General features: G+C 36.0%; 1 protein-coding gene across 4 annotated transcripts; it reads left to right on the top strand.

Annotated features, from left to right (window-relative positions):
* The first annotated feature begins 8,086 nt into the window (after window positions 1-8,086).
* Window positions 8,087-38,428, top strand: CENPW (centromere protein W). 4 transcript variants are annotated; one of them, XR_011422201.1, is made up of 4 exons: window positions 8,087-8,415; window positions 13,124-13,237; window positions 36,570-36,722; window positions 37,540-37,651. XR_011422201.1 is itself a non-coding variant. In XM_023651032.2 (3 exons), the coding sequence occupies exons 1-3, from the start codon at window positions 8,290-8,292 to the stop codon at window positions 36,609-36,611; spliced, it is 282 nt and encodes a 93-aa protein (XP_023506800.1). In that variant the 5' UTR covers window positions 8,087-8,289; the 3' UTR covers window positions 36,612-38,428. The 4 variants fall into 4 exon arrangements, 3 of the variants coding, with proteins under 3 accessions (XP_023506800.1, XP_003362418.1, XP_014591093.1); XM_023651032.2 differs by having other exon boundaries at window positions 36,570-38,428; XM_003362370.5 differs by lacking the exons at window positions 36,570-36,722; window positions 37,540-37,651 and adding an exon at window positions 15,873-16,012.
* The last annotated feature ends 33,661 nt before the right edge of the window (window positions 38,429-72,089 follow it).

A 72,089-nucleotide genomic window follows, 5' to 3' on the forward strand; every position in this document is an offset into this window, starting at 1 on the left:
CTGTGAAGTGTATTGATAGTAATGACCATTTTTTCTTTGTCAAAAAATGTCTTTTATATTGCTCGCATTTCTGAATGATAATTTAGTTATAAAATTCTATGTTGAGTGTTAGTAGCTTTCAGTAGTCAGAAGTTTATCTTCCACTATCCTTTGGCTTCTATTGTTACTATAGAAAATTATGTTAATTTATTTTTTCTTCCTTTATAGGCTGTGTTTAATCTCTAGATGTTCTTACTACCTTTCTTTTGTCAATGGTATTAGGCAATTTTTCTAACATGTTTCTAGGTGTGGATTTTGTTTCATTTATCCTGCCTGAGATGCATTATGTTTCTTGAAAGTGAAAATCTAGTTCTAGAAAATTCCAGCCATTGTCTTTTGAATATTTCTTCTCTCCCATTTTGTCTATTCTCTCTTCCTGGGACTCCTATTTTTTTTTCTCTTCCGTATTTTAAAAAGTCTCTTTCATCTTTTGCATCACTTCATAATTTTCTCAGTTTACAAACCACTACTTTTCTATTCTGCATTTTCTAATGTCTTAATTAATTATTTAATTTCAAATAATACTCATTTAAAATTTAATGACATTTCACTCTATTTTTGAAAAATATGTCTGGCTTCATTTTTTTTTGTAATAATGTTACTTTCCATTTTTTAAAAGGTTTAAGCATATTTATTTTTATTCTATAGTCAATCATTTGTTTATTTGATGTTCTTGAGCATCTACTTCAGGTGTCTGTTACTCGTCTTGCGCTTCTGCTGCTGGTTAGTTTTTCCACATGTTCTCTAGTTTTACATTATATATTTATGTACAGAGGTAGAGAGGTGGAGAGAATAGCAGCTTGGATTGGAGGCTATTGCAAGGACACTGTTTTTATCTTTTGCTGTGCAGTGAAATGCAAGTTTTTTTTCGTTTAAAACATCTTTATTTTTTTGGTGTATGATTATGATATTTGAACTAATCATAGAATTTAAAGATTAATTAATTTTTGGTTGGAAAAATATCTCAGGGAACATAATAACAAATCATAATAGGAGCACTTGATATAAACAGAAAATTGTGTGTCATGTAGCGTGATGACAGCTTTACAAGACTCACGCAATAATTATTTCCTGCCAAAATAGGAAGGCAGCCAAAACATGGGGAATGTGCACTATAGTGACAGTATTAGGTATTTCCCCCTTTTCAGATCATATAATTCATGTTTAGAGAGATTAAGCCACTTGCCCAAGGTCTCAAAGCTAATAAGTGATGGACTTGTACCCAGATTCCAATTTGACGTCAAAATCCATTTTAATTTCTACTCATACTGACTTCCAGTAAAACCTCCTGTGTCAGAGGCTGCCAGTTATTACACATTCTTTGATTTTCAGCTCGGCATATGATAGCCCAAATACTAATAGCATTTTCTACCACAATTTACATCTTCTTGTGGTCATGTATCAACGTTAGGTCCAAAGGAACAGAAATGGTGTGGCATGTGGGACTTGCAAATACTGACCGTAAAGAAAGCTTCACTTCCACTTCCTCCTTCTTTCTTGCTGGAACACACACGTTCTCACAGAAGATCAAGTTTAAGGATGTGCCCATGTTAAAAAAAAATAGTTTTCAATAAAGAGTAAGACAATTTTGTTATTGTCCTTGCTAGTTTCATAATACTACAAACCTCGTTTAACTCAATTTTTAAAATATAAGTCACTTAGCTAGATTTGATAAATTTCAAAAGTGGATTCCTCTTCCCATTTTATTATAAATTAATTTTTCCAATAAAGAAGTAATGTTACCACATTAAATAAATGGGAAATTACAGAGAAAAAAATCACCCACAAAATTAACACCTTTTCATTCACATTTTGTAATTTTTTTCTTCTAGCCACTTTTTGGTAAGCTTTATTTTTAACAAAAGACATATAAATAAAACTACCAATAATAGAATATCTCGATTGTATTCATTTATCATATTAAGCTATATTTTTACATATTTCTACTTGGTGGTTAAGTGAATGCATGGCACTCCATGGAGAGACTATATTTATTTAACTGGACATTTTATGTTGTTCCCAGCTTTTTCCTGTGATAAATCTCATCTCCACCATATACCAAATGTGTATATTTTAGAAAGTTACCGCTGGGTCTCTCTTTCCTTCTTTGTAAAGTTCTAGAGAAGATTATATGGGCTCACATGTGTTTGGTGTTTAAAGCAGTTCCTGGCACATGGTAAACATTCTCAAAGTATAGAGTTATTTTTATCATATTTTTTTGTAATGGCTTGAGTTTATTGAACAAGTCAGACTTGAAGAAGTGTAAGCGGAAACTAATTTTATTCTTTCATCCACTCTCCCTCCAAACCTGTTCTTTTTCTCTCTTAGATGGAAATTACCATCTCTCTTAGGTAATAAACTAAAGGCCCCTCTGTTTTAATGATGAAAGTCTAGTCTAGTCTCATAATTATCCCATCATTGCAATTCAATCCAGAGAAATAATAAGACCTTAAACTCTTACCCAACTTAAAGCTTCTCTCTGCCAGTCCTTGTGCCTGATCCAGACTGGGAAGCCTGCAGATGGAAAACGAAGGTGTATTATTTCCTTTACTATATCCTAGCCCCCCTCCCCTCTTGCTTTCTAATAAAAGTTACTAAACAATAAATTATGTTGTAATTTTCCCCATTTGCTTAAAAATTCTTTTTTTTTTTTTTCCAGAAAAATATTCTGGCTGTTTTAGGGATAGAAGAGAAAAAGTTTTACCTGGCAAGAAATGGTTAGTGTATTCTTCTTTTCTTGATAATTAGCCACTTGATGTCGTTCATTTTTCTTACAGAATTCTTAACAATTTATCCATGGAAAGCAGTTCCATTTTGAAAAGTTCTTGGAGTCACTAAATTAAAAAAAAAATCCTGATGATTTGATGTGGGCCCATTACCAGCTGAGTAAAATGTTAAAATTGCAGTATTTCTGTTCTCTTTACCCTATTCTGTTCCAAATAGTGTTCTGGCAGCAACTGTTCTACATAGTGTACAAACTGATAATAAAATGCTACAGAAAAATTATTGTTAACAATGTAGCTTTTACTCTGAGTTATGATTTTTATTTCCACTTCACGTTTCCTACCAATGTCCATTTCTTTTGGATTGCAATGTCCTAGTTCAAGGCCATCTTTTGATCATGGAAAACACATCAGAAAGTCTAAGGTTTCTGGCATTCATAACAAGGATTTGTTTCAAAGCCAATATCTTTCATCAACATTGGAAAATAGATTTGTGTCCCTGAAACCACTCCATATTCAATCTGAAAAATAGGATAATCAGTGAAGGGAAAAGGATAAGAGGAGATGCACTTAGCTGAGCTAAACATTTGAAATATGAATATTAATTAAGAGACCACACAAGTAAGGTGAAATTTTCCAAAGCTTCTGGAATAATCTGTCTTACAAACCATTGCACTGATGAAAAACTGAAATAGTGAAGGTTCCAAAATTTTGTGAAATTCTGTATCTCGCAAATGATGAATGAAGCCATGACAGAGGTATTTTAAAGTTACAAAAATTTTTGGCAACTGTACTGCATCTGGCAGATTAAAATTTTTATTTTAATCATTATTATAATCAACATAAGTTTTTCAAGGATCTAACAAAACAATGTGTCAAAAACTTTTGGCAACTATAAGATTCTACCAAAACAGTGTTAATTACTATTAACACTTTTTGTAATGTTTTGCTAATGAGCACAAAAGCACAAGTCAAAAACAATCTTCTAAACCATTAGTTTCAGTTAAAATGATCCAAAAATGTTAATTCATGGGAATACATTACCTAGTAACATATTCCATATGTGTGCATTAGTACCATTTATGAAAAACAAAATCAAATTATTTTCCAAGATTATGTCAAACATCAGAAAGTACTGTCAATTAATTTTTTGTTTTTCAAATGTAAATAATTTTCTTAAAGAAATATTTTAATGAAATTTATTCATAAACATTTTAAACTATATGCAACATCAATTAGCTAAAATATGAAATAGCTCACCATTTCTTTTTTTAAGTATGTTTATTATAGAAAATTGGACATTTAAAATAATAAACAAAATCATCCACATTCCCATTATCTAAAAACTATGTTCATATTTTGGTATATTTCTTCCCAGTGTTGTGTGTGTGTGTGAAGGTACATACATATTTTTCAATATTCTTAGGATCATATTATATCTAACTTGATATACAGGTATTTTTCTCCCACTTGGCGTTACATGGACCTAATATCCATACCAGCCCTACACTATCACAGTTTCATTAAGATCAAATAAGACAATGTGTAGGGATATGCTTCATTACAGGGATAAATAAAATTATTACCCTTATACTCTACTTAAATTTTCTTTTAAATACGTAAAAAATTTGAAAACAAAGACAAAATTCTCATTGTAAAAGGTATGAAAATGCAGATAAATTGAAAGCCCTTTGAATTCTGATTCCTGGGTTTCATCTACCTCCAAAACCAGTGTAGAGAATTATTTGTTAGAATTATCTTTTAGTTTGCTATAACTACACTGTCTGATATGGTAGCCACTAGTGACATGTGCCTATTAAATGTAAATGTAAATTAATTACACTTAAATAAAATTAATATTGTTAGTCACACTAGCTATATTTCAAATGCTCTACAGCCACGTGTTGCTACTGTATGGGACAGAGCAGATATAGAACATATCCATCACTGAAGAAAGCTTTATTGAACAGCTATACTCTAGAATCAAGTCCAGGAAGAGAGCCTGCAGTAGGCAGTAGAATAGCCCCCCAAAGATGTTTATGTCTTAATCTTCAGAATTGGAAAATGCTACCTTATATGGCAAAAGTGACTTTGCAGATGTGATTAAATTAAGGATCTTGAGATGGGAAGACTATCCTGGATTATCTGGGGAGGTCCAGCGTAATAACAAGGGTCAGAAAAAGGAGATGTGCTGATCCAAACAGAAGGTAGATGGATGCACTTTGAAGATGGAGGAAGAGGCACTGAGCCAAAGAAGGAAGTGGCCCCTATAAGCTGGGAGAGGTAAGGAAACAAATTCTTCCCTCGGACTTCCAGAAGGAAGGCAGCACTGCTGACACATTAACTTTAGGACTTCTGACCTTCAGAACCGTAGGATGATAAATTTGTTTTAAGTCATTAAGTTTGTGGTAATTTGTTGCAGTAACAATAGGAAACTAATAAATAATGACAATATGTATTTTCATTCCCCTCTCAATGAATGTTGTCTCTAATTATTTCTATTATAAATAAAGCTACAATAACATTTTTCTCTATGAAGAAGCAAATATTAGATAGTGAAAAGTGCTATAGAGAAAAATAAACCACAGAAAGGATTAAGATGTTTGGGTGAGTAGGGATATGTGCAGTGTTATGTCGGTAAATGTTTAACAGCTTGCTTTCTAGAAAAAAAACAAAAACACCTGATTTGTAGCATTTGCCAACTCCCATGGTATAAATACTTCTACCATGACGTTTCTAGCTACCAACATAATGTTACTGAACACAGAACTGGAAGATATGTCAGTTTCTGTGTATGACTGGATCTGTGTATGTTTGTGTGCACATAAATGTGTGTTTCTAGGTGTATACGTGTATACATGTGTGGAGTTTCTCTGATACTTGTCTGAGCAGAGACCTGAAGTGTTGGTGTTGCAATAATCCAAGTGAGAGATGATGGTGGCTTGGCTAAAAGTGATCTGATACCGCAAGTAGAGCTGGCAGAATTTGCTGAAAGATTGAACGCTGGGTGAGAGAAAGAGAGGAGCTACGGCTGATGCCAAGATTTTCGCTTGAGTAATTGGAAAGATGGAAGTGCCATCAGCTGTGATAGGGAAGATGGTGGGAGGAACAGGTTTGGGGTATAGGGTGTGTCAAGAGCTAATTTTGGATGTGTCAAATTTAAGATGACTTTTAAAATTCCAGTCCAGTGGAGAATTGGATATACATGTTTGATTAGGGAAGAGAATAAGCTGTAAATTTGGTATTTAGAGTCATAATACTGGAAGAGACCACATAGGAAGTGAGTATAGATAGAGAAGAGAAGAAATCTGAGGACTGAGTCCTGAGGTATTCCAGGATTTAGAGATAAAGGATACAAGGAGGAACCAGAAAAGAAGACTGAAAACAAAAAGAGAATAGCACCCAATTAAAGGAAAATGTTTCTTGGGAGAAAGAATCATAATACCCAACAGATATTCCTGGTTAGTGAAATAAACTGAAGCCTGAGAATTGACCATTGGATTTAAAAGTGTTATGTTATTGATCACGTTGACCAAAACAATTTTGGTGGAGAAATAGGTACAAAAGTCTGATTGCAGTGGCTTCAAGGGAGAATGAGAGGAAAGGAACTGGAGACAAATGTAGCCATTCCTTTCTAGTTTTTCTGTGAAGCACAATAGCTGAACATAGGATCAAGAAAGGGTTTTTAAAAGGCTGGAAATATTACAGCATGTGTACGTGCAGATGAAAAAAATTCAGCAAAGAAGGAAAACTTATGAAGCAGAAGAGGAGAGAATTGCAAGAGAATATCCTTAAGAAAGGGAGGGGACTGGGACCCAGGGCATAAATGGAGTGGTTGTTTTAGAGAGAGGTTCATCCACGGGAGCAGGGGGAGACTGGTGGGTAGATGTGGTTTGGGTGCATTTGGAAAGTTTCTGCGAGGTGCCTCTATTTTGTTAGTGAAGCAACGTCATCAACTGAGGGTAAGGATCGGGTAGGGAGTATAGGAAGGTTTGAGGAAGAGGGTGAATGAGAGGATTTAGGAAATAGCAAGACTGCAGGTAGTGCTTACATCCCACTTGAATGGTCATGAATTTAAATTGAGACCAGACACAGACCTGTTGGTATGTTTTTCTTAAGCCAATATCAATGCACAGATGCCAGCATAGAATGGATGGAGATTTTAACTTAAGCAAGGTTGGGGTTTTGTCAGGTGAGTATGAGGGGAAAGACATGGCTGGAGAACTGAGGAGAAACACAAGGGAATATTATAATGATGCACAATGGACTGCAGGAGGGCAGATAAAGACTAGTGTAGGGTTGGGGGCATGATAGGGACAGAACAGGGAGGACAGTGATCCCACTTGCATCTAAAGTATTGCTGGAGTTGGGATACTGAGGGGAGTGAGTTCAAAAGATCAGAGATGAGGTTGAAGAGTGAGACAATTGAATTGAGAATAGGGAAGGGTATCGTATTTGGTAATGACAAGGCCTAGTGTTTGGCCACAGGGGTGAGTGGCTCATAGGGGAAAGATGAGATCATTGGCAGAGATGAGGTCTTGGAAATAGGAGGCCAGATAGTGGAAGGTTCATCTGTGTGGATATTGAAATCACGATAATTACTACAGGGATAGTATTAGAGGTAATTACAATGAAAACTACAGTGATCTCACAGTAGTCCTCAGACTAGAAGTGCCAACATGGCTTGAATACTTGACAGAAACGCAAATTCTCAAGTCTCATCCAGACTGAATCTGGAAACCTAGGGGGTGGTGCTTCGTCCGACGCAGGATGGAGTTTAAGTACAACGTGGAAAGTAGCATAGAAGATAGAAAAGTTAATTGCTTGAAGAAGTAGCAAAGGTTTCAATAAGATAGCATTTAAACTACACGTGAAGTTATTGCAAGGTTAAGTGAAGGGGCCTTAAGATTAAAGGGAGCAGCATTTGTAAAGAAAAGCTAGAAACATGAAAAGACCTCAGGTAAGATCAAATGAAATTACATAAAAGTGTAAAGTGTTGGCTGTTAATGTCAGAAAATCATGCCTTGCTAGGAAGGCACTGGTTCTTCAGGAATCTTGATAAAACATCACAAACTTCTTTGTATTCATCTACTTTTTAGTCCGTTGGTATTAGGCTTAGTATAGAGTGACATCTTGGAGAGTACGTGTACCAACATTTTCTACAATTTCCCAACATTTCTCACAATGTCCCAACATCTCTACGAAACATAGGTGAAACAGCTCCATAGAGTGGGCATAAAAGACGATTAAAGAAAGCCTGGCCCTTTAATTGACGTTACCGGACGCCCGCCGAGGGTATTTTCCACAAACAGCCGGGCGCCTCCGGGGGCGGGGCCTGCGCCGGCTGACGTCACTACCGAGCGCCTGGAGCGCACCATTGGCGGCGGATTCAAAAGTCCGCGCCGGAGTTGTGAGACTGTAGAAGCGTCGACGCGGTCCGGTTGTTGTCGCTGTCACCGCAGGTGTCAGCTTCTGTGAGGTGCTGGGAGGACCTCGGAAGCTGGGGTGGCTGGTGCCTGAGGAGAAGATGGTGCTCTCGACCACAGTTTCCCAGAGGAAGCACATAAAGCGGAAGGCCCCCCGCGGCTTTCTAAAGCGCGTCTTCAAGCGACAGAAGCCTCACCTTCGTCTAGAGACAAGTGGCGACTTACTGGTGAGATTCTGTCCCTTCTTGGGTTGGGAGAGGGGCAGGGGGAGGTAGCGGAAGTAAACCTCAGCTTGATTTCGCCGCTCCAGCCAATCTAGCTCTTTCAGGCCTCCGTTTAAGGCCTTTGCAGCCATGACTCGGCAGGTTTGCCCCAGCCTGGCACGTCACTTCGTATTCCTGACGCTTTGTCGTGCTGGGGCCCTCTGGGATGTAGATATCCGGACCTTTTTACGGGAGGCTATTAGCCATATCAACTTAAGGAGAAAACTAGCATTCATTTCCTGCTTATAGCTTTTAAATATCGCTGTTCAGGAGCTCCGTCTGGTATTGGCTTAGTGTACTTACGAAAGGTATGAGAGCTAGTCTTTTAAAAATAGATTTTGCAATTCAGGCTGGGTCGTTTTTATTTAACTATTGTAAAAGGCATTACTGAAGCGCCTTTTAAGTGCCTCCCTCCTTGCCTTGCTCCCTTCCCCCTCTTTTTACATTGTTAACCAAACGTATTGCCCTATTTCCTCTACTTTAGCTAATTTACTAAAGAACCCTCATCCAAAAGCTTATATGTAAGTACTATGCTCTTGTCTGTGAATTCGTTTTCCTAGACAAATAGAACACATAATCAGTTTTCAAGTCAAACCACTAAAACTTGTTTATTTGACTCTTCATGCCTGCAGCATAATGCTCACCTAATAAATAGTCACAACCAAACCACTCTGTAATAGTTGTCTTGAAATAAATTCAGAGTTTTTGTGTTGAATGCCTGGAACATATATCCCTCTAGCAGAATGCACTCTGTTTCCCTAGGTTTAAACCATAGGAGGGAACTCCTGTGGTTTGTCACAAGAACTCTTTGAGTAAAGTAGCTGTTATAAGTGGGCACCTAATTTCCAGGAGATCGAGGTAAAGAATTGTGGATAACAAGAGCACGTGACATGGAGAATGTCTTCAGAATGCATCATTCCATCTGTTCTTAAGCTACTTTGGTTTTTTTCCACCTCTTTTTCTCTACAGCCTCCCCAAGTTCTCTATTGCCTCCCTATCTGTTGCCAACTTGGCAGGATTTCTCTTTTTGCTAGGCTGCCATGGAATTGTCTTCTCTTTTCCTTCCTTTGGTTTCTGAAGCCAAAACAACTTTTTTTTCCCCCTGGAAAAGTAGCCCTCCTGCCCTCCTTTTTCTGTTCCTTTCTTAGAGGCTGTAAGAAAAGAATATATACTAATATATACTCTTTTGTATGCCACCTGCCCACCCCCAGGTGATGATAAAGGTGGTACAGGTGAGCTGGGTTAAAGTGAAATTGATTGCAAAACATTTTTAGGTAATTTATTCTGGAGTTTTCACTGGTGCTGGGGTTCTGAATGGAGGGGGAGGAAATGTACCTGTTCAAGAATATGTGGGAGACTACCAGCTGGTGCAGATTGTTTGGCAGAAATTTGTCAAGTAGTCACATTCCTCCCACATCCACACTTGCCTACTCCAAAGTGACCCATGGACAAGTGGGCTCTCTTGTGGAGTGGGATCCAGGCGGTTTGGGAAAAAAGGGCGGGTGAAATTCCAAGAAGTTGCAGTGGTAGGGGAAAGAAAGTTCTTTTAGCCACCATCTATTCCTGGGTCTTATGCATATCGTTGGCTCCCATTAGTTTTCCTTCACTGTCTTGTGTAGGCCATCCATCACCCTGGTTTCTTTGTTTATGATTTTCTGCTTGCCATTGACATTTCATAATCTTACCCAGCAGGTGTCCCACATCATTCATAAACTTTTTTACAGTTAAGGTGGAAGATCAGTCTGTTCTAATCTCTCTTTTCTGAATTTTGATAGCAGTAAGAGTGTACATCATACAATTTAGCTACTGGGACTCTGACACTGTTCTCTAAGAGTTTCCTTTGTCAGTGTTGTCTCCCAGGATGCTATGCGGGTTTTTGAAGGGAAGGAACCATACATCTCTCCTTTTGCATCTTCCATTATCTTTATCACAAAACTAATCTACTTTTATGTTGTCTTTTGTATATGCTATTTCTTCTGCCTGAAGATGTCCTCACTCTACCCCCACTTGGCAAACTCCAGTTCTTTCAAAATCCAGTTCAAATGCGCCTCCTTGGTGAAGCCTTCCTTAATCTTCTTAGAAAGGATCAATCTTATCTTCTTCTGTCATCCATTGTCACACATTTGTCTTTAATTTCTTGATGGGTTTGGTTCTCTCACTGGACTGGGAACTTTGAATTGGGGGCTTTTTATATTCCTAGAGTTTAGCATACTACCTTGAACATTCTGAATGAACAATTAATGTTGAGAATTCATGGTAAGTACTGTCTATGTGGATTGATTGTTTTATCTAACATTTTACTCATAAGTTCCTTGTGTTATTTCTAGTTAGTTCTTCTGCACGGGCTTTTTGTTGTTGCTTTATTTTATGCCTTATAAAAGGCAGTCCTGGTGAGTACATCTGTTAATCTGAATAAATTCTTCAGCTTTCTCGTGGCTCTGCTAGTTTTTAGATTTGTCACTGAGGAGTGCTGTGCAAATATCTGGGTTCTTATGATTTATGTAAAACTCAAAAGTGCTGTGATGAAGGAAGGAGGAAGTCAGGCTGGCCCAGTCTTTTGGTTAACTGAGACTGTCAAGAAATGTATTTCTTTTAAAATTATCCTTTGATTTACCCTTCAAGCAAGCTCATTTTTTTTCCCCAAAGTAAATTCTTGATGGAATGGCTTATTATTACATATTGGGCCATGGCTAAGGTTACTAGGGGTGCACTTTTGGGGAAGACAGACATAGTTCTTGTCCTTATGGTACATTGAGGAACACAGGTGAGAAATTGTTGCATAATGTATGTAGTGTGTGCAGTGATAGGAAGTTCAAGGTGACGTGGATCTACATAACCTTACATCCTGGGGGGCGTTGGGCTTTTTGGAGAAGTCTGCAAACCAGTAGGATGCCTGTAGGCAAGGTTGTATTTAAATACTGAAAGAAGTTCAGCAGATCTAGTATACTACTGGAAGCTCAGAAAGGTGAGGGATGAAACTGGAAAAGCCTACACAAGTAGGGTTTAGTATTAAGGAATTTGGAATTTATCTTGAGGGCATGTGGAAGCTATTTGCCTTTAAAAGTAGAAAATACAGATTAGCAGAGGAAATCGTGCCATGTTATGGAACGTTTTTGCTGCAAAAGGAAATGGGATATCACTGGCAGTTTAAAAAAAAGTGGAATGACATGCTATAACGTAAAGAATCAGAAGTGGTGCTTTACTTCAGAGTTCTTGGGAGAATTAAAGACAGTGCATCAAAAAAGTACAAAAGAGGGGCTGGGCCCTTGGCTGAGTGGTCAAGTTTGTGCGCTCCGCTGCAGGCGGCCATTGGTTCGAATCCTGTGCGCGGGCATGGCACTGCTCATCAAACCACGCTGAGGCAGCGTCCCACATGCCACAACTAGAAGGAACCACAACGAAGAATATACAACTATGTAGCGGGGGGCTTTGGGAAGAAAAAGGAAAAAAATAAAATCTTCAAGTAACTATGACATTCTTAAAAAAAAAAAGTACAAAAGAATATTTCCTTCCTTAGTTTCTTTATCTTATGAAATTTAAATTCCCAAACTCTTATTTTCCCTCAAATATCACTAAAGCATTCTTAAAAATCTGTAACAATCTGCTGAAGATTTCTGCATAATCTAAATAATTTAAAACTTATATTATCTAGTTATTTAGCATTTAGCAAACTGTGGGGGAGTAGTTGTGTGCAGTACACAAGATAGTGAATATTAAGTATTGTGTATTAATTGTTCTGCTAACTGCAAAGAGTGTGTACTGTTATGTAAATAACCAAAGAAATTATATGTCGAAGATACTATCTGATTGGACCTAACTTGGTAGTGCCCACAGGCACCTGGCAGAAGCAAAGGATGGGAAAATGGTACCAATAATTTGAGTAAAAGATCACTAGAAGTGATCCTAGAGGGTGAATTGAGATAAGACTGCAGCCTACTTTGCGTTCTTTCTTTCTTGGATTTTTGTGCTCTAGTTTAACTGTTTTCAAGGTATGTGCACGTAGATTTGAGTTGTACTTTTTGGTTGGATAGTGAATTTTGAGTAAAATATTTAGCAAAATGTTATTGTACACACTTACATAGTGAGGTTAAATGATGAATATACGTTTTGCTTGGATATGGAGTTTGTTTCTTTAAGAATATGCAAGAAACTGGCAACTGTGGTTGACTGGGGGATGATGTGGAAGAGAGACTTATTTATGAAAGTCTGCCCTTTTGTAGACTTTTTTGCTTTACAGTTTTACTTTGAAATAATTGTAGAATCACAAGAAGTGGCAAAAATAGAGAATTCCCTATTAGAGAATTCTGGGAAATTTTAAATTATGTTATAAATTTAACTTATTTGGAATCGGAAGCAGAAATATTTGTTACTTAACAGAGTCCTACATAAGTTTTGATATAATGATGCTTTATAGTAATGTTACTGTCTGTGGCCTTTGGTCAGCCTTACATAGCCTTGTTTCATGGATTGTAATAACGAAGTCTCTTTTGTGCAGAATCTAAGATGGACCTATATTAAACTGAATTCTATGTTACTTTAAATAAAAGTTAATTGACTTGTTCACAATAGTAAATAGTACAACATTAAATTTTGGGATCTTTTTTTAAAAGTCGTTATTTCAAAGCTTTAGTGTTTTGAGTTTAAAAATCCTTTCAAATTTTCTCTTTTAAAGATGCATCTGAACTGTTTACTCTTTGTTCATCGATTAGCAGAAGAGTCCAGGACAAATGCTTGTGAGAATAAATGTGGAATCATTAAAAAGGAGCATGTACTGGCTGCAGCAAAGGTAAAATCTGAATTTCTTTTCTTGAGCAAAGATTAGCTTAAAAAAATATCACCTGGTTCATCATCTGCCTGATATAGATTCCTTATTCAGCTTTATTGAATGAGGTGATGCTTGGTTTTCCATGTTAATGGATTTTAATTATGGAGTTAGATTTTCTTTCTCTATATGTATATTAAGGATTTCTTATGGAAGGATTCATGGCCACTGCTTTATCACTATTTAGGGGAAAATGAATGTTTGGCTGCTGATCTGTACAATTTGTACTAGGCTATATATAGTTGAGAAGGTTTGTGACCTTGGAATTTATCAAAATCAAGTTTAAAATTGATTGATTGAAGTTTTCCTGATTACCTAATTATTTGTTTTTCTAATTTGGTTTTGAGTAACTTATGCATCAAATGTCTTACAGAAGCAGAGATTGCTTTTTACTGGTATTTCTATATAATGTAAGAATATCATGTTAGGGCAAAGTTTTTCCCAAATATGTTCTTGGGATCATTATTTCTGCTTGATGTTAACAGATATCCCACCATGAAAAGCTTCTCGGTTCGGATAAGTTTATATAACCTAACATAAAAAACCTCCTTCAATAGTCACAATGTTATTGTATATATAGAGCTTGTTTCTATAAGAATGTACAAGAAACTGGCAACCATGGTTGACTAGAGGATGATGTGGGAGAGAGACTTATTTTTGACAGTCTACCTCTTTAGAGACTTTTTTGTTTAATGTTTTTTTATTTGAAATAATCGTGGACTCACAGAGGTGCAAAATAGTGTAAAGAGTTCCCAGGTACCTTTTATCCAGCTTCCTACAATGCTAACATCTTTATATAACTATAGTTATATAAAGTTATGAAAGGTTATGAAAAATGTAGCAGTAAAGAAATTTGTTGAATTGTTTCGCTTATCATTTTGTAAATTAGAGTATATAGTCAGCATTTTATAAGTTCATTTGAGTACATAGTACTTTGTTTTGTAGTACCTATACTAACATCTTGTAGAATAGGGGAGTACTGGCCTAGGGCATAGACCTATTTGGTGGCCTCTGTGGAAGCCTAGAAATGTGCATGCCCTAGCATTTTTTTAGGGGCTTTAAATTCTCTTAGAATTGTAAACATTCCAACAAGTTTCTAGACTATTAAAGTCAATATAAGTATTTTTCTATGGTAAATCAAAGCTTAGCCAGCCCTGGTAGTCTAATGGTTAAGATTTTGGCACTCTCCCAGTGAGGGAACCATACTACCCATCTTTTCGGTTGTCATACTGTGGTGGCTGCTTGGTGCTGTGATGCTGAAAGATATGCCACTGGTATTTCAAATAACCAGCAAGGTCACCCATGGTGGACAGGTTTCAGTGGAACTTCCAGACTAAGACAGACTGGGAAGAAGGACCTGGCCACCCAGTTTCAGAAAATAAAAGTTGGCCATGAAAACCCTATGAACAGCAATGGAGCACTGTCTGATATAGCCCCGGAAAGTGAGAGGATGGCACAAAAAGGACTGTGCAGAGGGGCCGGCCTGGTGGTGCAGCGGTTAAATTCGCATGTTCTGCCTCGGTGGCCTGGGGTCACTGGTTCGGATCCTGGCTGTGGACCTATGCACTATTTGTCAAGCCATGCTGTGCCAGGCGTCCCACATATAAAGTAGAGGAAGATGGGCACGGATGTTAGCTCAGGGGCCAGTCTTCCTCAGCAAAAAGAGGAGGATTGGCAGCAGATTTAGGTCGGGGCTAATCTTCCTCCAAAAATAAAATAGGACTGTGTGGAGTTTGCTCTGCTGCACACATGCTCCTAGGAGTCAGAATCAACTCCACGCCACTAACAATAAAGCAAAACTTAAGAGCTTGAGGAGTGAATGTGTGTATTTTAAATTTAGCGTTTGCTTGTTTTTATTAAAATATTAAAGGTGTACTTACCATAAGTTTTTAAAAAAATTTTGGATCTATTCTGGTCTAATGCTTCATGTCTTCTACAACTAAAGGTCTCATTTTGTTTTATTTCTCTCATGGGGTGTATGTTTTGAAAATTGTCTGTCTAACAAGCATTTCAGTATAAGATGACTGACTAGTGTTGATCTCTAAATTGGTATAATTCCAGCCCAAATATAAGATATGTGATGTTGCAGTGGCTTTGTATTGCTTTATAGTTGTTAAATGCCTGATTTATAATAGGATTTTTGAGTTTTGGAACAGGTTTTAGCTCCCTGGATTTCTAAACTATCTGCAAACCTCAAGTTTAGAACTATTAATATGGATGCTTTTGGCTTACAATTGAAATTAACGTCTAGAAGTGACTTACAAAACCAAATTTTGAGAATCTAGGGATGTTTCACGTTCTCTGAGAGAAGTAGATTATTTAAAGAAGTCTAAGATCACTTACAAGGCAAAAGATTCCCCAGGAAATTTGAGTATCGTGTTCTATCCTACAAAAGGTGAAATTTCAATCAAGCTTTCTATGATCCATTTCCCAGACCAAACTGCTAGACCATCAGCCACAGTCCAAATTGCTGTCCAAATGCAGTTTTATAAATTCAGGCTTGCATATTATACATATATGACTGTTTAACTTTTTGTTGAGGAATTATGTTATATTTGCCATAGGTATAATATTAATCTTCATTTTTTCCCCCCCACAGGTAATTCTAAAGAAGAGCAGAGGTTAGAAGTCAAAGACCACATTTTTGAAAATTATATGATGTATTATTTTAAGTGGTAACAGATTGTGATTTTTACATATCAGTTAATATTGTATATTATTAAAGTATTGGCTAGTTGAGGGATGTGTGTATTTGTATATTTTTTATTGATATTGAAATATCTCAGGTGAACACATAGGACTACGCAGCCTGTTGTTTTTTTTTGAGGAATTATGTTTTGTTCATTTTAAATGGCCTCAGTTCATTTTACTTCTATTTTGTTGGTATTGTAGATGTTTTACATATCAAAAATGAAATCTTACTATGCGAAGTAGCTTGAAGAAATGTATTTCTCAGAATTCAGTTTATAGGTATTTAGATTTAGACACAATTAACTATGGAATCAATTTAGTCTGAAGAAAGACAATGTACAGTCAAATCTAGGTATATTTTAGATATTAATTTTAACTCTTTAATGCCGTCTCATAGGCAATGCAGTCTACTATTGTATTATTCCAATAGTATAACGATATCATTTCTCAATTGTAAACATCAGCAAGGTGTTTTCAAAACCTGTCTCCCTCCCCGAACCAAAAAAATTACAGAGCAAATTGACTTATTTTCTTTGTCACATGGATTTAATAGATGAGTGTTCCCCACCCCACAGAATCCTTTATAAGTTTATTATATATCATCTACTAGTTATTTTTAACTTTTCATTTTGAAAAAATTATAGATTGCAACATAAATTTGCAAAGATAGTATAGAGAGGTCCTCATGCACTCTACATCTAGTTTTCCCCATTGGTTACATCTTAAATAATTATAGTACAATGTCAAAACCAGAAATTTGACATTGGTACAGTGTGTGATTCTGTCCCACTTTGTCATGTGTGTAGATTTGTGTAACTACCACTACAATCAAGATATAGAACTATTTCATTACCACAAAGTTCTGTCATTGCTGTCCTTTTATAAATTACATCTGGCTCCCTACAACCTCCCTCCACTCCATCCTTAAGCCCTGGCAACCACGAATCTGTTCTCCATCTCTATAATTTTGTCATTTTCATGGAATCATACAGGTTATGACTTTGGGAGATTTGTTTTTTTCACTCAGGATAACTTCCTTGAGATCCATCCAAGTTGTTGTGTGTAACAGTTTCTTCCTCTTTATTACTGAGTCGTAGTCCACGGCATTTGTGTAGCACACTTTGTACAGCTATCACCCACTGAGGAGCATTTAGATTATTTCCACTGTTTGGCTATTACAACAGCTGCTACCAACAATCATGTACCAGTTTTTATACAGATGAAAGTTTTCATTTCTCTGGGATAAATGCCCAGGAGTGTCATTTCTGGGTCGAGTAGTAAGTATATGTTTAGTTTGTAAAAAAGAACAGCCAAACGGCCAAACTGTTTTCCAGAGTGGTTGTACTATTTTATATTCCCATCAGTAGTCTATCCAGGTCTGCTTTCTTCACATTCTCATGAACATTTGGTGTTTTTTAAAAAAATTTTAGCTGTTCTGACAGGAGTGTGTCTCATGAAGGTTTTTAATTTGCCTTTCCTTAATGGCTAATGATTTTGCACTATTTTCATGTTTGTCATCCACTTTTCCTCTTTGGTAAAGTGTTTCTTCATGTCTTTGGTCATTTTCTATTTGGATTGTTTGTTTTCTTGATGTTGAATTTTGAGAGTTCTTTATTCTAGGTAGGGGTTCTTTGTCAGATATGTGGTTTGCAAATATTTTCTTCTGTAGTTTGCCTTTTGTTTTCTTAACAGGGTCTTTTGAAGATCAACAGTTTTTAATTTTGATAATGTCTTATTTTTTGTTTTTGTTTTTTTTTCTTTTCATGCTCTTGGTGTCATGTTTAAGAACTCTTCACCAAGCCCTACGTCCTGATTTTTCTCCTATATTATTTTTTACAAGTTTTATAGTTGATGTTTCACATTTAAATCTCTGATCTATTTTGAGTCAGTTTTTGTATAAGGTATGAGGTTTAGGTCAAGGTTCATTTTTTTGTCTGTGGATATCCAATTGTTCAGTGCCATCTTTTGGAAAGACTGTCTTTTCTCTATTGATTTTCTTCTTTGGCACTTTGGTCACAAATTTGTTGGTTATACTTGTGTGGGCTCTTCGTGGGTCCTCTGTTCCATCGATTTGTTTCAGTCCCTCCATCAATAACATGTAGACTTTATTATTGTGGCTATATAATCACTCTTGAAATCAGGTAGAATGATTCCTCTCACTTGATTCTTTTTCAGAATTGTTTTGGTTCTTCTAGTTCCTTTGCCTTTCCTTATAAATTTTAGAATAATCTTGTTTTATCTACAGAAGAATCTTGACAGAATTTTGATAGGAGTTGCATTAAACCTGTATGTCAATTTGGGGTGAATTGGCATCTTTAGTCTAGTCTGTGAATATGCAGTATCTCTCCATTTATTTACATCTTTGATTTCTTCATCATCGTTTCATAGTTTTTACTTTTCTCGTTTCCTTTCTGTTCAGACAACTCCCTTTTGTCATTCTTTTAGGGTAGGTCTGCTGGTGACAGATTTTCTTAGTTTCCTTCATCTGAGAATGTCTTTCTTTCCTCTTCATTCCTGAAGCATATTTTTGCTGGATATAAGATTCTGGGTTGACAGTTCTTTTAGCACTTGAAAAATGTTATATCACTTCCTTCTGGTTTCTATAGTTTTTTATGAAAAATCTGTTGTAATTCAAAATTTTTTCTCACGTAGGTAATGGATTGTTTCTCTGTCTGCTTTCAAGATTTTTTCTTTTCTATCTTTAGTTTTTAAAAGTTTGACGTGATGTTTCTTGGGATGGATTTCTTTGGGTGTATCCTGTTTGGAGGTCACTCTGAATCTTTGTGTTTATGTTTTTTGCCAAATTTGGGAAGTTTTCAGCCATTGCTTTTTTGCATACTTTTAAGCCCCATCTTCTTTCTCCTCTCCTTCTGGGTCTCTGATGACACAATGTAAGATCTTTTTTATAGTTCCACAAATTCCTGAGGTCTCTTTTTTTTTTTTTGGTCTATTTTCTCTGTTGAGATTGGGTAATTTCTATGTTGTATCTTCTAATTCACTGATTATTTCCTCTGTCTTCCTCATTCTGTTGTTGACTCACTGAGTATTTTTTTTCAGTCTTACTGTACTTTTTAGTTCTCAAAATTCCACTTGTTTCTTCTTTATCTTTGCTGAGACTTTCTATTTGTTTCATTTGTTCCAAGTGTGTTTGTAATTACTCAAGCATTTTTCTGACAGCTGCTTTGAAATCCTTGTCTGATAATTCTAATATCTGTGCTATCTTGGTGTTGACTTTTTTTTTTATCATTCAATTTGAGATCTTCTTGATTCTTTGTATTATAAATAACTTTTGATAGAAACTTGGACATTTTCTGTATTATGTTACACGACTGAATCTTGTTTAAATCTTGTGCTATCAGCTATCACAGGTCTTCTCTGACACCATTCTGGTGGGTAAAACATGGCACTGCCTTGTTACTGCTGGTTGGAGTAGATGTCCAGGTTCTTCACTTAACCTCTGTTGACAATCAGTGATAGGGAAAGAGGGAAGTCTCTTTCCTCGTTACTGCTGGGAAAAGGTGGGAGTTCAGGCTCCTCCCTAGGCGTTACTGATACCATCCTGGTTGGGAGGCGGAGGGGCACCTTGTTACTGCTACCCACCTGTGTTCCACTGATATTGTGGGAGCGTGACCATGTTAATTCTGCTGGTCTCTGATACCACCCAGTGGGGAAGGGAAGGAGTTCCTTGTTACCAGAACATGAGAGTGGAATACCAGACTACTTATGTGGTCTTTGCTGACACTATGAGACATGCCATTCTTATGGCTGAGTGGTGAAAGTCCTGCTTCTCCAGTAGGTCTCTGATACCTCCTGAGAGGATGGAGTTCCTTGTTACTGATGGATGTGGATGAAATTCTGGGCTCAGGATGAAATTTGCAGCTTTCCTCTTGGCTTTCTCTGACACCGCGCTGGTAGGGGGAGTTGGAGGGCATCAGTACAGCCTGGCCAGAGTAGAAGTCTAGGCTGTATACTTGACCATTGCTGATGGGGGTGGGCAGTGGGGCCTGCAGTTTTTGACTGTGGTATTTGACTGGAATACAGTGGTTATTGTCTAAAATTTTTCTGTCTTGCTAGGATGCCCCTTTTCTTGTCCTTTGGTTAGAGAGAGGAGGTTTTTTGGGGGGCTCTTCTGTTTGCTCCCTCTTGTCTGTCTGTGCTCATTGGTGTTTCTGAGTTACCAGCTTCTCTAATATCCAATCTGGGATAGAAGAGGAAAAAAGAAAATCCGGGGAACTCACCACTGTATTTTTCCTTTGATCCCAAATTCCTAGCTAGTCTGCTGCCTTCTCTTGACTTTTCTGAGTTGCTTGATATTTGCTTTATATATATAAAGTCCATATATATATAAAGTGTTTTATATATATAAAATGTAAATGAACTTGCCGAGAGGAATAGGAAAAAGTACATTTACTCCATCTTGAAAGCGGAAGTCCCAATAGTTATTTAAGAAAAAGACTTCAAGGAAGTTGACAACAGCTAAGTGAACTATTTTATTCTTAATAAATATTATGAAATGAAAAAAATTCATCTGCTTGAAAATTGTCGCATAAAGTGATCTCTTTAATTACAGCGCCATTTAGAATTTGTCAGATAGTTTTAGAGTATACCTTTGGCCCTAATGAGTGCCAAAATACCCAAAGGTACTGCTTTCATGGTTGGTAGATTTGAGAATCCTAATTCTCAAATTAAGCTTTGAGACAACAAATCCATTTAGATTTATTTTGGATATAATCCCATCTAGAATTTTAACATTAGAATAGATATTTCTTAATATCAGTATTTAAATCTTTGCTTGCTAGGTAAATCACCAGAATTTTGTCCTGCTTAACTTGTAATTTCTCTTCTGCTTTCCTTAGAGTTTTTGAAGTATTCTGAAAATGCCTAACATAGAGTTGGCTCTTAGATTTATTTAATAATGGTATGTTGAATAAAGTCAAATTTTCTTTGTTTTCTGGAGTCACATAGTTATACTTGTTAGCACAATTTGGAAACAAAATGAAAGTTTTAGGATATCCCATTATAAGAAGATTGAGATTCTTGAAATGTACTTACAAAGTAATTTCCCTATGAGGTTAACTGAAACTTTTTTCTTTTGAGGGTTGGGTCCTCCAACTGTTAAGCAGCTTTTGCTGCTCCTGTTGATATTCCTTATGTTGGAGAGCGCCTGAACCCTTCCCATCATTACTTATTTTCCTCTGTTGTCCTGTCTGGTGTGCATTGGCAGATGCAGAAACCTACCAATAGCTTGAAGTAGGAATTTATCTTACTCATTTCTGTATTTCTGTGGCGTCTGATACATAGCTGACTATCATTTCTCTGATTCTTCTATCATCCAGCACATAGCTGGGAACACTTACTAAGTTCTTTGAACTTATCACATTTTACAATATAAATTAGTGGGAAATTGTCTTCCTATCCATTTTTTTTTAAGAGAATATCTCTTTCAGGTTCAAGTATAATTCTTTGCCTCCCACTTCACATGTTTAAATTCCTTAGGACCCAACCGGCCGTCTCTTTAGTAAGCCTTTGCTCATCTATCTGTTGAATTGCTATAGCATTCCTTTATCTTAAGGCATGCATCATTTTTCTTGTACTAGTAAACCTGTATGTACATGACTTACAGAAACTTAATATAGTAGGGGAGATAGGTGACCCTTAACTCCAGCTATTTCATTAATGTGTGTAAATTTGAACTCACCTTCTCCCCTCAATCCTTTTATTTTCCATTTCATTGCATGACGTTGCCACTCTTGCAGTTATCTACACTGAAAACCTGGGATTTGTCCTTAATTACTCCTTCAAATCCATCTGCTGCCTTCCCCCATTCAATCACATAGATCCCCAAGATCTATCTGACTTTGAATCTTAAGTCTGTCCCTCCCTTTCAATATCTAATACAATACACCTGAATTATTGCAGAATCCCGCCTGGTGTCCTTCATGCTAGTTCCCTAACTTACCTTCATACAGCCTCCACTCCATCTCCACAAGATTGGAGTTGTCTTTCTATTATAAAATGTAAATCCAATCATGTTATGCCTCTATTGAAAATCCTTCAGTGGCTTATCATGATCTTAGGTTAAAATGAAACTTTGGAGCCTAATAAGACTATTTGTAGTTTGGTACAGACTTACTCAGAGTTATATGTCTATGGGCAGGGCTTATTATCTGTCAAGCTTTCCTTGGAAGTGAGTGGCTTAAGGAGTGGAGAACCAGGTATTGTACCAGGGAACTCCAAAAATCAGAATATGGAGGACTTTATCATGTGCTACCCACACCCATCGTAGTGGCCTAATCCTCACCGTGTAATTTAATTTCTTGAGAGAAGAATTTCTCCCTCCTCACCTTTTTTTTCTTAGATAAACGTTTTGGGAATAGATTGTCCCATATTTAGATCTTCAATTAATCATTTTGTTATTACTCCCATCTCACTCTCATCTTCCATTGTACATGGCTATCTGGACTCAGGAGAGACCTGGGAGTTCGCCTGGGGCAGGTCAGCAGCCTCTGTTGCAGCATCTTCTCCTGTCATTACCTGTCGCATCTTTGGCTCTGCTCAGCACTCATTATATACTCTTTGCATCTAGGAGTTTCTTGAACTCTCTCTTGAATGTCTACATCTTATGTCTCCAATTTTGGTTTTTCCCTTTTTGTACTTTACCACGTTAATGGAGTCTAAGGAGGGAAAGAATATGTGCCTGTGGTCGATCTTGAACAGAAAGCCTCATGGATTCTTAGTTCAACATAAATAGAAGTTAACAAGTTAATAATTATTTTAAAGCATTAATGTGCCAAGATTTCAACATCTTATTTGCAATATAAAGATACATTTTTAATATAACATTATGTTTAATATAAAGGTAAATTATAGATAAATATTGTTTTCTCATGAGAATGTAAATTTGAAAAAAAAATATGTAATACTGAAAGTGTTCTGTAAATGTGTGTAATAAAAATCTTATTTTTCATTTGACTTCATTTTCAAATAAGAGCTGGACTAGGGAATTTTGGTTCTAGGACTATTAGAACTAATGTATTCAGAGTTAATATCTTCCTTATTTTAAAAATGAAGTTTTCTCCATCTTCTCTGTCTCCTGAATAGTGACAGATGATCATCATAATGCAGTTGGGTCCACTACTTCCTCCCCAAAGGCTTTCAAATAATCTGGACTTATTCTTCATATTAGGCTTCTATACTGCAATTTTTCTACTTCACCCCTACTTCTAATTGTGAAAATTAGAAAGTGTGCTAAAATTAAACTTCTGCAATTGATGGGCAAAATAGGATTCTGATTGGGTGTTTGGAATGGCTTGGGGTTTTTTTGCCCCTGTCTTTGGAGACAATGATATTGCTAATGTGAAGGAAAATATAAGACCAAAAAGCGCATGTGTGTGTATGTGTGTGTGTGTTTTGGGAGTGGGATCTGATGAGGGGAGTTGGTAGAGGTAGTCAGCAGAGGCAGGTGATGGTGTCTTTGTACGTTTGACATCTCTTCTGGGAGATTTTCTCGTTATAGGTGGAAATTTTACTGTCATGTGGAGAGTTAGAGATTGAGGTAAACCAGAAGCAAGACACAATGAAGACAGAAGAACAGTAGGGAAAATTTATTGGCTTGTCTTCGCTATCTTTTGGAGTATTTATGTACCACCCATCCCCTCACCTGGATTAGAAACATAAAGAGAATCTCGAATATGAGGTCCAGTAGAGGTGGGAAAAAAGATGATTTTGGATTAGGTGAATTGTGTTCTGGATGTTGAGGAGGGCCTGTGAGACCTTGAACAAGTAGTTTAATCGGAGCCTCGGTTTCTTCCTCTGCACATGTGGTAACTTGTTTGGCCACGCGTTCTTCCCACTCTATGCCTCAACTGCTTTTAGGCCTTGATTGCTGAACATGAAGGTGGGTGTGGGACTGAAGATGGGTGTTTAGTTCTCCCTCTTTGGTGTTTGAATTTGACATTCAGTATAGGAGGTGACTGGAGATGAGTTTCATGATGGCATACTCCCTAGATCAGTGGTTTTCAAGCTTTACTAAGCTTCAAAATCACCTGGAGGGCTTGTTAAAGTATTGCTTAATGATTGTTGGGTCTAATCTACTCCAGTTTCTGATTCAGTAGATCTGGGGTAGAGCTGAGAATCTGTGTTTCTAACAAGTTCCCAGGGAACTGGGAACTCATTCAGGGGCCACATGTGAACAACTGCTCTAGATCAAAATTTTAATAAATAAAGCTTTATTGGAATATAGGCACACATGTACCTATTATCTATGACTACTTTCATGCTACAAATTATGGCAGAGTTAAGTAGTTGCAACAAATACTGTATGTTCTGCAAGCCTAAAATATTTGCTGTTTGGCCGTTTACAGAAAGTTTGCTGACCCCTGCTTTAGATAATTCTTTTCCCAATCTGGCTATATTGCTTCAACTCGAGTTGCTAAACTGGCAGACAAAAGAAGAGGGATTGCTACTGCAGAGGCTGCTTTTCCTGCTAGTTGTACTTCCACGGTTGCCCAAATACATACAGGGTTGAGTCTACCCACCGCATTCATTCAACAAACACATGGCAGTATTCTAGCCACTGGGTGTTTAAACAAAATACAGACAATAAGAAATGGTTGCTAGAATTTCCATCAAGTAGATAAATGAATTGCCCTTCTCTACTCTAGGGATAAATATTCCTTAATTTATCATTTAAATCATTCTTCTCACTTGAGTCATGGTAGTCAAAATCTTGATATCCAACTAACCTTTCTAAATATTGCCAATAAAACTCAGTGGACTCGTTGACATACTGTAGTTGGTTTCCTCACTTATATCAGCTACATTGAAGTGCAGTACTATCCTGATTAGATAACAATGAGGGATAGAGTTTTGAGATACTATTATCACATGTAAAACTTAACTATTTGCTTTGTTTTCTTGAGATATTGTGACCTCTGACTAATCTATATGCAATTTCCTTTTTTGAGTCTTGGAGTTCCCTGTGTCTGACTAAGAGTTTTCTTTGATTGGTATTTGTGTGATATATATTTTCCATCATGCTTTCAAACATTCTATAGTCTTTATTTTTATTCTATATTCTTTAAATTGTGTAATCAACATATGTTTGGGTTTTTGTTCTTTTATCTAATATAATATTAGTCAGTAGTTGAATTTTGTAGTCCATTTACATTTAATGTAAGTATTGCTACATTTGGGATTATATTTATCATTTTTCTATTTTCTGTGTGACCCAGCTGCTTTAAGTGCCTTTTTCTTTTGAATTAACTTTTATGATTGATTTTGCCTTCTATTACCCTAGTTAGGCCTTCCAATGCTAGGGATTATAATATGCATCATTGATTTGTTAAACCCTTTGTTAATCTGCCATTTATGCAGTCTATTACTAGAGATTGTAACATGTACCTTTGACAATTTCTAGAACCTTAGATCACTTTAACACCATTTATTTCTGCCTTTTGATTATTTTAATTTTATGTATGTTAAACCACATAAGACACTAGAATTATTATTAATATTACTTGGTACTGCCAATAGTCAGAGAATATTTATACTTACCCTTATATTTACCTTTTTCTTTGCTAACCTTTTCTACAATTCCACGTTTCCCCCTGGGTTTTCTTTTCTCTTTTTCCTGAGGAAGGTTTGCTCTGAGCTAACATCTGTTGCCAATCTTCCCCCTTTTTTTTGATGTGAGCTGCTGCCACAGCATGGCCACTGACAGACGAGTGATGTGGTTCTGAGTCCAGGAACCAAACCTGGGCCGCTGAAGCAGAGCATGCCAAACTTTAACCACTAGGCCATCAGGGCTGGCCCTGCGGTTTTTTTTTTTTTTTGAACTATCTGAAGAACTCTTTTTTCTTTTTAACTATCTGAAGAACTCCTTTTAATACTTTCTTTAGTGTTTCTGTTTTCCTATTTCTTGGTAATAAATTCTCTCAATTTTGGTTTGTCTGAAAAAATATTTCACTTTAAATTTGAAAGATATTTTCATTAGGAATAAAATTATAGGTTGGTTGTTACAGCACTTTAAAAATATTATTCCATATCTTCAGGCTTCCATCATTTTTTGAGAGGTTTGTAAGTCTTAAAGCAATATGTCTTTTTTTCTGTTAGTAAAGATTTTCCTTTCTGGTTTTCAGCAATCTTACTATGATTAATTTCCCTAGGTTTTGTTTTATTTGTTTGTTTTCCTTTTTATTCTGCTTCAGGTTCCTGACTTTCTGAAACTGTGGAGCAGTGTCTTTCATCAATTTTGGAAGATTCTTGGCCATTATCTTTTCAGATATTGGTTCTGCCCCATTTTCTCTCTCCTTGTCTGGGATTCTAATTATATATTATTATTAAAGTATTTTTGACCAGTCCTCTTGTATCTCTTTCACTCCTCTATTTTTTACATTAAATTTTTTCTTAACTTCAGTTTGAATATTTCTGTTCGTTTGTCTCTGAGTTCACTAGTTTTGTCTTGTGCTCCGTTTTATCTGCTCTCAAACCCATCTAATGGGTTCTAAATTTTAGATTTTTATCTATTTTATCTATTTTATTTAGAATTTTATCTATTTTAAGGTAATTGTCAGTTAATTCCAATATTTGGATTATCTGTTTTGATGCTTGTTTTTTCTCTTGGTTTTTGTTCATGTAGTCCTGTCTTTTGGCATGCCTAATAAATTTTGCTCAAATGCTGGATAATTCATTAAAAAAAAGTTCTCCTCCTTCAAAGAGGGGTCATTCTTTCCTCCTCTATGCAGATAGAAGGATGGCTGATCACCTTCGTGTAATCAGAGACCATGCTGATTCAAGGCTGAGTTGTAGTTCCGAAGAGACTCAGTTCACCTCTTGTTTGCCCTTGCCCCTCCAGCTGTTTTTAACTGGGAACTTGATATGTTTTCTTGTAGCCCCTCTTCTGGCATGTACTGAATGCTACTCTTTGACACATGAAAATGCCAAAAACTCTGCTTTACTTTTCAGAGTCTTTCCACAGAGGGGCAAGAATTCTGTAAATGTCTTGAAGGAAAAACTGGCTTTGTGATTGGAAGTCTTAGGTCTCCATCAGAAGCTCTGCTACAGCAGCCTAGATGCTCAGCCTCCTTCCTTTGCTTAGAATTGGCAAATGCCTCCCTGGTAAAATCAGCCACAAATGTTAGCTCACCTCTTTACAGTGCTTCCCTCTGCAGTCTTAGTCCCTTCATTTCTCCTTGCCTTAGAAGATCACATCTGTCCTCACATAAATGGTTTCTGTAGACTTTCTAATTTGTTTTGTTCTCAGAGGAGACACTGGTTGGCCATAAATTTATTCCAATTAGGGTGACCACCTGTCCCAGTTTGTCCTACTGTTCTGGTTTAACACTGAAGATTCTGCATCCCAGGAAACTCTTAATTCCCAGTTAATTTAGCATGAAACTAGTTATGTAGGAAGGTATTTTTAATGAAACTCTTGTGAAGAGGACTAATTTTAATGCTGACGTATGTTAAATTATTTACTTCAAAATTGTTATAGCCAATATTTTCATGAATAAGACACTTCCAGGAAAATGTAAATAATTACTGTGTAGAATTATACCTACTAGAGATTTTAAAAGATCTGCTAATCATTATCTTGTTAATTGTTCCTAAGCAAAAAGTTGGCAAAATCGTTGCTTTTATTTTTGAAATGGTTTTAAGTGTCTTTTTATTCCTAGAATTAGAGTTGTTTTTTTACTGACTCTAATTTTCTTTTCTCCCTTTTTTTCGGTGAGGAAGACTGTCCTTGAGCTAATGTGTGTTGCCAATCTTCCACTTTTGCTTGAGGAAGGTTGTCCCTGAGCTACCAGCCGTGCCAGTCTTCCTCTATTTTTTGAACATGGGATGCCGCCACTGCGTGGCTGGATGAGTGGTGTGTAGGTGCATGCCTGGATCCAAACCCATGAACCCTGGGCCACTGAAGCAAAGCATGCAAACTTAACCACTACACCACTGGGCTGGCCCTGCTTTTCTCCCTTTATTGTATTTTTTTACACCAAAATGTTTGTCTCTTGATCAGAAACTTATGTGTCCAAGTGAAAATTCAACCTGCCAGTATATTGTATGTTAAAGCAGTGACTTCAGTGCTCTAAGGGATTCAAAGCTAATGTGCACTGTAGAAAAGTGAGGTGGAGGCACACTTTGTGTTCTTGGGGACAAAAAGTTGTGCTCAGTAACCTCAAGAAGTAACTTGTTTCATCTGTAGACACTATGTCTTGTTCTTTCTTTTACTGATATTTAAAGTTTATCCACTAAACAATGCTACAAAGGCAGATGTTTTTCTTTATTAATGGGGGTATAATTATTTAAAAGGCTAGATTGAGTATCAGGTACGTGATACATTCTTTGGGCAATTAATTATCTGCCTTGTGAGAGCTCTGTACTGTCTTAAATTACATTTTTGCTTATTTTAAATTTAAATTTTATGTTCATTTCTTATTTTGCCAAGTAGAATATAAGCTCTTCTAGGGAAAGAGCTTCTAATTTTTTAATTCCTCAAAGCCCAAGTGCAGATTTTTATTTAATTTCCAGAACGACTGGGTTTTCAACTGGCAGAGGTTGATGGAGATGTAGCTTCAATTCTTCCAGTTACACACAGCTAGTAGTAATGCATCTTTGTGTATGTCCACGACCTTACTGAACTCCAAGGATAATAATCTAAAGGAAAGAACATTGCTGCGTGTTTTAAGAAGTCTGGATGACCTCGATTCTGCCACTACACTTAAGCAAAGTAGTTTCAGTTTCTCCCTCTATAAAAATAAGAATTTGAAGGCAGTAGTTTCTAACATCCCTTCTGACTCTTTAAAAATAAAAATAAAAAGACACTTGTTTCTGAGAAAGCTAACAGCAAATGTTCTGTTTATATATAAGAGCCTTGAACCTTATTGTCAAGTCCATGAACCACACGCGATTGTAATGCTTCTGAGCTCCCTCATATCTTTAATTTTGTTTGTATAAGAGCATAAAAGGGAGAAACTGTTTTATTGGTAACTTTTCTTAAATCTGTTGCATTTAGTTATTTTTGCTATGTTCTCTTTTTACTTCTAATTTTTCCCCTATGATTTTCTGTAGAAATTGCTTGTACTGCAAACAAGTTTTTCAGAGTTAAGCTTCACACTAGAATCATCCTGATTTGTCCAAAGCTGTGTATAAGAACAAGAGGAAAACTGCTGGAAGATAGATGTTTCAAAGATATATCTTAGTGAAGTTGGGACAGTTTTTGCCTGTATACTTATATTTTATTTTAAAAACATTTCTAATTAACATAGAAATATATTTTAAAAGAAAAATGGCCTACGTCTGTTAAGTCTCAGCTTGAGGATTCCTTGTGGATTCACAGTCACCAAGATCTCTTTAGTGAACAGCAGCATTGCCTAGACAGTATATGACTGCCAAGTGGAGAGTATCTGGGATTTGTATGTTGACTTCATAACAAGTAGACCAGCTGGGGAAAGCGGTCTGTGTTCAGATTGGAGCGGTTTCATCAGCTGGCCATCTGTAATGGGGTGGAATAACTAGAGACTATAAGCTTATAGCCTGGGTACTATATTTGGCCTGCAGAGAAGTTTTATTTGACCCACATAGTTTTTTAAAAAATTGAATTAGTTGATTACATTAAAAAATTCCATGTACAAATTTAATTTCTGGCTTCTTTTGAAAAATTGGACAGTAGAGCAATAATACATCCCTAGTCAGTTGGCCCTAAATCGTAGCTTCTCGCTTTAGATGAAGACATTCACTTTGGTTTACTCCACTTAGGCTTCCTTTACTTATTTATGACTGTTGCACCTCTGTAGGCATTTGAGTACACAACCCTTTGGAAAACTTAAAAATTGACATTTTTCTTGACATTCCTGGCCAATTTTAGTGGCCCTAGCCATGACTCAGTTATGTTCTCTTTCTCAGCATGGTATTTTCCAAAACTTTCTCAGGTTCTGGTAGCAATTACCATTGGTTTCAAAGCTTGCTCAATTACAAGTCCAATAGCAGCAGCCAAGTTCTTAGAGAATTTGGCCTCGGGCCATAGAATAGGGCAAAATGTTTGAACTCATCCAAGTGTGTCTCCCATCAACCTCATCACTGCAACCCCAAATTACTTCAAATTTCTTAAGATTTCTTGCATCTATGCAAGTTGAGTTGAAATGCACATCCAATTTGCAAATTCCCAAGGGAATTTCTTAGACTTCTTGAATATAGTACACAGATAATAGTGCTATATAGGATTTGCTTCTCTGTATATTCAGCACCAAAATGGACCTTCTCACATTGTACTTCTTATCTCAATAATCATAATGTTTCCTTTATGATGCTGTGCCAGGAACCACAATAGCATGCAGTTAGTTATTGGTCTTGCGCTAAATCCATTGCATCCTGACTCCAAGAATTTGACAGGATGGTGAAAATGCACTCTAGGCTTAGTTCTAGGGTGTCTCCCAGAGGCATCAGGTACTAAACCTGGCATCTAGAATTCTGAATGGTGTCCCTGCAAAATGTATGACTGTGCCTGCATCAGTGGGCACTCAGTAACATGTTTGTTGAATGGATGAGCAATGGAAACCATTTAAAACACGACATGTTTTGGCCTACTCTTTACTGTGTCACATTCAAAGGAATAGAAAGCTGTCTTCAAAAGTTCTGAAGAATAATACAAATGGTAACTCTAGGCTTTCATAAAGTCACAGTATAGGGTTTTCTATTGCTTCTAAAGCTTCTAAAGTTTTTTTTTAGATAGATTTCCCTTTCCCTGTTTATGAAATCTGCTAAAAATTGCTGCTTCTCTTGCTGTCTCCAGAGTCCTTTCACCACCATTTGTTCCTCAGCGTTTCATAGCTCTTCCTCTTCCTCCCCTGCACTGAACTTTCAGGCATCCTGATTCTTGTGAACACATGACCCTCAATCCATGTCTGATGCTGTCCCCTCCCCCATTCATTCTAAATGTAACTTTCCTATCAAGGTTGCTTTTATAAGAATTAGCTCTCTAGTGACTGGGTGAATAAAATTATTCACTTTAGTACAAGTCAAAACTTGAATGGAGGAAATTTACTGTGGTTCTTATTCCTCTCCAAACCTTTTCACCCACCCAACATAGATTGAGAGGCATGAAGATGGAGAAATACTGATACAGTGTGGGATGTATAATGTAAGTTTAATACCCAGGCAAATTGTGAGTAAGTAAAAGCTCAGAAGACACCCCGTTTGCATGGTGGTTGAGGTATTTAGTCCTTATTGGAAGCCTGTAAGATAGATATTATTTGCAATTATTTACTTAAATCACAAATCAGGAGGCTAAGATTCAGAGAGAAGTAAGTAACTTGGTGCTCATGATTATGCTCAAAATTGCCTGTGACAGGGCCAGCCCCGTGGGGTAGTGGATAAGTTTGTGCACTCCACTTTAGTGGTCTAGGGTTTACTTGTTCAGATCCTGGGCGCAGACCTACATGCTGCTTATCAAGCCATTCTGTGGCAGCATCCCACATAGAAGAACTAGAATGACTTACAACTAGGGTATACAACTATGTACTGGGGCTTTGGGGAGGAAAAAAAAAAGGAAGATTGGCAACAGAGGTTAGCTCAGGGCCAATCTTCCTCACCCCTCCAAAAAAAACAAAGGACTGCGATGGCCCATTTTCATGTAGACAAAAAGGCTGAAAAAAAAAGGTCCTAGTGAGTCTTGAGATCTGAGTAATGTGAAATGACTGGAATTTTTTAATTTCTTAATTTTCAGGAAGAAGCACAGACTATTGGGATGGTAGCATTATAATGAACTCAGATCACCTGGCCTAATAGTTTAAATGTTGTAAATTTGGGGGTCAGAGATAATTAAAATGGAATTGTGATATAATTATACATTTTCAGAAATGTACGTGAGTAAAGATTGAACCACAACTAGGATATCACAGTGTAAAGAAAAATGTTATTTGTGTGTAAAAAAATATGTGTTTATGATGAAAAGAGGCTTTTCTAAAACTACTGTTTAGGGATTTCAATAACTAGTAAAGGAAGAAAAACTTGTCTGTTTTTTGTTCTCCCTAGCTCAGATCCACAAAGCATTAAATGAAAATGAGAATTTTTATGTTTTGTGGGCATATGAGTTTTCTCCCCATATTTTGTGGGTGATGAAATTCCTTAATTGTGAAGTCCAGACTTCTGATTAAGCAATTTGTCCTTAGTGGACTTTTAAATCAAATTTTATCTCTGAGCTTTGAGTTAAGATTGCCAAGATTTAAATGAGGAAAAACATTCATTTTGATTCCTACTGACATTAAATTTTAAGACTTTGCAGTTGTAAAACATAAATGCTAAACATAATTCAAATTTGAAAATAAAGTTGAGATTGAGTATGCTATTTTATTATATGTACTATGCAGGGAAAAACAATGCAATCTAATATATGTATAGTATAGTTACATTTTATTTGTATCTAAGTTCAAGTTAGAAGGAGCCTTGAAAAGAATTTTTTCTTTCATAAAATTCTCCTCTATAGTTATTTTTTAGAAAATTACCTTACTTTTTGTATTACAAAATGAATAATATAAAAAGAATACATATCTTTCATTAGCTTCTTTGCACAAACAGTTTGGTTAATGAAATAATGGCAATTTTCGAGACAAATGAAATTTTTATTTATTTTAGAAAACGTTGAACTTTAAGTTGTGAGTTAAACCATTAAAGTTTCTGTTTTTAAAATTTTCATATAGTGATTAAATATACCATACTTATAAATATACTTAGCTACAAATCCCGGCATAGAGCAGTTGGGGGATGGGTGGATTGGTGAGACAATCAGATCCGTAAATTGAGTAGATGCTCCTAACCTGTGATTTTGTGCATAGAGCACCCTGTGCTGTGGAAAAAATAACTGTTATTTAGATTTTAGATTTTCATTGTAACTGGATTGTTCAGACTTTCCCTCTGCTTGCCCAGAGGAAAAGAACATTCTTAATTCTGATAAACTCATTTATTTTCAGTGATATATGTACATTTTTGGTTAATTTAGATTTTAAGTAGATTAAGTATTAATGAACTATACCTGCATAGGTCTCTTTGAGATCTAATCAACCTTTTATAAATGTCATCTTGTGAATAGTTTCTGAGTTTGTAAATATATACCATAGACTCAATCATGTTGGGCATGTTCATTTATTTAGTTCTTGCTCTGTGCTAATCACTCAAGTAGAGTGGAAGAGAGACAGTATCCCTGCGTTCAAGAAGTTTACCATCTAAATATTTATATGAAAGTATTTACCATAGAATTCGTTTAAATATTTGCAAGTAAAATTTTTTAGAAATCAAGGTCATAGTAATCACAGAGATAATGTAAAGGATTTGGATTAGAGAGGCTTCCTCATATACTTTTTTTTTGGCACCAAATTCAGACTTGGTGGAAAAGGATAATGGAGGGTTTCAAATTGGTGGAAAACACATAGGAAATGGTACAAAGAGGAGGGAATAAAACGTAAGATGAACTCAAGATTAGAGTGCGGGGCATGTATGCTGAGGTTAAAGAGATTGTCTGAAGACTTCCAGCTGGTGGGAGACTTGAACCACTGGGAATTTAGAGTCAGGGCAGGGGACAGGAGGTAGTCAGTGAGGTTCCTTGAGTAGGTTTGTAAGTAAAGAAAATGGTTTTCTGAAGATTATTCTACTAACTGTGAGTGGGTTAATAAATAATAGAGACAGTGAAACTACTTTGAAAGCTGTTGCAGTGGATCAGATATGAAGAAATTACACAAAACTATGAAAAGTTTTGAAATAAAGAGGAGCTGCTAGATCTGGGAGCACTCACAAAAGAAAAAAGTTATATAGAGTCTTGTTTAGTGTCCAAGTCATTTCAGCTTTTAATTTAACTAGTTAGGAGGAGACATTGATAAATTAGAACTTTGATTTAAACTATGATCTAGAAGACTTTTTTGGGGTGTTAATGTATAATTTATGGAAATCCCAAATATAGCAGCTTAGACAAAAAGGGGAAAAGTAGGCAGCTTACAACTACTGCAATGGCTTAAATGTTTGAACAAGCTCCTGGGCTCTCTCTGTGTTTCCCCAATATTTGAGGTGAAGACCTTTCCTCATTTTCATGCATATCCCCATAGTTTTAAGATAGCTGCTGTATCTCCAGTATCACCTTTGTGTTTCCTACTAAAAGTATAATCAGGAAAGGGTGGTGCTTGTATCAGGGAGAGAAAAAGCTTTTCATCTTATTGACTTGAACTTGTCATGACTACCACTAGTTGCAGTGGAGTCTGGAAAAAATGATTTTTTTTAAGTTTATTGAGGAATAATTGACAAATATAATTGTATATATTTAAAGTGTACAATGTGGTGGTTTGATATACATTTTGGAATGACTAACAATATTAAGATAATTGCATCCATTATCTCACATAGTTAACTTTTTTCTTTATGAGCATGCTTAAGTTCTACTCTTAGCAACTTTCAAGTATACAATACTGTATTATTAACTGTAGTCACAATGCTGTACATTAAAGCCTCAGAACTTAGTCTTTTTATAGCTGAAAATTTGTACCTTTTGGTCTGTATCACCCCGTTTCCCCTTTCTCCCAGCCCTGGCAACTACCATTCTATTCTCTGCCTTTATGAAATTGACCTTTTATTTTTAGCTTCTACATATAAGTGATACCATACAGTATTGGTCTTTGTCTGGCTTCTTTCACTTAGTGTAATGCCCTCCAGGTTCATCCATGTTGTCTCAAGTGACAGGATTTCATTCATTTTTATGCCTAAATAATATGCCATTATAAATATCACATTTTCTTTATCCATTCCTTCATTGAAGGACATTTAGCTTGATTCTATGTTTTGGCTATTTTGAATATTGCTACAATAAGCATGGGTGTGCAGACGTCTCTTCGAGATACTGATCTTATTTCATTCAGATATATACCCAGAAGTGAGATTGCTGGATCATATGGTAGTTCAGTTTTTAATTTTTGGGCGAACCACCATACTATTTTCCATAATGGCTGCACCAACTTACATTCCCACCAGCAGTGTATAAGGGTTCCCTTTTTTCCACATCCTTGTCAACATTTGTTATGTCTTGTTGATAATAACCATCCTAACAGGTATAAGGTGATATCTCATTGTAGTTTAGCTTTGCATTTCCCTGATGATTAATGATGTTGGGCACCTTTTCATGTACCTATTGGCCATTTGTGTGTCTTTGGAAAAATGTCTATTCATGCCTTTTGCCCATTTTTTAATTGGGTTATTTGCTTTCTTGCTATTCAGTTGTATGAGTTCTTTATATATTTTAAATATTAACCACTTATCAGATATATGGTTTGCAAATATTTTCTCCCATTCTGTAGGTTGCCTTTTCAATTTATTGATGCTTTCCTTTCCTGTGCAGAAGCTCTTTAGTTTGATGTAATCCTACTTGTTTATTTTAGCTTTTGTTGCCTGTGCTTTTTGTGTCTTATCCAAGAAATCATTGCCAACACCAACGTCAAGTATCTTCTTCCCTATATTTTCTTCTAGGTGTTTTATGGTTTCAGGTCTTCCATTTAAGTCTTTGATCCATTTTCAGTTAATTTTTGTGTGTGGTGTAAGATAGGAGTCTAGTTTGATTCTTTTGTATGTGGATATCCAGTTTTTCCAAAATCGTTTATTGAAGAAACTATTATAATTTCCCCATTGTGTGCTCTTGGTGCCCCTGTCAAAAATTAGTTGGCCATATATGCCTGGGTTTATATCTGGGCTCTGTCTTCTGTTTCACTGGTCTATGTGCCTGTTTTTTTGCCAGTAGTATTTGCCAGTATATGCCAGTAGTTTTGATTACAATAGCTTTGTAATATAGCTTGAAATCAGGAAGTCTAATGCCTCTAGCTTTCTTCTTCTTTGTTAAGATTGCTTTGGCTATTTGGGGTCTTTTTTAGTTCCATACGCGTTTTAGGATAGTTTATTCTGTTTTTGTGAAAAATGCCATTGTGATTTTGATAGGGGTTACATTGAATCTGTAGATTGCTTTGGGTGGTATTGACATTTTGATAATATCAATTCTTACAGTTCAAGAACACGGGTTAGCTTTCCATTTATTTGTGTCTTCTTCAGTCTCTTTTATCAATGTCTTAGAGTTTTCAGTGGTCTTGCACCTCCTTGGTTAAATTTGTTATTAACTATCTTATTGTTTTTGGCACTCTATCTCTCCGAGCACAATCAAAGTTCTGTCATTAAAGGAAGGAGATGCATATACTAGGTAGACGTCTCTGGGAGAAGAGTTGTTTTGTAGAACCCACTGATTCTACAAAGAATGTATTAAACCCTAAAGTTAAAAACCTTAACATAATGGGCTGAAGTTCTTTAAGTTTTCTGAATACTGAATCAGGACATTCATTACTGTTTTTTGTCCTATTGCTTTCTTAGACTGTGTGGCCAGAGGAAACCCAGATTACACAGCACATGTAGAAAATATGTGTACTCTGTTTTACATATATTACATTATTTACATGTATACATGTTTCATACATTATATATATGATGCATACGTTACTTTTTGTGTATATTTTCATTATACTGGGAAAGATTCATCCTGCTCTAACATCTGTTGCCAATCATCCTCTGTCTCTTTTTTTTTCCCTCCACAAAGCCTCAGAACCTAGTTGAAAGTCCCTCTAGTTCTTCTCTGTGAGCTGCTTCTACCTCATGGCTACTGACAGACCAGTGGTGTGGTTCCATGCCCGGGAAGAGAAGCCGGGCTGCTGAAGCGGAACATGCCAAACTTTAACCACTAGGCCATCAGGTCTGGCTTTCATTGTATTTTTTTTATATGTAATTTATATGTATATATTTTTTTGTATATATTAACATGAACACATTTCATAAATATGAAAAATATTACATATGTGGTTTCAAATGTCTTTAAAATTTTAATTTGTATTCCATGTTTGTAGTTTCAACATTTAACATCTTAAATTATATTTTAAAAATTGTGGTTTTAAAAAATTTTCTATGATGACCTTTATTTAGGTAGTTTTATTTTTTTTAGTAATTTTATTGAGATCATGATGGTTTATAACATCGTATAATTTTGGGTGTACATTATTATTTATCAATTTCTGAATAGCCTTCATCGTGCTCACCACCAGGAGTCTAATTTTTGTGCATCACCATAAAATATGTACTCCTTTACCCCTTTCACCCACCCTCCAATCCCCTTCCCCTCATGTTCTTTTTAACCATGTATTTGTTATCTTCCGCATATGAGTGAAATCATGCAGTGTTTGTCTTTCTCTGTCTGGTGTATTTTGCTTAGCATCATACCCCCGAGGTCCATCCATCTTATTGCAAATGGGATGATTTTGTCTTTTTTTATTGGCTGAGTAGTATTCCATTGTTTATATATACCACATCTTTATTCATTCATCCATAGAAGGGCACTTGGGTTGCTTCCATGTCTTGGCCATTATGAATAATGCTGCAATGAACATAGGGGTACATAAATCTCTTTGGCTCATTGATTTCAAGTTCTTTGGATAAATAGCCAGCAGTGGGATAGCTGGATCAGATGGTATTTCTATTTTTAATGTTTTGAGAAATCTCCAAACTGTTTTCCACAGTGGCTGCACGAGTTTGCATTCCCACCAGCAGTGTGTGAGGATTCCCATTTCTCTACATCCTCTCCAACGTTTGTTGTTTTTTGTCTTGGTAATAATAGCCATTCTGACTGATGTAAGGTGAGATCTCATTCTGGTTTTGATTTGCATTTCCCTAATAATTAGTGATGTTCAGTGTTGTTTCATATGTTTGTTGGCCATCTGTATATTGCCTTTGGAAAAATGTCTGTTCAGATCCTCTGCCCGTTTTTTGATCGGGTTATTTGTTTTTTTGTTGTTGAGTTGTTTTTATATATTTTTGAGATCAATCCTTTGTCAGATAAATGATTTTCAAATATTTTTCCCAGTTGCTGGGTTGTCTTTTCGTTTTGTTCAAATTGCATATTATTTTATTCTCTTGCTTTCTAATACCACCTGTGATCCTAGATAAAGACAAGCCTTCAAATGATATGACCAGTATACTTATAACAATTCTATCATAGGAAATAAACATAACCAGATTATCAGGTATACCTAGTATATTTTGTTCCCTAAATGATATGTGCTGTAGGTGCAGAATTGTACAGCGAAAGATATTTAGCCAATGAGATCATTGAATTGGCAAAATATTCCTGTACGTTCAACGAATGAGGCTCTGAAGGTACATGGTTATTTTAAATATATTTTGGACAAGGTTCCAGTGATGCAGAAGTTAAAACGTGAAGCCAAAAGATTGAATCACTGAAGAAGTGCAGAAAGAACCAGCAATAAACTTGCTAAGTGTCCTTTCTGGAAATGCAATCATTTCATTGTTACTCACATAAGTCTTCTAAAGTGCTTTGGGATATTACCAGTAATATAGACTCTATGCCCTTGAGTAATAAAATAAAATGTTACTCTTAGTCATTTGGAATTTTAAATGTTACTTTATTTCTAGATGCAGCTGAGTCATTTTTCTTTTTGGTTTCTAAGGGAGGCCTCACAGTAATTATATTTTCTTCTTATTTTATTATAGTTGAATAACTATGTAACAATGCTTCTTCATATATGAAAAATAATAAGGGTAAAAGATATAAATGATATCAAAATCATCTTTTGGATTCTGAAATCCTGTTAATAATATAGTCCACCAAGGTTTTTTTTGTGTGTAAGGAAATGATTTTATAACAAAATTAGCATTATTCTAAAACATCTAAGAGCCAAAAGAAATTAGATGGGCCTCTAAAGTACTTAGTCTGTGGATAAGATAATAAATATTATTTCAGTATGTACTATTGGGCACTGTGCTACAGAGTGAGGGACATAAGAACCATTAAAACACATTCCTTGCCCTTAAGAAATTTATAGTTTGAGCAAATAACAGAATAACTCATGACACAGGACAGTTTGCTAATATTTAAAACCATTTCAGCCATAAGAAGCTATGCTGCCAGCATGACTGCCTATTTTGGTTATTGCTGCATAACATATTGCCCTAAAACTTAATTGCCTAAGACAACATCAATTTTATTTCATGATTTTGTGGATTGACTGGGGCTCAGCTCGGTAGTTCTTCTGCTGGTTTCGCTTGAAATCTCTCATACCATTGCAGTCAGATGATCTGGGCTGAGATGTCCAAGATGACTTCTTCACTCACATGTCTGAGGCCGCAGGTCTCCTCCAAGTGGATTCTCTTTTCCCATAATGTCTCATCCTCCAGAACATCTTTATCTGGTCTCTCTCTCCAGTGCAGTAGCCTTACATCGTGGATTAGGGCTCCAAGAGTTTGGAAGTGGACATTTTTAGTACTCTTAAGTCCTGGGATCAGAAGTATTAGAATATCCATTTTCACTGCATTCTATTGGTCAAGGCCGTCACAAGACCAGTCTGTGCTGGTGGATGGGGTGGGAGAAAAAAGCTCCACCTCTTGTTGTGAAGAACAACAGATGGGCTGTAGAGGCATTTTTGGAGGTCATCTTTGAAGAGTAGCCACCACACTGCCTGATTAGTGGTCTAGGCCTTAATTGCTATGGGAGTTCTAAGAAATAGAGGATTCTCTGAATTTGAGTGACTAAAGAAGTCTCTAAAGATTAGCTAAGGCTTTTTCCTGAGCCAAAAAGGCTGAGCAGAGAGGAGCTGGCAGGGAAGTGGGTGGGGTCCTCTGTAGGAAGAATAGCGTATGCAAAAGTACACAGGTGGGAAAACAAAGTTGTTAGAATAATGAGAGTTCTAATAAAAATGTAAAATTTGACCCAAAGTAATAGGCATCCGAGCTAGCATTACTTATTTCAATTAATATAGAAAGGACTGGTGAAAATGCATGGGAAGTAGACATTTTTAAAAGACTGATGCAATCCTAAATAGGGAGCATATTCTTTAACAACAGCAAAGTCAGCAAATCTTCAAAATTGAACCATTATGGGCCGAGTAATAAGATGATGAAATTTGATTTGGAAGAATTTTCTGTTGGTTTCCTTCAGATTTGAGATTCAGGTAGCTAGACAATGCCAGACGATTGCAGCATGCTACTTGAATACAGGACAAGTAAGAAAAGACACGTGTAGACATGGCTTGGGAATTTTGCCTCCTGGAACAGGAAGTTTGGTAGAGTGTAGGTTCCTGGCAACTGAACTTATCATATTCATCATATTCAGCCTTGAGGAGAGAGCTGATAGCTCAGAGAGCAAACACTACAGATATCCTGAGAACAAATAAGTCTTGACCTTAGGATAGTTATGTATGCTGTGAAATAAAAGTCTAGAGTGAATTTTTTTTTTGAGTAAGATTAGTCCTGAGCTAATGTCTGCTGCCAATCCTCCTCTTTTTGCTGAGGAAGACTGGCCCTGAACTAACATCCATGCCCATCTTCCTCTACGTTACATGTGGGATGCCTGCCACAGCATGGCTTGACAAGTGCTGCCTAGGTCCACATTTGGGATCCAAACCAGCAAACCCTGGGCCGCCGAAGCGGAACGTGTGAACTTAGTGGCTGTGCCACTGGGCTCACTCTCTAGTGAATTCTTAATAAAGCAAATCATTACAACTGCCCTCACTTTGGAATTTAAATGAAATCAACTCCAGGTATACAATAAAATAGTTCCATTCTTTCATTTATTTAACACTTTTGTTGATTACTTGCTATATGAATAATACTGAGGAAATACAATGATGTATAAACTGTTCTAATTTTTAGGAAGTTCGTTATTAGGCTGAACCTATGCTCCTGTTACTTCTATACATTGCTGCTATTTTCTGGGCTCTAGATGAATATGAATTCATCTCTTCTACAAGATATTCCAAAATCATCTGGAGAAACAAGCATTCCCACTGACCAAGGCTTCCCTGTTGCCCAGATTCTTCAGTTATTAATGTTATGCTGAAGCTTTCATAATCCTCATTTATTCATTCAGCATACATTTATTGAGTACCATCTATAAGTTAGACACAGTCAAAATGACTTTTGAACTGTGACCTATAGTATGGGAAGGAGTCAGCCTTGAAAAGATCTGGTGGGAGAGAGTTTCAGCAGTGGGCACAAACACCCTGAAGAGGAGATAAGACTAGTGTGTTCCAGGAACAGACAGAAAGTCAGCCCGGCTGTGGCGTGCTCAAGAAGCGGTGGGTTGGGCCAGATAACGTGTGGCCTTGGAAGCCGTCATAAGGACTTTGAAACTTATTCTGAGCAGGAAGGGAAGGTGTTGGAATGTTCTGAGTAAGGAAGTGACATAACGTATCATTTACTTTTTATAAGGATCATTTCAGATTCTGGGTAGAAGAGCAAGGGTCAGGAAGCTCTTATCACGGTAGTCCATGGTGATGCTGGTGACCTGGATTAGGCAGAAATGGTGGAGTGGGTGAGAAGCTGGAGGCTCTCTGCCCCTTCCTGCTCTGTCCATCCCATCTTTGCTTTCCATGTATTGCCCCTTTCCTTTCACTTCAGGGTGGCGGTTGAAGGCAGCAGTTGGCTATATTGAGCCTTACAGCTCCTCACTTTTGCCGCCCGCCAGCCCTCTTTTCTCCCCTACCCTACTTCCTCCTCTATTGTTTCTTGCCCATTTTCCTCTCTTATTGCTTTTTCTTTTTCATCCCATTCCTTGCTGATTTTTCCCTTTTCTCACTCTTCATTACTTTTGCTATATACAGGTGCTATAAAGGCCATCTTATTCCCTTCACTGATAGACTAAACCTTTACTCCTTTGAGTAGGCATGTGAAGGGGCCAGTCTTTTCTAATTTACCCAGCCTAGGAAATTTAAATATTCTGACCTGGTCTTTCTTTCCTATTCAGGGGCCTGTAGGACTAGTTCTCACTGTAGCCTTGACTGGCACTGGAAAGGTCTCAAACTGTAGTGTCTCATCAAAGGAAGCTTCAGGACAGAGCATGCATGTCCTGAAGCTGGAACTGGCTGAGATACTAACCCAGTTTTGATCTGCTATGCTTAAGATTCTTGTTTGGCACTGGGAATGAGTGAGTGAATAAATAAATGAATGAATGAATGGAAATAAAAACTTGGTTCCAAAGAGAAAGGATTTTATGATCCACACAAGCTGATAGCGATCTGTCACTGTGTACTTAGCTGAAAAGATGTATGCCTTCTTAGTGGCTTTCAAGTCCTAGATCATTGTATGGTACCAAGGTGGACAAGTGTGCCAGGCGGCTCACCTTCCTCCTAAAAGACAAATGGGCATCTTCCAAGATCAATGTACTCCTGACTTGGGATTCCAACTGTCTCTAGTTTCATATATTGCTACATTAATAATAGTAGTCCCCTCTTGTCATTCCTATTGTTAATGTTCATAGCTAGCAACTCAGGAGCCAGCTAGATCCCCTATGAACAGTGGTAGAATTGACAAGGCAGGGGCTGGGGGACAGAACCAGAGTAGATACTGTAGCTGAGGTCCTGGAACTGGGCATTTCTTAGGAATGTCCACTGTCAGAATTTCTGTGGCTAATTCTGTCATACAAATCATATTTTCAGCTGTATTATTAAAATACTTAAATATTCCCCAAAGGCAAACTGAAGGGCACATAATACTTTTCCTTAATTATGGGAATTGGCAGCAGAAAAGTGCTCTGCATGGTGAGTAAAGTGGCATTGATTGACAAAAGGAGAGGAGAGCACAGAGGTGCTTTGTGCTGTTGGGAACACCTGGTGCTTCTGTGTTTTAGATGGGGCTGTGGTTAGTGCATTGGTTCTCATTTGACAAAGCCAACACAAGATTAATTTATCCTATGTACACAGTGCAGCCTGTGTGCACACATCTTTAGGTAAGGGTGATATTCTATTTTTGTAGGTGAAGGAACTCAGCAATGTATCGATTAAATAAATTCTTTGATTTAATTTTATTTTTAGATTCTAGAATTTTGGGAGAGAGCTGGGATAAAAAAATGTAGGGTCTTTTCCCTGGTGATGTGCAGAAAGGGGGATATATGAATTGGGGAGAGTGGGAGAGACCTTCGACCCAGACTTCTATTCACAAAGAGTATTACATTTGCTGTTTTTCAACTAAAGTTATATAGACGGTTACAGAGATACAATTTTAAGAAAAGGATGTGTCCTATTATGGAAACATGCATCCCAAATTAACTGTTCACTACTTTACATATTCATCAGCTTATATACTCCCCAGCCTCCTATTAGAAAGGAAAATGTCCAGAGTTAGTTGCTACGGGATTAAACTAGGTTTGAATTGCTGCAATTAAAAAACTTTATTTTTAAACCTTGATAAAATGTGGTAGCAGGCAAATGGTATCACTGTCTGCTTAATTTTCAAGATGTGATTCTTAACTATCCTTTTGTAATCAGTGGAGATGGGGAGGGAGGGAGAAATAAACTTAGTAACAATTTCTGCAGTGTTGCTAAACTCAGGTTGCAGAAGGTGATAGTTAAGTATCTTGCCAGATTTTTTAGCCAATGTGGGTCTGTTGTACCACAAAATTGAGACTGCTAGGAACCTTTTCCAAAAACACTCACACTTTTAAGAATGTACTTTAAATCCATCTTTTGACTTGTTATGCATAAGTAAACCACATGCTAACACACCACTCACTTTAAAAGCACTATCCAAACATCACAAAGTCAGTTCCAAAGTCCAGACAATTTCCAGTCCCTCTGTCAGAAAGCAAATAACAACAAAAGACTTATTCCAAACATAAGTCAACCAGAACCTTGGAGAACCTTCACAGTAACTTTCTTTGCACAACAACTTCAGGAAATTTTGTGAATAACCCACAGTGGGGAGCACATAACCCCATAATACTCAGGACACATTGCCCAAGTTACACATGATGACAAGGTAAACATTTGCTTAAGAACTCCTTCAAAGAGGGGAGTGGTATGAAATAACCAGGGGATGCTCTCCCATCTTTGAAACCCCAAATTGGCTACAGCCTTGGCTGTACCTAGCACCCTCAGGGGCTGAGCACTGCAAATTATCTCATCCTTTGGTTCAAAGCATACAGAAACTTAACTTTTTTCACCAAAATACTGCTAATTGTTAACCTGCCGGAATGAAGGTGGGAGAGGGCATGGATGGATGATAAGTGCTGTGATTTCTGATTCCTTTGTACTTCCTGCCATGTAAGCATTTGTCAGCTGGCTCCTAGTGACCCCATACGTAGATAGAATTGTTTATATATTCACTTAGTACTTTCCTGCTGAAGAGCACAAGATGATGGATCACTTGTGCAGTTTCCCAGCATGGATGCAATTCCCAGGTAATTGTTATAGTGCCATAAAACCATGGTACACCAACTTCATTTTAGTAGTTTTACACTTAGCTATAACCCCACATACAAGGGCCGTTAAAGTTAAAATGTCCCTCGAGTTTCTTTCTAACATTAAGTTTATTTCCACCACTACAGATGGAAACAAAACAAAACACAATGTACTGGTCTTAAACACTCTATCCCTGAATAAGGTGAAGCTGTGATGGTGAGATATTTTATCATAGTGCTTCAGGACTCATTCTTGCTCTGATATATTGCCCAGTGCACACTGGGTGCATAAAACAAGGAATAGTAATTAATCTTATGTTGAAGTTATGAACTTAAAGTCCAGAAGAAGAGGATCAGAGCTGTGTGCATACAGACACAACAAGATCCATAGAATGCAGAATGTCAGACATATTTCTGTGACAATTTGAAAATATTATTCCTGATTCCCATAGCTATACTCCTTGGAGGAAAAGGAAATCCATCTCATATTCTTTATGGAAAAAGGTCGTGTATAAATAAGTCTGAACAAAGAAGAATCAGGAGAGGTTAGCTACTAGTTTTGTAAGTGGAAATCATTATATATAGAAACTTAAAGAATTTGACCTTTATTAACTGTAGAAGAAATAAACATTTTATATTACTACATTACGTTGTTATGTCTCTCAGCCTTTTTTTTGGTAGATAAGTAATTGGCACTTAAGTATCTGGCTTTTTATGCTGGTTACAAATCCTATGTTAGCTCTTATTTATTGAGATTGAAAAACAAGTTAATGCTAAAAAATGACTCAGTTATAGAAACTAATAAATCCACTCAATAAGCGCAGTCATATCCCAAGTCCTCTCTGTGTGGAACATGGATTATACAGGTAATAGGCACTCTGTCTCCAAGGAGACCCAAATGCATGAAACTTGCAGTGGAGGTTCCTGTAATCCCAGGAAACAGTTCTTTTGTTGAAAAACTTTAAGATTAAACCTTAAATTATGAAGTGGAGACTTTACCTTTTTCTCTTGATACAGTGTCTCTTCATGGAAAATGGGTAAGTTTATTGGAAGAACACCAGAGGAGATTTTACTAATGCTTGTGCCTGAGGCCTACATTATACATGGCTTGGGAATAAGGGAAGGATACTGGTCACCACTCCTGTCACGTTGGCCTTTTTGGTGGATTTAGTGCTCTTGATTTTTATTGTGCTGCTCTGCTTCCCCTGAAACCTGCACTGGTTTGTTCCAACCAATGTGGTCTGAATTCGATCCAATATTTTACTAATATTTATCAGTGCTAAACTCAGTATTGTTTGATAAGTCAAATTTGTTACAAATCAATTCCAGTTGTACAAATACATTATTTACTCCTAACTGGTAAAAACTCCATGCTGTCATTAAATGAGTTGACATACTCCTGTAATTACTTGCGCTGGAAGTCTGGGTAAGTGTGATTATTCTGGAGAAAGAAAAATCAAAAGAATTGTATGATTCCATGAAAACTGTATATAATCTTTGACAGTTATAAAAGTAATCATTTTCCAAAAATGTGTTTCATTTTATTGTAACAATTTTTATTTTTCTGTTTCTTTTTATAAGGTCCCTATAAATTGTCTGAAGTTTGGATGAATGTGTAGAGATATTTCAATCAAAGCTTGGCAGATAATGAACTGAACCTAGTTTCATTACCAGTTCCAAGTGACCTGCCCTCCAAACTGAGATTATAGGTTGTGCCACCAACCCCTAAAGTCATGGGTGAGGTGACTCATTGTCTGGGGAAATGCTTATGGCACAACTCCAGTTTGGAACAGAGACTGGTAGTTGATTTAAGCTTGGGAGCAGAGGCAGAGAAGGAGCCGAAGTCTAAGCTGAAGCTGGAGTAAGGCTGTCACAGTACTGAAACACGTCCTCCCAGACTAAATGGGCTATATCTCAAATAGCGTATTGAATTGAAACAAATGACACCTCAGATCTGGTACTGGTTTAATCCTGAAAACCAGCTGTGAGCTGAGTGGTGAGCAATGGCCCTGCTGTTGTCTCTGACACTGGTCATGGCAGAAGGGACTCTCTCTGCTTTAGGTTGAGCTGTCACAGAAGTCACGGAAAGGCTGATGAAGAGGTTAACAAATTATACTCTGGCATGTGAATCTTGTCTTGGGTGTCTCCTCAAGGTCGTGGGCAGGGGGCACCCACTATCTTAACTCTAGCTCATCACATAATGCATAGGAGGCACAAAATATTGCATTCATTAATTTATTTCATAAGCATTTATTAAGCTCCTATGGTTCGCCTAGTATACAGGGTATATAGAAGTGGCCTTCACAGACATGATACCTGCATCATGAAGTGCAGTCTAGGGTTGGTTGAATATATTAATTCCTTACACCTTATTTAATTTTGTTTATCTAGTTTGTCCTGACACAATGATAACAATAACATAGGAATCTTTGAGAGTCACTGTTAGTAGCGATGTCAAACTCAGTAGGTTGTCTTCGGACCTTTACTGGCATCTGAGTCACTTCTGTTGCTGTTATTACCTCCCTGAGAAGTAGGCAAGAGGGACCTCAGCCCTGGGCTTTGCACTCCTTTAGAGAAGTAGTTAATGCCTACATACCTGAAACACACACAGAATTTATCAAAGTACATAAGGGCACCTCTGTTACTCACAATCCAGCGTCTAGCCCTGACAGAGAAATCGGGAACCTTAAACATCCTGAATATCTACTCTCAAGATGAACATTTTTCAACCCCCTGGGAAATGTTTTTCCACTTTTTTTTGCCCTGTGTTCTTGAAACCAAAGGTAACTATATCTGAATATGGTGACTTTGTGGGTTGTGCAGTGTTTTCTTGGGAAGTATAAAGCTTCAGGGTACAGGAAAGATTTTTTCCCAGCTTTATTGAGTGAGATATAATTGCCATACGACTGTGTAAATTGTACAACAGTGTGTTGATTTGAGACATGTATGTTGCATTAGGATTAGCACTGTAGCCTTAGCTAACACCTCCATGACGGATGTGAGTGGAAGAAGCACTTAGGTAATTAGTTAAATTAGCTTGTCAAATTTTTCTTAGATAGCATGAATGAAATTAATTCTTTTTTTTAATAAAACTTTTTTTTATTGAGTTATTGATAGGTTACAATCTTGTGAAATTTCAATTGTACATTAATGTTTGTCAGTCATGTTGTAGGTGCACCACTTCACCCTTTGTGCCCACCCCCCACCCCACCTTTCCCCTGGTAGCCACTAAACTGTTCTTAGTCCATAATTTTAAATGCTTCATATGAGTGGAGTCATACACAGATTATCTTTCTCTCGCTGGCTTATTTCACTTAACATAATTCTCTCAAGGTCCATCCATGTTATTGCAAATGGAATGATTTTGTTCTGTTTTGCAGCTGAGTAGTATTCCATTGTATATATGTACCACATCTTCTTTATCCATTCGTCTGTTGCTGGACACTTAGGTTGCTTCCACATCTTGGCTATTGTAAACAGTGCTGCAATAAACATTGGGGTGCATAGGACTTTTGGGATTGCTGACTTCAAGCTCTTTGGATAAATACCCAGTAGTGGGATGGCTGGATCGTATGGTAGTTCTATTTTTAGTTTTTTGAGGAATCTCCATACTGTTTTCCATAGTGGCTGCACCAGTTTGCATTCCCACCAGCAGTGTATGAGTGTTCCTTTTTCTCCACAACCTCTCCAACATTTGTTACTATTAGTTTTAGATATTTTTGTCATTCTAACGGGTGTAAGGTGATATCTTAGTGTAGTTTTGATTTGCATTTCCCTGATGATCAGCGATGATGAGCATCTTTTCATGTGCCTATTGGCCATCAGTATATCTTCTTTGGAGAAATATCTGTTCATGTCTCCAGCCCATTTTTTGATTGGGTTGTTTGATGTTTTGTTGTTGAGTTGCAAGAGTTCTTTATATATTACGGATATTAAGCCTTTGTCAGATATATGACTTGCAAATATTTTTTCCCAGTTAGTGGGTTGTTTTTTTGTTTCAATCCTGTTTTCATTTGCCTTGAAGAAGCTCTTTAATCTGATGAAGTCCCATTTGTTTATTCTTTCTATTGTTTCCCTTCTCTGAGAAGGCATGGTGTCCGAAAAGATCCTTTTAATACTGATGTCAAAGAGTGTGCTGCCTACGTTTTCTTCCAGAAGCCTTATGGTTTCAGGTCTCACCCACCTTTAGGTCTTTAATCCATTTTGAGTTTATTTTGGTGAATGGTGAAAAAGAATGGTCAATTTTCAAGCATGAATGAAATTAATTCTTATTAACAAAGTTTCATTTACTAGCAGTGCCTAATGTCTATTTGTGTTTTTTTTGGCTGCTTTTGTGTTCCAATTTGATTCTGAAGGTACTCATAAATTATCATGTTACTTACAACATTTGCATGAGGAGGCTGAAGAACATTGTACAAGATTTTTTTTTTTTTGGGGGGAAGATTAGCCCTGAGCTAACTACTGCCAATCCTCCTCTTTTTGCTGAGGAAGACTGGCCCTGAGATAACATCCATGCCCATCTTCCTCTACTTTATATGTGGGATGCCTACCACAGCATGGCTTTTTGCCAAGTAGTGCCATGTCCGCACCTGGGATCCGAACCGGCGAACCCCGGACAGCTGAGAAGCGGAACGTGTGCACTTAACCGCTGCACCACTGGGCCAGATTTAACAATTCATATTTCAGTTAAATTTCTATATATGAGGTATACATGAATTATACCTAAAGCGTGATATCAGTTATAGCTAGATTAACACTGAATGTTAGAATTGCTAATAATTTCATTTTTATTGAAATATTTAATACATTTAATTATATTTTCAAAAAATAAAAAAAGTCAGCATTATTTAAATATTTTATATTTAAAATTTTGATATGAATTATAATTTGTATCTTGTCCTTTGCTTCCAGTAGATAATTTTGAATATTTGAGAAGAAAATGTTTGTAAAAATAAGCATGTAAGAAAATTTTTATATTTTGGTTTTTGAAACTAATTTGCATTTTTATGAAAATATGTTCATATTTGGTATACATTTATGATTATATTTTATTTATGATTCTTAAATGATTACTTTCAAAATAGCACAGACTGTAAAAGTCTTGACTATAGCAATGTAATTGTAACTTTGCTGAAATGAAGGTAAGAAAAATGATGTTTTAAAAATAAATAATTTATGAATTATATAGTTCTATATTTTTTTACTCAGTCTATCTGCAGACTACTTACACAACTATAATACTTATTAAATTTAATTCTCTTATTTTACTGACTTTCAGTCAAATATAAAAAAGCATGGCTTTATAGGTTTTATGTTTCTGTTATGAAATTATACCTGTCAAAGTAGGAAGATAGAATATATTTTATTTAAAAGCTACTTGGATTTATAACTTTTATAAATTATTTATATTCTATATTCTATATTATTATATTATATATATTATATATTATAGCCTTCATAATGTTTCCAATATTTTATTTTTCACAAATTATTACGAAATTGAGGTGATTTAAGCAGAAATCTTTCGAGGGCTTACTTTAGTTTTTCTGCTGGTTTTCTAATGTCCAGCTCTGGTGGCCACCACTTAGGCCACTATCTCTGCAGGCTCCACAGGTGGCAGGGGCTCTGAGAGTTACCAGGGAGTTACTGTGGGTGTAGACACTGCATCCCTCTCTGCCAGGTAGATGCTAGGGGCACAAAGATGAATAAGACATGGCATTAATACTAGAAGAATGCATAGTCTAGTAATAGTACTTATAGTTCTTCTTGATAAGTCCTGTGGTTGGTATGTGAGTAAAGTGTGTGGGAGCACAAAAGTGGGAAGCAACAAGATTTAAAATGACATTCTCCACTTGAATGAAGTAGACTTTTTGGAATTTATTCCCTGTGGTAATACCATTAAACATGATCACAAATTTAAAAACAATTACTTATAATTTACTACAGATAAATCACATCTTTTTAAATGACTAAATGATTTACTTAGAGATAAATTTAGCTAAGGAATTTGGTGTCTAGCGAAAGAATAAGTTCAGACTATGAATCGTTAATTTTAATTATGAATTAAATAACTAAATTAAAAAAATGATTTTCTAGTTCTTCCTTCTTAGGAATAAATTCTAAGCCTTTCTACTTTCCACTGAAAATCTATCTTAACTAATCCTATTTTTTTTTTTTTTTGGTACTAGCTCCCAATAAAATCTACCATAGTCTTTTTTGGACATGAAATCTATGCATCCCCAGACCAGACCACATCCTGACTACTCTCCCAAATACATCACAGTGGAAGCACTAAACTCTGAAGTATGAAAAATAATTGGAGGAACCAAAGAAATATGAATTTGGTGTTTCATATCCAGTGTACCTTGATTTTGGAAATAATATGCAGATTTTACAGCAGAGAGTTGCTTTTTTTTAACCTTGGTTTTTGAACTAAACTAAAAAACCTATCATAACACCTTTGCACCATAAAAAATAATATAAAGTGTTTTCCAAGGCAACTAGTATACCTATCCTTTTGAGAATAAGCATCTAAATTGAGAAAGCAAACATGTTCCTACCTTAGAATTTTAAAGTTAGCAGCACTGTTGTATGGACAGATGCAAAGAAGACGTGAATTAGTCAATGCCATTAATTTGTTCCAGCAAGAGATTCAGTGTCTTCCTAAACCAATAACTAACAAGTTTCAACCTTCTCCAAGGTTTGTATAAACTGCTTTGGGGCTAGCAATTAGTAATAGGTACACTTGTCGAAATGCCTAGATAAGCTTCCAAATCAGAAAGTAGACTTGACCTGGAATGGTAGTTCATATATATAGAAGGGCCAGAAAAACTGGCCGTAACAACTGGCCCCAAAATATGTCCACTTTCCCAAGTGCCAAACGCGTGTGTTTTTCTGTTCCTACTCCAACGTAAGCCTGAATTCTAGACATTGTGAAACATATTAGCTGGACCCCTGCTGACTTTTAGTAAACAGAATTGAGTGTAAATAATATTTATGACTTTGTAGACTACTTGGCTGAATCCACCATAAAAGACAGTTTCATTCTGCTCATACAGCACTGTCGCACCATCTACAGTAGCACATATGCACATATACAATAGTTTACATGGACCAAGCCAGAAGGAGAGAAGAAACTGTAATTCACCACAGAAAGAAATGTATAAAGGAAGGTGGCTAAACCGAGACTTCATACAACTGTTTATTTGTCATAAAACCATCCATGAGCTAAGATATAAGCACAAGCATTAAGTGAATGACAGTTGTTTTATTGTGTTTTCAACATTTTTAGCTGTATCTTAAAAAATACCAGATGCTGTCCACATGATGCCAAACATATGGCTTTTGGCTGTGCTCTTGTGATCTGTAGTAGATTGCTATAATGTACAGGGCAAGAAAAAAAGCGATTTACAGATAGCCCTGGCCTGAGTGGCTCGCAGCTGGATCTAATTTCACTAAACTGATGGACTCTTCCCTCCAGCACCTTCTATTTTATCAAATACCACATATTGTTTTTTGAAGTGGTTCTTGTTGCTGTAGTGAATACCATAGATGAATAGCACACAAGACATTTGGTTGTCTCTGTTCTGCCTAAGGTCAGGACCTACTGTTCATGTTTGGGTGGAGGACGTATTTCGCAGGACTGCCCAAGAAATCTAATGAGTTTCAGCTGTCTAAGAGATAATGTATAAGACATTGCTCGCTTGGTTGACATACTTAGAAGCCATTATAGTCATTTGGCTTCTTAGGCACTAATATGGTGCTTCCCCAGTGTGTCTTTTCTTTGTATTAGTTGCTAAGCTGACATATCACCTGGAAAGAAGATGAAAAGGGTCATAAGGAGAATGAATAAATGCTAATAATTACTCGATAGCATTGTGCTTGCCTATATACTTTTCTGCCTCTCCTGCTAAATTTTAAGCTTCTAGAGGGTATAAAATATGTCTTGTTCAGCACTGAATGGCCTGCACATAGCCCAGGGGGTGGTACATAATAGATACTTAAATATCTTTTGAATGAATAGATGGAAAAGCAAGCATTCAGAGTTTCCATAGATCTGATAATTACTGAGGGAGTGGATGAGTAATATATGAATGATAAGGTTATAGATCTTATTCTGTTTCCTAATTTTTCCCTAAGCCCTATTGTTTTAAGATCCATCTGTGTTGCTCTTTGTTCATATGATCTGTTTCTTCTAACTGTAGCCTAATACTTTTTTGTGTATTTACTACATATTACCTATCACTCCCTACCTGATGGATGCCAAGACTGCCTCCAGCTGCCTTCCAACACAGGATAATTTCCAACCATCTCTACTGCTGGCATGACATTATGATGTGGGAACGTATGAGAGAGAATTACCATCCACACTTGCAGATGGAGTTGGTCAAGTTTTAAAATGTTATCGAAGCCATACTTTCTTTTTTCTTTTTTTAATGGGAGACTTTGCCATGAGGCTTTATTTTCTTCCTTAGGCTTTATTTAGGAAACCAGGCACAGATTTCCCCAAACGTTTCTAGGGATTCTGTTGTCTACCACTGCCCCCTCCAACTATGTCCCCAGGGATGAGGGTACATTTCTTTTTCCTCTCTGAAACTCAGCATCCTCCACCCTACAAAAACTAGTCTACATTCATTCAGGACATTCATTTCAGGGCAATGAAGGTATATATATGTAAACTTATGCTGCTTATCTCTATGGCTTAGCCTTTGAGTTCCATAATACCCAGCTCTAGCAAATCAAAACTGGTTTCCCATATCTGTTCTTGCCTTCTTACAATCCGTTATCCATAATGCAGCCAGATTTTTAAAATTACTTATTTTTTCAAATTTTTTATTGTAAAATACACATAACACAAAATTTACCATCTTAATTTTTAAGTGTATAGTTCAGTGGTGTTAAATATGTGTATAATGTTTACAACCATCACCACCATCTATCTCCGTAACTATTTTCATCTTGTAAAACGGAAACTCTGTACCCATTAAACAATGTCTTTATTCCCCCTCCCCCCAGCCCTGGCAACCACCATTCTACTTTCTGTCTCCATGGGTTTGACGATTCTAAGTACCTCATATAAATGGAGTTATATTGTATTTGCCTTTTAAAAAAATTCCACATATAAGTAATACCATACAGTATTTGTCTTTCTCTGGCTTATTTCACTTAGCATAATGTTCTCAAGTGTCATTAATGTCATAGCATATGTCAGAATTTCCCTTTTTAGGGTTGAATAATATTCCGTCATACATATGTACCACATTTTGCTTATCTATTTGTCTTTCAAGGGACACTTGGGGTGCTTCCACGTTTTAGCTGAATTAATGCTGGTATGAACATGAGTGTACAGAGATCTCTCTGAGACCCTGATTTCTGTTCTTTTGGGTATATACCCAAAAGTGGAACTGCTGTACTTTTTTCTATAGCAGCTATACAATTTTACAGTCTCTCCAACAGCACACAAGAGTTTCAACCTGTCCACATCCTTGTCAATACTTATTTTCTGATTTTTTGGTAGTAGCCATCCTAATGAATGTACGGTGGTATCTCATTGTAATTTTGATTTGCATTTCCCTAATGATTAGTGAATGTTAAGCACTTTTCATGTGCTTATTCACAATTTGTAAATCTTTAGAGAAATATTTATTGAAGCCTTTTGCTCATTTTTTAATAGAATTGCTGTTGAGTTTTAGTTCTCAATATATTCTGGATATTAATCCCTTATCAGTTGTGTGATTTGCAAATATTTTCTCTCTTCTATGGGTTGCCCATTTACTCTGTTGATATTGTCTTTTGATGCACAAATTTTTTAAATTTTCATGAAGTTCGCTTCATCTATTTTTTCTCTTGTTGACTGTACCTTTGGTGTCATATCTAAGAAACATGTGCCAAATCTAATGTTGTGAAGTTTTGCCCTATGATTTTTTCTGACAGTTTTATAGTTTAGGTCTTACATTTAGGTCTTTGATCCATTTTAAGTTAATTTTTGTATATGGTGTTAGATAAGTGTCCAACTTCATTCTATTGCATGTGTATATCCGGTTTTCTCAGCACCGTTTGTTGGAAAGACTGTTCTTTCCCCATTGAATAGTCTTGATACCATTGTCAAAAATCATTTGACCATAAATGAGAGGGTTTATTTGTGGCATCTCTATCCTATTTTGTTGGTCTATATGCCAGTCTTTATGTCAGTACCATCCTCTTTTGATTTCTGTAGCTGTGTATTAAGTTTTGAAATCAGGAAATGTGAGTCCTCCAGTTTTGTTCTTCTTTTTCAAGATTGTTTTGGCTATTTGGGACACCTTGAAATTCCATCTGAATTTTGGGATGAGTTTTTCTATTCCTGCAAAAAACTTCTTTGGGATTTTGATAGGGACTGCATTGAAACTGTAGATTACTTTGTGTAGTATTGGCATCTTAGCAATATTAAATCTTTCAATCCATGAACATGGGGTGTGTTTCCATTTATTTATGCTTTCTTTAATTTCTTTCAACAATGATTTGTAGTTCTCATTGCACAAGTCTTTCACCTCCTTGCTTAAGTTCATTCCTAAATATTTTATTCCTTTTCATGCTATTGTACATGAAATTCTTTTTGTGATTTCCTTTTCAGATTGTTCATTGTTAGTGTATAGAAATGCAATTGATTTTTGTGTGTTGACTGTATCCTCTACTTTTCTGAATTCACTTATTAGTTCTAACAGGTTTTTGGTGGAATCTTTAGGGTTTTCTACATATAAGATCATATCATCTACAAAATATATAATTTCAGTTCTTCCTTTCCAATTTAGATGCCTTTTATTTCTTTTTCTTGCCTAACTTCTCTAGCTAGAATTTCTAGTCCTATATTGAATAGAAATGGCAAAAGCAGGCATTATTTCTTGTTTCTGGTCTTAAAGAAAAAGATTTCAGTCTTTCACCACTGAACATGATGTTCACTATGGGTTTTTTTTTTCTTCATTTACGATTTTTATTATGTTGAGATAATTTTCTTCCATTCCTGGTTTGTTGATTGTTTTTATCATGAAAAGATGTTGTGTTTTGTCAAATGCTTTTTCAGCAACAATTAAGATGATCATGTGATTTTTTTCCCTTCGTTCTGTTAATGTAGTGTATTACATTTGATTGATTTTCGCATGTGGAATCATCCTTGCATTCAGGAGTAATCCCGCTTGGTCATGGTGAATAATGCTTATAATATGTTTCCAGATTTGGTTTGCTAGTATTTTGTTGAGGATATTTGCATCAACATTCATAAGGGATGTTGATCTGTAGTTTTCTTTTCTTGCAGTGTCTTTATCTGGCATTCGTATAGGGGTAATGCTGGTTTTATAGAATGAGTTAGGAAGTATTCTCTCCTCTTTGATATTTTGGTAAAGTTGGAGACTGATTGGTGTTAGTACTTCTTTCAATATTTGATGAATTCACCAGTGAAGCCACCAGGTCTAGGGCTTTTCTTTGTTGGGAGATTTTTGATTACTGATTCAATCTCCTTACTAGTATAGGTCCATTTAGATTTTCTATTTCTTTGTGATTTAGTCTTGGCAGATTTTGTGTTTCTAGGAATTTGTCTGTTTCATCTGGTTTATCAGATATTTTGGTATACAATTGTTCATGGTACTTTCTTATAATCTTTTTAGTTCTGTACAATCAGTAACAATGTCCCAACTTTCATTTCTGATTTTAATAATTTGAATCTCCTTTTTGTTTAGTCCATCTAGCTAAAGGTGTGTCAATTTTGTTGATCTTTTCAAAGAACCAACTTTTTGTTTCAATTGATTTTCTCTATTGTTTTTCTACTCTCCATTTTGTTTATTTTTTTCTTTGTGCTAGCTTTGGGCTCAGTTTGCTCTTTCTCTTCTAGTTCCTTAAGTTGTAAAGTTAGGTTGTTGATTTGAGATCTTTCTTCTTTTTCAAAGTAGGCATTTACAGTCAGAAATTTTACTCTGAGTACTGCTTTTGTTACATTCCATAAATTTTAGTATGTTTCATTTTTGTTTTTATTCATCTTTAAGTATTTTCTAATTTCTCTTTTGATTTCTCCTTTGACCAATTGTTTGTGTGTGTTGTTTAATTTCCACATTTTTGTAAATTTCCCAGTTTTTCTTCCATCATTGATTTCTAACTTCACCCTTTTGTGGGCAGCGAAAATACTTTGTATAATATCTGTCTTTTAAAGTTTATTCAGACTTGATTTTTGGCCTAACATAGAGTATATCTGGGAGAATGTACCATTTGCGCTTGAGAAGAATATGTATTCTGTGGTTGTTGGTTGGAGTGCTCTGTATATGTATGTTTGGTCTAGATGGCTTATTGTGTTTTTCAAGCCTTTTACTTTACTTATTTTCTGTCTTGTGATCTGTCTGTTATTGAAAATGGAGTATTGAATACTTCAACTATTACTGTAGAACTATTTCTCCCTTTAATTTTGTCAATTTTTGCTTCCTATATTTTGAGGGTCTGTCATTAGGTGTGTAAATGTTTTCAATTTTTCTATCTTCTTGTTGTTTTGAAACTTTTCTTAGTATATAATGTTCTTTTTTTTATCTCTTTTAACATTTTTGGATGTAAAGTCTGTTTTAGTATGGCCACCTCAGCTCTCTTTTGGTTCCTATTTGCATGGAATATCTTCTCTATGCTTTCACTTTCAGCCTATTTGTATCTTTGGATCTAAAGTGAGTCTCTTGTAGACAGCATATAATTAAATCATGTTCTTTATCCATTCTGCCAATCTTTATCTTTTGACTGTTTAATCAGTTTAATCAGTTTACACTTAAGGCAATTACTAATATGAAAGGACTTACTTCTGCCATTTTGTTGTTTGTTTTCTATATCCTTATTGGTTTTTTTGTTCCTCATTTTCTTCCTTACTGACTTCTTTTTGTTTACTTGATATTTTGTACTGAAATGTTTTGATTCCCTTATTTCTTTTTGCATATATTCTACCGATATTTTATTTGTGGTTATCATGAGGATTATACTTATCCTAAAGTTAGAACAACCTAATTTGAATTTATACCAACTTGTCTTCAATGGCACGTAAAAACTCTGTTCTTACACAGTTCTATGTTTCTCCTTTCTGTTACTGATGTCACAGATTACATCTTTATATATTGTGTGCCCCAAAACATAGATTCATAATTGTTTTTTAATGGAGTTATGTTTTAAATCATGTAGAAAATTAAAAGTGGAGTTACAAAACAAGTTACAATAATACATAGCTTTTATAATTATCCATGTATTTACCTTTACTAGATGTCTTTATTTCTTTATGCAACTTCAAGTTATTCACTACTTTCCTTTTATTTCAATTAGAAGTACTATCTATAGCAATTTTTGCAGCCTAGTGGTAATGAACTCCCTCTGTGTTTGTTTATCTGAGAATATCTTAATTTCTCCCTCATTTTTAAGGACAGTTTTGCTAGATATAGACTTCTCAGTTGATAGTTCTTTTCTTTCAACACTTGAATTTATCAACCCGTTGCCTGCTGGCCTCCAAGGCTTCTGATGAGAAACAGGCTGATAATCTTATTGAGGATCCCTTGTATGTGATCAGTGGCTTCTTTCTTGCCATTTTCAAGATATTAACTTTGTGTTTTGCTTTCAACAGTTTGATTAATGTGTCAGTGTAAGTAAAGTATCTGGCCCATAGTTTAGCTTGCTGTTCTTATGAAGTTATCAGTTTCTCCTTAATTTTTTGTCACCAAAGCCTTCATTGTTTTTGAGAGCGCCACTGGACTTGAACTTCCTCGCACTGTATTTCAAATAAAGTTAGTTCTTCTGGGAAAATCTTTAGAATTCTCTGTTCTTATGGACTGCCTCTCTCTCTGGGCAAACTTTCTGCACCACTGCTCTGGATCTAGGGATATAGACCCTCAGAGTAACACCCCAGTTTTAAGAGAAGGGTGCTGGGTAGGAGTGGCCTTGCCTCTGCTGGCATGGAACCTCCACCCAGTGAGTGATCTGGATGAAAGCTATTGAACGTCAGGTATTAGCTTGCCACACCTGGAGTGGAATCTCTACCCTATAAACTGGTTTTAGGTGGAGGAAGGGATTCCTTGTCCTTTTAGCTGTATTTTCTTGGTATTTAGCTCTGCAACATGGAGTTGGAAGATTGAGAAATGCAAGTGGCCTACTGTTCCCCAGGAGAAAATGTAAAGTAGGAGGGGCTGCACTTGCCTGGAGTGGAGCTTCCTTCACACTGAGCTGGAATTTGGGAAAAACAGAATGAGTTATGACTCAAGTACCACAGATTCTCATTGTTCTTACTGTGACTTAGTAGATCTTCTTGAATAAGTATTTCTTCATTTGCTATATGCCCTTAGGACAATTTGTACGAACTTTAAATGATTGTTTTAAAATAATTTCCACCAGTATGGTTGTTCTCTGGGGAGAGGACTGCAGAGGTCTTCATACCGCCATTCTAGAAGTAGTATCACCCAGATGTCTCTTGATAGAAATACTAATGGTAAACATTGCTAATATTCGTTGAGTATTTTTTTAAGATTGACCCTGAGCTAACATCTGTTCTTTTCCTTCTCCCCAAAGCCCCCCTGTACATAGTTTTATATAGCTGTAGGTTCTTCTACTTGTGCTATGTGGGGCACCACCTCAGCATGGCCTGATAAGCAGTGCTAGGTCCATGCCCAGGATCTGAACTGGCAAAACTCTGGGCCACCGAAGTGGAGCACGTGGACTTAACCACTCAGCCACTCGGCCAGCCGCTGTTCGGTATTGATTATGTTCCAGGAACTAGGCTGATTGTTTTACATAATTATCTCCTTGGGTCTTTCTTTGTCTTGTATATACTTTTTAGTTTATTGTTTCTTGCCTGTGTCCACTTGCTAGAATAAAACCTAGTGAAGGCTGGGATTTTAGCTGCTTTGTTTGTCTTTGGTTTCCTGAAAGTGTAACAGTGCTTGATATAGACTGCATTCTTATTGGTTGAATAAATTAATGGAAAACTAAATATATCATTAACTGAAGTAGGGTCTATTATTAGTTCCATTTTTAGAGGAGAAAATTGAGGCTTATGGAAGTTAAGTGACATACTCAAATTCACAGAGCTCATAAGTGAAGTGCTTGGGATTGAGAAACCAATTTATCTAACTTCAAATCTTGGGCTTTTAACCACTATTATGTATGGTCAATGCCAATATAAGTGGCAGTCTCTTTGCTTAATATTTTATGTTTTTGCTGTCCGAAATGAGAAGCATTTTTCTTTTTTATTGTTACTTTATAGAAAATACTTAGTTGATGTACATTTGGCACTAACAGAAGAATGTAGAGATGGTACTGATAGAATAAGATGGAAGGAGGAGAGGGTATAATAAATGGATAAACGGCCCTCAGATATAAGTATTGTCATCCCATTTTTTTATCCTATAAAGTCCTGGATAGTATCTTTTTGGGTTAGTTTATGGCAACTTCCTTCAGCATGGTGAATTGGAGGTAATTATATAATTGTAGAGGGAAGGAGAAGTTTATTGTATGATGGACTGAGATATTTTGTTTTAGGGGCAGGGAGAATTTGTGAAGGGCTTATTACACACCTTTCAGGGTATCTCTGACTATTAGAAATTTCTTAGAAGACATTGTGTACAAGTTTTTGCTTCCATTATTTAAATCCACTAGGTCCTGACTATGCTACAATATTACTGGGGAAAAAAGTAACCGTAAATGAAAGGTATCGTCATTTTTTTTAAGGGATGATGAAAGCCAAGCAGAAATGACATTAATGTTGATATGGGGAAGAGATATATAAGAACATTCGGATAATTCATCTAAAGAGAAAAAAATCATCTTGCATCAATTACCTAAATGTTTCAGGTAAAATATTTTGTATTTTAATTTTTAATCAAATTAATTGAATTCTTCTGAACATTATGCAAATGAAGACAGACTATGGCTTTGCCCAAGAACGATCATCTTGTGAGCACTAAAATTGCTCATAGCCCAATGAAGACTCAGTGGCTGTAAATTTGTGTGTTTTTACTTTGGATAATTATGCAGCCAACATAATCATCTATTCACTTAGTGTCAGATAGCACAGATTGCCATCTTTTTCTGAGTAACACAGTAATGCTATGAAGTCATGCTCTACAGAAGGGATTTTTCTGGTGTTTAACTCCAAAAGCTATGTTCAGCCTCAAATTCTAAGGTTAAAATTTAGGTTCTTCGCTGTCCTTTTGGTTTTAAAATTAAAATGTGCTGAATCTGTGAAATCTAACACTCTTTGAGGTTTTTCTCCTTGACTACTGTAACTAAACACATTAGACACAAGAGGAATTGCTGTATTAAAAATATTTTTAGAATCCTAACAAATAATGTAAAAATTATTCTTACTTTCCAATGAAGATTGTTTTTATAAGTAAATGGATTACAGAATGTGGAAAATAAAATGCCATGTATATAGGCTTTTGTGTGTGTGATTGCTTTCTCTTTTACTTAGTAATACCAACTCTGGTAACTGAATTTGGGGTTACTATTGCAGTTTAAAGATATAGCCCTATTTGGGAGTTCACTGAATATGATGCAGATGAGTTGGGGAGCCTTAGCAGTAGAAAAAAATGCCAGAGCCATCTTGCTTGAACCGTATCACTCCTACCTAAGCCATCCATGAGGACAGCTGATGCCTATTTACTATGGTATCCTAGTCCTCACTAGAAAATATATTAAAATTTTATATCATTTATTTCTAATTTCAAATCATTTTGTAGTCAGTATGTGTAATTCATATCTAAAATTATCTTTTTTCCCCTGAAATATATTTTTCTTATTGACATTTTGTCTTCCAATGTGAAGGAAACACAGAGGTTATCATGCTTTGTTTAATATATAAAGACAATTATATAATCATCTGATTTTTTTTTTAATTTTCAAGGCTAAAAATTCCTGATGTCTTTCATATTTTGTATTTCTTAGCTGAATTTTACTATCTAAACTTTAAATTCTTTAACTTGTCTTATACTCCTCCCTTCTATACTACACTTGATTCTTTTTTTTTTCTGCTTTATCTCCCCAAATCCCCCCAGTACATAGTTGTATATCTTAGTTGCAGGTCCTTCTAGTTGTGTATACTTGATTCTTTTTAATTCCTCTCTTTCTCTTCTAAAAAAGACAGAGTGACTCTTTAAATCAACATCAGGCTAATGTCAAGTAAGTGGAAAGGTGTTTGGGTTAGGAAATTGTACTGTGATTACTTCATCCCAGTAAATGCTAAGATTTTAATGAAAGCTTGCCAATGCTCAACTGATTTCCACTTAGCTTCGAATATAAGTCTCAGATATTTTACTGTAATTTTTATTTATAGTCATTTATTTCCCATTTTGTACTGGATAAAGCAAAGAGTACACATAAGGAGGTTGCACAAAAGCACTGTGTCCAACTCTCGATTATTGGGGATATGGCAGCTGGTTTAGTGATTAGTTAAAAGAAAAGATATTGCATTTGTAAAAGAAAAAAATATAAAGCTTTTGCAAATTAGCATGAACATTTCCTTGTTGGAAAGCATTATTGTTTGGGATTGCAGACACCAAGAGACATAACAAATTATTCGTCCATTCATGGAAGTACTCTTCCCCACTGCCAAAGCCAATAATGGACCTGCCAAATATGGGAGAGTGGAGATATGAGGTGTGCAAAGGACACAAAAAAGGGAGCATAATGGAGAATTATAAGGTGTGAAGAAAGAAAAAATAATTACATTTATAGTGGCATCCAAAAGAATAAAATACTTAGGAACAAATTAACAGAAGAATTGTAAAATTTATACTCTGAACACTATAGAGCATTGTTGAAAAAAATTAAAGGAGACTTAAATAAATGGAAAGACATCCCTTGTTCATGGAATGGAAGAGAATATTAAGAATGCAATACTCCCAAAATTGGTCTGTAGATTCAATGTAATCCCTACCAAAATCCTAGCTAGTTTATTTGGAAAATTGATTGATTCCAAAATTCTTATGAAAATTCAAGGGACCTAGGATATCCAATACAATATTGAACAAAAATAATGAAGGTATGTGAAAAAATGAAGTTGTACCCCTTTCTCTAGGCATACAGAAAAATTGACTCAACATGGATCAAAGATCAAAATGTAAAAGCTAAAACTACTAAACTCTTATAAGAAAACATTAGTATAAATCTTTGTGACCTTTGGTTATGCAATGGTTTCTTATATATGGCACCAAAAACACAACCAACAAAAGAAAAATAGATGAATCGGATATCATCCAAATGAAAATATTTGTTCTTCAAAGAACACCACCAGGAGACTGAAATGACAACCCACAGAATGGGAAAAAAATATTTGCAAATCATATATCTCATAAGGGCTTTTCTCCAGAATATGTAAAGAACTCTTAGAACTCAATAATATAAAGATGAATAACCCAAATAAAAAAATGGTCAAAGGATCTGAATACACATTTTTCTAAAGAAGATATATGAATGTCCTAGAAGCTCATGAAAAGATGCTCAACTTCATTAGCCACTATGGAAATGCAAATCAAAACTACAATGAGATACCACTTCACACTCACTAAGATGGCTAAAACACAAAAATCCGATGATAACAAGTGTTGGAAAGGATGTGGAGAAAGTGGGATCCTCATACACTGCTGGTGGGAGTATAAAATCGTGCATTTACTTTGAAAAATTGTCTGGCAGTTCCTGAAAATGTTAAATATAGAGTTGCCATGTGACCAGCCATTCCACTAAAGAGAAATGAAAGCATATATTCACACAAATATTTGCACATGACTGTTCACAACAGCATTATTCATAGTAGCCAAAAAGTGGAAATATAAATGTTCATACATCAACTGATAAATTGATTAATACAATGCAGTATATCATGCCATTGGAAAATATCCATCTTACAATAGAATATTTTCAGCAAAATATTTTTATATTTTTGTGGAAAAGACAAAACTGTGGAAACGATGAAAAGATTAGTGGTTTTCAGGGGCTTAGGAGAGAGAGGGAGGGATGAACAAGTGTAACACAGGGAATTTTTAGGGCACTGTAACTATTCTATATGATACTGTAATGGTGGATTAATGTCATTATACATTTGTCAAAACCTATAGAATGTACCACAAAAAGGTTGAATCCCAATGTAGATTATGTACTTTAGTTACTAAAAATGTATCATTATTGGCTCATTCATTGTACCACAATACTGCAAGATGTTTATAATAGGGAAAATTGTGTGGGGAGTGAGAGAGGCAGTATAGGAGAACTCTCAGTACTTTCCATTAAATGTTTCTATAAAACTGAAATTACTCTAAAAACATAAAATCCATTAACTGTTCGAAAAGGAATGAAATACCGATACATGCTATAACATGAATAAGCCTTGAAAACATTATTCTCAGTGAAAAGAGTCAGTCATAAAGGTCACCCCACATTGTATGGATTTCATTTGTATGAAATGCCTAGAATAGGAAAATATAGGACAGAAACTAGATTGGTAGTTGCCAAGGCTGGGAGGAGAATGAGTCATTGAGAAGATACAGTGACTGCTAATAGGCAAGGATTTCTTTTGGGAGTGATGGAAATGTTCTAAAATTGATTATGGTGATGATTGCACAACTCTGTGCATATACTTAAAAACACTGAATGATATACTTAAATGGGTGAATTTTATGGTATGTGAATTATATCTCAATAAACCCATTAAAAGAAACAGTAACAGTAATTAAGCAGTTAACTGCCTGCAGTAATTCTTTTGTTTGTATTGTATATAGCAAAGCTAAAGACTTCTGCCAGGCACTTCTAGTCCTTCCCACTGTCTGTGAAAATCCAGAGTAAATTCCAACAAAGCCTGTGCATGCCCCACACTTTTTTCCCTTTAACTTTCTTTTTAGACGAATCAAATTTATTATGTCTACCTACACAGTGAAAAATTCCTTTAGGTGACTTGAAAGCCCGTAAAGATTAACAAATGATGCTCCAGGAAGTTTCTGAACCATTAGAGAGTGAATATGATAGTTTAAGTCATTAGTTGGCCATTTGTTGAAAGAAATTGGACAACTTCATGGTGAAAATACATTGGGAGGCTAGAAGAGGAACATCTCTTGGAATCATCCAGACAAATCGGTTACAGCTTTATCCTGCTGAATTCTTTTTTTCCAGTAATTTTATTGGGATCATAATGGTTTATAACATTGTGTAATTTTGGTTGTACATTATTGCTTATAACTTTCTGAATAGAGTTGATTATGCTCACCACCAGTAGTCTAATTTTGTCGATCACCGTACATATGTGCCCCTTTACCCCTTGTGCCTATCCCCAACCCCCTTCCTCTCTGGTAATCACTAGTCTCTTGTCTTTATTCATGTATTTATTATATTCCACATATGAGTGAAATCACACAGTATTTATCTCTATCTGGCTTATTTTGCTTAACATAATACCCTCAGGGTCTATCCAAGTTGTTGCAAATGGGACGATTTGTCTTTTTTATGCCTGAGTAGTATTCCATTATATATATACATCTACAATGGAATATATATACCACATCTTCTTTAACCATTCATCTACAGAAGGGGAGTTGGGTTGCTTCCACATCTTGGCTATTGTGAATAGTGCTGCAGTGAACGCAGGGGTGCATACATCTCTTTGGATCGTTGATTTCAAGTTCTTTGGATAAATACCCAGTAGTGGGATAGGTGGATCATGTGGCATTTCTATTTTTAATTTTTTGAGAAATCTCCATACTGTTTTCCAAAGTGGCTGCACCAGTTTGCATTCCCACCAGCAGTGTGTGAGAGTTCCCTTTTTTCTCCACCCTCTCCAACAATTTTTGGTTTTTGTCTTGGCAATTATAACAATTCTGTCCAGTGTAAGGTGATATCTCACTATAGTTTTGATTTGCATTTCCCTAATAATTAATGGTGTTGAACATCTTTTCATGTGTCTGTTGGTCATCTGTAAATCTTCTTTGGAAAAATGTCTGTTCATATGCTCTGTCTATTTTTTTTTATCAGGTTCTTTGCTTTTCATTGTTGAGTTGTATGAGTTCTTTATATATTTTGGAGATCAACCCCTTATCAGATAAATGATTTTCAAATATTTTCTCCCAGTTGGTGGGTTGTCTTTTCATTTTGTTCATGGTTTCCTTTGCTCTGCAGAAGCTTTTTAGTCTGATGTAGTCTCATTTGTTAAGTTTTTATTTTGTTTCTCTTGCCCTAGTAGACATGGTTTTTGAAAATATGCTGCTAAGACCAATGTCAAATAATGTCCCACCTGTGTTTTCTTTTAGGAGTTTTATGGTTTCAGGTCTCACATTAAAGTCTTTAAAACATTTTGAGTTAATTTTTATGTATGGTGCAAGAAAATGGTATACTTTCATTCTTTTGCATGTGGCTGTCCAGTTTCCCAATACCATTTATTGAAGAGACTTTCCTTTCTCCATTGTATGTTCTTGACTCCTTTGTCAAAGATTAGCTGTCCGTAGATGTGTGGCTTTATTTCTGTGCTTTCAAATCTGCTCCACTGATTGTGTGTCTGTTTTTGTGCCAGTACCATGCTATTTTGATTACTGTGGCTTTGTAGTATACTTTGAAGTCAGGGATTGTGATGCCTCCAGCTTTGATCTTTTTTTTCTCAGGATTGCTTTGGCTATTTGGGGTCTTTTGTTGTTCTACATAAATTTTAAGATTCTTTGTTCTATTTCTGTGAAAAACATCATTGGGATTCTGATTGGTATTGCATTGAATCTCTAGATTGCCTTAGGTAGTGTGGACATTTTAAGTATGTTTATTCTTCCGACCCATGAGAGTGGAATATCTTTCCATTTCTTTATGTCTCCTTCAATTTCTCTCAATAATGTATTATAGTTTTCAGTGTACAATTGTTTCACCTCTTTGGTTAAGTTTATTCCTAGATATTTTATTCTTTTTGTTGCGATTGTGAATGGGATTGTGTTCTTGATTTTTCCTTCTGCTAGTTCACTGTTAGTGTATAGAAATGCAACTGATTTTTTAAAATTACTTTTGTACCCTGCAACTTTACTGTAGTTGTTGATTATTTCTAATAGTTTTCTGATGGATTCTTTAGGGTTTTCTATATTTAGAATCATGTTATCTGCAAACAGTGAGTGTTTTACTTCTTCCTTTGCAATTTGGATTCCTTTTATTTCTTTTTCTTGACTCATTGCTCTGGCCAAAACCTCCAGTACTGTTTAATAGGAGAGGCAAGAGTGGGCACCCTTGTCTTGTTCTGTTCTCAGAGGGATGGCTTTCAGTTTTTCACCACTAAGTATAATGTTGGTTGTGGGTTTGTCATATATTGCTTTCATTACATGGGGGTACTTTCCTTCTATACCCATCTTATTGAGAGTTTTTATCATAAATGGATGTTGGATCTTGTCAACTGCTGTCTCATCATCTATTGAGATGATCATGTACTTCTTATTCCTCATTTTGTTAATGTGGTATAACACATCGATTGATTTGTGTATGTTGAAACATCCCTGCATCCCTGGAATAAATCCCTCTTGATTATGGTGTATGATCCTTTTAATGCATTGCTGTGTTAAGTTTGCCAGTATTTTGTTGAGGACTTTTGCATCTATGTTCATCAGCGATATTGACCTATAATTTTTATAATTATGTTTGGCCAATATTTCCTTCTTTGTGTTGTCCTTGTCTGGTTGTGGTATCAGGGTAATGTTGGCATTATAGAATGAGTTAGGAAGCGTTCCATCATCTTCAATTTTTTGGAATAGTTTGAGAAGGATAGGTATTAAATCTTCTTTGAATATTTGGTATAATTCTCTAGAGAAGCCATCTGGTCCTGGACTTTTGTTTTTTGGGAAGTTTTTATTACTGTTTCAATCTCTTTACATGTGATTGGTCTATTCAGATTCTCTATTTCTTCTTGATTCACTTTTGGGAGGTTGTATGAGACTAAGAATTTGTCCATTTCTTCTACAGTATCCAATTTGTGGGCACATAGTTTTTCATAGTATTATCTTGTATTCCTTTGTATTTCTGCAGTATCTGTTGTAATTTCTCCTCTTTCATTTCTAATTTTATTTATTTCAGGCTTCTCTCTTTTTTTCTTGGTGAGTGGCTAAGGGTTTGTCAATTTTGTTTATCTTGTCAAAGAACCAGCTCTTAGTTTCATTAATCCTTTCTACTGTGTTTGTAGTCTGTATTTCATTTACTTCTGCTCTGATCTTTATTATTTCCCTCCTTCTGCTGACTTTGAGCTTTGTTTGTCCTTATTTTTCTAGCTCTGTTAGGTGCAGTTTAACATTACTTATTTGAGATTTTTCTTCTTTGTTGACGTGGGCCTATATTGCTAAGAATTTCCCTCTTGTGACTGCTTTTGCTGCATCCCATAGGAGTTGGTATATTGTATTTTCATTTTCGTTTGTCTCCAGATATTTTTTCATTTCCCCTTTGATATCTTCATTTATCCAATGGTTGTTCAGTAGCATGTTGTTTAGTCTCCAAATATTTCTGGCTTTCCAAGTTTTTTTCTTGTAGTTGATTTCCTGGTTTCATAGCATTGTGGTTGGAAAAGATGGTTGAGATGATTTCAATCTTCTCAAATTTATTGAGGCCTCCTGACTTCTTGAGTTTGGAACTGCGAGAAGAAAACAGCCATCGGCATACTAGGACTGTTGTTCTTGTTTGTTTGTTTTTGGTAACAGCTTTTTGAGATGTAACTAGTATTTTAATAAGAGGGAAGAAAGAGAGAGAGAGAGAGAGAAAGATAAAAAGGGAAAGATAAGCCAGACATCATAATTTTGAAGTGACTAGAAAAAGGGAAAAAGTCCAAGTATGATGTCAAAGTGATGAAGGTTGGAGAGATCATGAGAGTAAAAGAGTAGGAGAGGGTGGATGGTTAGTGGAGTCTGAAGTAGTTATCTGAGTCAACAAGAATCAAGAGAGTCCATTCATGGGATTTTCATAGCCTTAAGGGGAGTAATTAAATGCATTATCTTGGGATATATTGGAGTTCACAAATTAGAAAAGATTTTGAGCAAATCTGGTGCAAAATGTCTTCTGTTTGTATTTTATTTAAGATTTTTATTCAGATGAACTATGAAAGGAGAAATAACTGGATCCTGACTATAGAAGAGTTTACCAAATTTGAAATAATAGACTGAGATGATAAATCTGAGAGAATTGGTATTCATAGTCCATTGATTGAAATTTGTGTTCCACAATCCTCTTTTTTTAAAAAAAATACAGCTATAACATGTATTATTCCATGGTAATGTCCCCCAAATATGTCTTTGTTATTGATTTTCATGAGAAAGCCCAAAGTCTACCAAAGGTATTGACTATACTCAGGCTTTTGGAGAAAGAATAAAGTTTCTAATAGTTTTAAGTTTGGTAAGTTTCCAGATAGCCTTTTTTATGTTCTATTTTGAATATTTCATTGACTATCTGATTAAAGTTAGTTTTTTGTTTCTCAATAAAAATTCTTACTAGATCAAGATTGGGAGGTTTATAAACATTGGATGTAGACAAGACTGAAATTAATTGCTGACAAGAAGATTTAGATTAGAGACAAAAGGAATCTATGAAAACAAAACTGGTAAAATCTCCTGGTCAACAAAAGACAACCTTTAAACTTCAAGTCTTTCATTCCATCTCAGTCTTCTCAACTCAACTCTGTAGCCCTCCAGCCCAATTTGGATACATAAGAGCCCAGGGGAAATTATGTCAGTGGTTAAGGAAACTTGGAAATGTTTTTGACATGGTCTAATGAATCCATCTCATGAAAGTTCATAAATAAAATGTTAGTCTATAAATCCATTAATCTAAAAATAGAAGCAAAATCATCCCTATACTTATATACTGAAACACACAAATGTCAAAATGTATTTTAAAATCAGTATTTCTAGGACATTTTCACATATAGCTAATCCTTAGAAAAATAACCTGTGATGAAATAATTTTTAATTCCAAATAAACTCCAGATAAGGTGATGGCAGCTACACCACCATTTATAGCTCTAAAAGTAATTATGACAACTCTTCAGTTAATAGACTACGTGGAGACCTGAAGACTCAAATTAAAGCCAACAGCATGTGCTTTGGCAAAAGATTGAAAATATCAAGGTAGATCACATCTTTTTTTATCAGGGACTTGAATCAGGATGAAAAGGAACATATTCTTAGTATAGGAGACTAAGTATGACAGTCTTCTGATATTGAGATTAGAATGGCCAGTGTACTTTTATCTCTGTCAAACATTTCTTTTCTCCTTGTCCAGTTAGAAAGCACAAAGGTTTGAACTGCAGGGAAATAATAAAGTTCTTTGGTAGACAAAATGAAAATTTTGTGTACCACAAAAGCAACTATTCACTCAATTCCATTTTGAGTGCTTAATGTATTCCAGACACTGCTCTAAGAATAGGCATAAATATGAAAAACAAGGCTCTTGTCCTTATAGAGTTTACATAGAAGGGGAGACATATGATAAACAAATAACAAATGAACGAAACAAGAAATGTCAAATAGGGTATTCGTTTTCTATTGCCACTGTAACAAATTACAATAAACCCAGTGACCTAAAACAACACAAATTTATTATCTTGTAGTTATGGAGGTCAGAAGTCTGAAACAGATTTCACTAGGTTGAAATCAAGTGGTCAGCAGGGCTGTGCTGGGGATTCTGGAAAATCTAGGGGAGAATCCATTTCCTTGCCTTTTCCAGCTTCTAGACACCTCCTCCATTCTTGGGTTTGTGGCCCCTATCTCCATCTTCAAAGAGCAACACTCCAACTTTTGCTCCCATCATCATATCTCCTTCTCTGACACTAATGCTCTTGCTACTCTCTTATAGGATCCTTGTGATTCTATGGGGCCCACCTGTTTAATCCAGGCTAATCTCCTCACCTTAAGATTCTTAATTTAATCACACATAAAGTCTCTTTTGCCTTGTAAGATAACATATTCACATGTCTGGGGATGAGGATGTGGACACTTTTGGAGGGCTATTATTCAGCCTACCATAGGTAGTGATAAATGAGATGCAGAGAACTCATACTGATGGTGCTGGGACGAGCAGCTGACTTACTCCTTTAGGTGGTTAAAGTCTCTCTGAACAGGGATATTTAAGCTGAGATCCTCATGATCCAAAGGAACCAAACCTGAGAAGATCAGGGAGTCAGCACTTCAGATAGAATGAAGAGCTAGAAACAAGTTTGGCTGTGCAAGGAAAATAAAGGCTGGTGTGCTGGGCCTTAGTTCCCTACTAGAAAACTGATATGACTAGATGTGGGAGAGGTAATCTGAAGCCAAATTATGTAGGATTCAGTAAACTAGGGTAAGCAAACAGATAAGGGTCTTGGCATCTGGTACCTTCCCTAACCATATTTCAAGAGAGGAATGATAAGCACTGAAAGGTAAACTTTACATAATTGATCAGGTTTAAAAGGATGTGTTAGGAAACCTGATGCAGCATAGCAACTGGAAATCAAGGCCATTGGTGGTACAGATTTGAGACAAGGAAATTTAATTTGTTGTGGCAAAGAGGCGATCTATTTATCCAGTTCTTTACAGTGATAGAATGTGTAGAATCTATACTAAATCATCTGCACTGGAGGGTCAGTTAAGAAAGAGGAGATTGACTTTAGAGATGCACACCCTGGCAATCTATGTCCTCATCAGGAAGCAGCTCTGAAGGAAAGTTCCATTGTGAGGCCTAACTGGTAAGTATGGTTATTTTCACTGAAGAAAAGGACTTCCAGTCAAATGGATTCTTCAAAGGGGAAGATGTTTAATAGGTGAAAATTGCATTAAAATAGGGACATATCACCATGGCTGAAGCACAGTTTATTTTTCAAAGTCTCAATCCTTTCTAAAATGGCAGCCTGCTCTCTTTCTTAGGGAAATGGGAAATGAATTTAGGAACCTGGGATTAGCTCCTTTTTGGTATTCAGAGGGCTCTGTATGGGAGACTGAATGTGGTTAGGATTGAGAAGGTAATCATCCTTTATTCTTTTAATAAAAAATTAAGGACTATCTGCTTAAAAGAGAATTGGGGAGATAAGTGCAGGCTACTTTCAAATACTAAAATGTTGGGAAGAAAATGTGTATTCTTAGCTCCTTGTTGCTGTGGCAGATCAGAACTTGCCACTCTAAATATGTCTCTTTGGCTTGATTATTTTTAAGAACAAAAGACTCTGAAAGAAATTTTGACCTTCCCCTTAACTGCCTAAAAGAACTTAAGTTAGGAGACCTATTCCAGGAAGGAGCTAATACCATAAGATAGCTATAGTATAACATAAAATAGGTGTGATAGAAAGGCACCAGCAAGCCTATTTTTATCAAAGTTCTGTCTCTTGGGTCACATTGTCTATAGATGGCCTAGCAGAAACTCGTTTAACAAACATCTGCATTTCCATATCCATGTGAATTGTCTTCCTCCCCTCTGAAGTCCCAAACCACTACTTCCACCATCCTCCCTTGTCTTTGGCTGAAGATGGTGTTTAAGGTGGCAGCTTTGACCTTTCTGGTGATTTACTCAGTTTTCCTGGGTTTCTACCATGAATACACGTTATAAAACTTTATTTGATTTTCTCCAGTTATTCTGTCCCATGTCAACTTAATTCTTAGACCAGCCATAAGGACCTAGAGGGTAGAGGAATTGTCTCCTCGACAATACTCTCATATCTTATAAAAGTTTATCCTCTTGAAATTCCTGTGATCTAGCTATACCTTTACTCTTCCACATTGTCATCTATTGATTACATTTACAGATGGTCATTAAAACTTAGAATATAGCTTGAAGTCTTCCTTTTAAACTCATATCCTGCCATATTTCCTGCCTGTCATCACTGTCTATGTGGATCACAACATCCTTGGTCTCAACTCTAGAGATCTTTACTTTTTTCTACTTCAGCCA

The sequence above is a fragment of the Equus caballus genome, chromosome 10, assembly GCF_041296265.1.
Source record: "Equus caballus isolate H_3958 breed thoroughbred chromosome 10, TB-T2T, whole genome shotgun sequence".
Classification (NCBI taxonomy): Eukaryota; Metazoa; Chordata; class Mammalia; order Perissodactyla; family Equidae; genus Equus; species Equus caballus.

Coding starts and splice junctions, on each gene's coding strand:
- CENPW (XM_023651032.2), top strand. CDS start 8,290: ATGGTGCTCTCGACCACAGTTTCCCAGAGGAAGCACATAAAGCGGAAG. Junction 8,416..13,123: donor AGACAAGTGGCGACTTACTG/GTGAGATTCTGT, acceptor TCTCTTTTAAAG/ATGCATCTGAACTGTTTACT. Junction 13,238..36,569: donor ATGTACTGGCTGCAGCAAAG/GTAAAATCTGAA, acceptor CCCTCCACAAAG/CCTCAGAACCTAGTTGAAAG.